Here is a 60,948-nt window from a genome sequence, read left to right as displayed (position 1 = left end):
TAGGATAAGCGTGTCCGTCGAACATTAGAACCAGTGCACTACTTGACGTTCCATTAAAAAGAACAAGTCGTGGGGCTATGTCATTATGTGTAAGAAAGGTTAATCCTCATCCCCAACAACACCAAAATAAGACTCTTCTCCTAGGGCGTGAATGTGAACTCTCCTTCCGATTGTACCCTTGTGTGTTGGAGATACAAAGTGAGTGCATATAAAAATGAGAGCTCTCTCTCTCTCTCTCAAAAAAAAAGAGAAGAATGAGAGCTAAGTTGATCTATTCTATGACAAAGGATTTTGGAAAGGGGTGGTAGAATGATACTCTGCATTTAATGCATTCGACGTATGAATACTATGCCTCAATGAGGTTATTCTCTTCTTCCTTTTATACAGAAAAAAACCCCTTAAAAACGCATAGAAAATGTAAATGCTTAATAACATGGTTAAACATTTATGTAAAACTTCTGCACCTATAAAACATACAAAGGAGCTGTAGACAGTCAAATGAAATTTAATTGGCGAACAAATTTGACTTGTGAATAGCAGCATCATTGTGGCAAGGGTTGTAGGGATGCCATAAACATTTGTTCTATAAAATCAATTTTTGATAGAATGAAAAAAGACATATCTAGTCCAATCATAACAATAAAATTTGACTATACTAAAAATGCATACGTTATGGGGATGGTACCAAGAGATATATTTTACATATCAAAGAAGTTATATTTGAAGATACTATGGTTTCTAGCACAAAAGTTTCTATATCAATGAAAAATGCTTCACTTTTGAGTATCGTTTGAACCATTGATTTACGTAATTGAAGTAGATATATATAAAGGATCCTCTAGATAATTTAAATTGAAGCAATTTGATATTCAACTTAGCCTTATATGACATGACTGGTTGATAAAAATGCTCTGGCATTTTTTCGAGTACAGGAGCTAGAGGAGAAAGTTTCCAGTCTGAGACAACCAATGAGAAATGCCACGAATCTCCTGTCCTTCCTGAATGTCCTCCGCATGTTAATGGTAACAAATATCAACCAATGGAAATGTATAGGAGAGTGTACCACTCTTGGTGCACAAAGAATCAACCTCTCATTCCAACTTCCATGCATACAAAATCAAGCAAAATCCTTGCATTGAGCTGCTAGAAAGCGAGCTACCATCACCTCCCGTCATCGAATTTTCCGGCATCCCTGGCTTGAAGACAAACAAAGCATGGCCTGTGCCCTGGCTGAATATCCAATCGTGCACATCCCAAAAGACTTGCACCGGCATGTTATCAACAACAACCACATCATTCCCTCTGAACTTCCAGTATAGAGTCTTCACATTGACCAACATAATCCCATCTATGCTAATCCACATCTCGGGATCCTGCGCTACCGAGATCGAGCTCTCAATGACGATGTCGTGCTCCTTTCCTCTATCGTCGAACTTCGCTTTAGTAGCAAAACACTTCTTTCCAAAGACATTCTCCTTCTTTGACAGAAGTATAGCGTCCAAGAGTGAAGGCCTTGATCTAGTCTTTCTGTAAGCTTCCTTCTTCAATTCTCCTAGCAGTAGAACCACCTCGCTATCACACACAACTGCAACATAGTATTCGCCATGAGGCTCCGGCCCCCCGGAGAATTTTGCAGTCCGGAGGTCCCAGAACACGTCGACTTGGTTCCCGCCCACATCGAATTGCTTGAATCCTTTCTTATTCCAGAAATGCCAAGGTTTGAGATCGATCTTGCAGGTGTACTGTCGTTCGTTGCCACGGCCATCAACTAAGATCCAGAGACAATGTGCCATGAGGTTCTTGCACCATATCACTGTAACATGGCAGCAGACGCCGGCAATCACCGCCTGGTAGACCGACATAACGGCACTCTGGCCAGATTTTAGTCCCGATGGATCATCTGCCGACTTGTTGCCCAAAAAACATGCCGGGATCGGGACTGCTTCCTGCATTGTACGGTCTCAACGACCTCGATTCAAAACCAATCTAGCTTGAACGATCAAACGGAAGTCGACATCTCATGTACACTAGAGAATGGAATTCTGGAGGGCAATCATCATAATTCTCAAATTAATGCTGTGGACAGAGAAAATGAACTCAACCAACGGAAATAATTGATTGTGTGTCGATTGGTATCTTCAAAAAAGAACAGAAACATAAATGATTTTTCTCAACAGTTTTCCTTTCAGGGAAAACAGATCTCTTTTTTTTTTAAAGAACTGAAGGTAGGAAAACCAGATCTTTTACCGGCAAACTTTGATCTGGCAAATACCCATTCCACAACTTCTAATCTTCCACGTGAAAACAGAGAAATTGCTGAACAATGGGAATTTCACAGATCAAAATACAACCAATGTCAAAACCAAATTGGTTTCGCCTCTCTTGCAGGGCGGAGGACATGAGAGAGAGAGAGAGAGAGAGAGAGAGAGAGAGAGAGAGAGAGAGAGAGAGAGAGGTGGTTAACGAATGAGGAGGGTGGCCTATTTGCTGTCCGTATAACCGAACGAGCGAGAACGTCGCGGGCACCTCGTGGTATTATACTGTAATTAGAGGAAGGGGTGGATTCGTTTTTGCCTCTTTTGACAGGTTGGCTCAAGGACAAACTGGGGCTGCATGGTTCACAATATCGAGGATGGACAGAGTCGCCCCTTATAGGCAGATTACATATGTTGCCCATTTTGGTTTCCCAACCATTTTATACTGAAAAGGGGGGCCCAGAGTAAAAGAGAAACCAAACCATTTTATACTGAAAAGGGGGGCCCAGAGTAAAAGAGAGCATATAATGCTTGCTTAGTCTCTTTCCATTCATATACTATTGACAGCTAGAACAAGGCCTGAAAACTGAGCCACTATCAAGAATATGGATTCTGACCCTGAATCTAAGTCGTCTAGGGTAAATATCAAACCCCTCCAATGGCCTGACAACCAAGCTCTAACTATTTCTGCAGTCAAACCCAAGCCGTTCTACAATCTGCACTATGTTTCCTCCACGTCTGTGTTGAATCTAAAGAAAGCTTTGAGCCAGTGTGCAAGTGGCTCGATAGTTTCTTTTTTTTTTAATGGCAAGCTGGGGTTAGGCAGACGCCTACCAGATATACAATGGTACCTTTGGGATTTGAACTTGCAACATCCCCACACAAGGTAACGTGCATAGTTAGCAATACATGAAATGGCAAAAATAATTAAATACTGAATATGTTGTTTGAAAGGTCTCACATTCAAAAGCATAAAAGAAGGTGTCACAAAAAAATTTGTTGAATAATATGTACGGGTCTAATTCTGTTTTAATTTTATAAATCAGGATAAAAACACGGGCATATATATGAGATTTTTCTATGAGAAACAAGTTAATATAAGTTTTCGTATTCTAAATATTTCTCTCAAAAGAATACCTTATTTTGCCAATTTTTTTTGTAAAAGATAGATTCAGTTTTTATTTTTATTTTTTAAGTTTTATTGAAAGGAACATGTTTTAGATGGAGTTTTGCTAACCATGCTATCAAGGAAGACGGTCTAACACTAGTGTAATCGAGGACCAAGTGAGCAAAGCCTGCCCAAGCCTAGCCAGTGACAAGGCTGACCTTGACTTTACATTTAATATAATTGACATGGATACTGCGACTACACAATCCAACTACCACTTTTGATCCCTGTAATACTCGTGGTTTAAAAAAAACATATTTTGGATTTGGGTTGCATCCACCCCCTTGGGCTACTTAACCCCCCCCCCCCCCAAGGGGGGTTTCTTTTTTCGAAACGAGCAACCCCCCTCCCCTCTCTCTCAACTCTGCTTGAACCCCGACCTTCTCGCCTCTAACCCCACTCGTTTTCTTCTCCATCTCTCTGGCGCACAGAGGCTCTGCTCCCCCCTTTAGGTACGCTGCCCCTCTTTCTCTCGTCTCTCTAGTGTTGGCAGCCCTCTGACTCCTCTTTCTCTCCCTCTCCCTCTCTCTTCCTTCTCCTTGATAGTGGCAGCACCGCCCGGTGCCACCACCTTGCCAAAAGCAGCGACACCACTTGGGTGTTGCTACTCTCCTTTTTGAGGTGGCAGCACCACTTGGGTGTTGCCTCTTCCTCCTTCACCATCCTTGTTGGCCTGAAGGAAGGGTGTTGTGCACCCTCACTACAAGAAAACCGTGGATTAGCGACGGCCTCTATCCATCGCTAATCCGTCACTAAGCCGTCGCTAAACTGTTTAGCGACGGCTTAGCGATGGATTAGCGATGGATAGAGGCCATCGCGAATTTTTGCTCGCTAATTAGCGAAAAAAATTATCTGTCGTTAATTCCGTCGCTAATTTGCGACAGATTAGCGACGGACATTATCCGTCGCTAATCTGTCGCTAAATTTAAAATAAAAAATAAAAAAAAATTGATCCTTGTCGGGCGGTATTCCGGCAGCACTAAGCCGGACTTATACCGCACCCGACAGGCATTGCATGCACATAACGATCGCTCTGCCTCATCGCGAACCGGCGTCGCCGTCCTCCATGAACCGGTGCTCTCCGGCGTCGCCGTCCTCCATGAACTGGCACCGTCATCTTCCGTGAACCGGCGTCGCCGTCATCCTCCGTGGACCGGCGTCATCGTCCTCCATGAACCGGCGCCAACGTCCTCCAGCGATCGCCGACCGTCCTCCGCCGTCACCGTCCTCCGTGAATCGACGTTGTTGTCCTCCGTGAACCGGCGCTGACATCATCCAGCGATTGCCAACCGTCCTCCGGCGTCGCTGTCCTCCGGCGTCGCCGTCCTCCGTGAATCGACATTGTCCTCCTCCGTGAACCGGCGCCGACGTCCTCCAGCGATCGCCGATTGTCCTCCGGCGTCACCGTCCTCCACTCTCATGTACATGCTCTCCAATAAGCTCTCCGACGTCGCTCGGTTTAAATCGAGCGCGGTCGATTTAAATTTCAAACAGGGAGAGAGGGAAAATTTCGCGCTTGGTTTAAATCGAAAATTAGCGACGGATTAGCGACGGAAAAATTCCCTCGCTAAATCCCTCGCTAAAATGTTTTTCTTGTATTGAGAATTAGCGACGAAATACTTGTTGTCGTTAATTCGTCGCTAATTAGCGACGGATTAGCGATGAAACAACTTTCATCGCTAATCCGTCGCTACTTAGCGACAGATTCATTAAGAAAGTTTTCTCTAGCTAATCTGTCGCTAATTTGCGACGGAAAAAATCCGTCGCAAATTTCCGTCGCTAATTAACATTTTTCTTGTAGTGCCTCCCCTTTTCTTCTACCCATGCGGTAGGCAGGCTAGAGCCACCTACGAGGGTGGCTCTGGTTTGTCTAAAGGGAGGGTGTCGAGCACCCTTAGCTTTTCTTTTCTCTCAGCGTTAAAGGCTGACCAGAGCCACCTGCAATGGTGGCTCTAGTTCGCCTAAAGGGAGGGTGCCAAGCACCCTCTCCCTTTTTTTTTTTTTGCTGATTGATGAGAGATACCTGCGGCAGTGGCTCTGGCTCGCTAGGACAGAGGGTGCCTAGTACCCTCTTCTCTTTTTTTTAGCAGCAGTCGTAGGTTGCTACTTTACAAGGATAACCGAAAGGGGTTGTCGACTCCTCTATCAACTCCCTTGTAGCCCCTTGTCAACTCCCTTCCTCCTTTGTTGAAGGACTGAGAAAGGCTTGGTCCTGTCGCAAGGTTGGGACCAAGCTGGGCTCGGCCAGACCACCGAGCCCACCCCCTCCCATTGGTCGCATAGCCAGCCAAGCTAAGATCGAGTAGAACCAAGCTCAACTCAGTCTCCACTTTTAGATCGAGCCGGCTTAGTTAGCAAACTGAGCCTGACTCAGTCGAGCTTTACCCCCTGCCTCTTGTACCGAGCCCGGCTCGGTCCGGTCGGCTCGAACTGGGTTTGGGTTTGACCCTTGCAATGCAATCAACGTCACGATAAGGTTTTAACACCATCCTTATTAAACGCGAGATAATCTTTTTAGCGCTCCACATCAACACAACAGACGCAACACACTTACCAAGGCATAAACCTTTAAAAATCTATGCTCGAAATTGTCAGCGAGTCTGACCATCTCCGAGGTAGAGGAAAGTTGCATACGAGAAAAAATAACAGAATACTTCTAGCTTATACGTATTATATATATGCTTTTTAACTCAAGGATGCAGTTTTGCGTAATCTTGTCCATTTAAATTATGTCATTTACTTTACCATCACGTTGTAATGTGCATAGGCTACTGCTTACACAATTTATTTAGCCGATGTACGATTTCGTACATTACGCATCGCTTATATAATTTATTTAGCCGATATACGGTTTCGTACATCGCACATCCCTTATGCAGTTTATTTAGCCGATGTACGGTTTCATACATTGACATTGTTTACGCAATTTATTTAGCTTGATGTGGGGTTTCACACATCAGGCCTTGCTTTATGTCATTTACTTTGATGTGTAATGTTCACAAGCTTATGCTTTAATATATATGTATTATATATATATATATATATATAACTTTATAAAATATACAGTTTTGCATACTTCTGCCTACTTTATATTATGCCTTTATGTATTTAAAGATGTAGATTTGTGCATCCTCGCCAAGTCTTTGTTTTAAACAAAAGGATTTCACATGAGAGATTTCAAGATCATATTATTCGTTGTCTCGAAAAGCAAAATAAGTATTTGGTGTTTGCATTTTTGCAACTAAGTTTTCTCTTAAACCTATGTAATGGAAAGGCTTCGACTACGTCGCCCTAGGTGGTACATATGTTCAATCCTTTTCTTTGGTATTTGAAATGACTTGGATATTCTCCGATTTAAAACACAAAACATTGAAATTTCTATATAAATATTGGGATTTTTTTATGAGAAACTGATATCCCTCTCATCGTAGTGGTACTATCAGACATGCATGACATGTTAGTACTACGATGATTAGATAAGATGTTTATAATAACCTCGTAGCGCAAAAATGCATGATGATTAAAAGAAAATAATATAAATGGTGATATCACCTTCACAATCAAGATGCTCGATTTGGTTTGAAAGACCATAGTGTGTAGAATGGGTCATCAGTTAGAACTTGACATACCCATTCTTCTCTTTGATTCCGTCAAGAGACATGATGGGATGATATATAAACTTTGATGGACAAGTTGTTAACAACTACGCTCCTCGAGTAACAATGACCCGGTGTCCCCGGTCATGAGACAACAAAAAATTATCTTAGGTGGTAAATCCCATGGACTTCTACAGAAGTTTGAATGCATCCCTTGTCATGTATGCCTTTGAAAAATTCTCTCTCGGTTACTAGTTGTCCCCTTAAGAGCATACTCAGTTAGTTATCCGGAGTATCAAAATACATAGAATAACAAACCCTCGGGCAGTCTCAGTTGTTTCTATGTTTCTCCTGTGTGTACCCTCATGATAGTTAATATCAAAACAAGATAATCATGTTCATTTTACTTATTCTGAATTGCATATCATGAAAGGAATACCACATATATTAGTTTTGTTCTGAATTTTGATATTTATGCACCTAACGATTTTTTATAAGTCTGACCCATTTTATGGGGTACAAGTGATGATTAAGTCAGTACGACAAGCGATGACGTGATGATATCAAGATCTCACTCTTTCTCTGAAGTTTCACTTCTAAAGACATTTTGTAATTTGGTACAAGGGTTTCTTTGAAATTCTACTTTTTGTGTAAACTTTAATTATTTAAAAGTCTTGTTTTGAATCTATATGGTTTCAATGATTGTATAGAGATACAAATCTATCGTGTAAAGGAAAGTTTGCCAGTAATGTGCCCAAGATCCATTGACTTGTTATTTCAAACATCATTTTCTACTAAACTGCCATTTTAAAATCTAAAAAAGGATTGATTACACATTTTCCAAATTTTTCCTAAAAAGTTACAAGTTTGGGATTTGGGGGTGTTATAATCCCAGCCAACATGTTAGTTTGTTTACAACTGAAAGCACACTAGTGCATTAAAGAATTGTATTTAGGGGAGCCATCGTTGGGAGTGGCACCCATTCACAGAATCCCAATCATCTCCGTCGATTGAAATCATGTTTTTGGAAGGACCCATAGCACTTTTCAGTCAATATCATATGATAGCTTAACAATTGGGATATTAAGACAAAAGAAATGACTAATAAGATTTTGAATATCAAGATTTTCCCAATAAGAGGGTCCAACCAATAATATTTTCTGTATATTAGAATAATTTTAGTATGGAAGATGTAAGAGTTGATGAAAGGAACTTTAGTCCTGCAGATCCTCCCACAAAGTAAGAAAATACATAGTATGCGAGTGCCACTACCTGGGAAGAATCAAGATGCTAACTTTACCTAGAACTGAGATGTTAAAAGCAAGAACACATATCAGTAGACACCATGGATGAAAAGAGTGTTGGCATAGGTGCATGACGTTTTCCTTAGTCTATCGATGCCCACGATAAGCCCAGGTCGTCAAGTCGATGGTGAGCAAGACCTTTAACCCAAATAAGAGAAAGAGGACACCTTGGTTGCCCTCGTCAATCAACTATGTCTCATTTTATAGTGGGGAGTTACATACATGGCATTCATGTAAGTGAACCTTTCACATGTCATATTGAATGTGAACTCTTCACATTCACATAACCCCCTCCCCACTAACTCTTCACTAATGCCTTCATTAGTGTCTTGTGTCAAACTGGGTCACTCAAGGTTGGACCCAATCTGAAATGTTCATCATTCTCTCACTTGACCCATTGACACAAAATTGATGTTTTTTACCGTTATCTTGATCCAATTTTTATGTGGGTTCACATGTTATCCGGTATCACAAAAATAAACCATATGAGTCATAGAGATGAACACATTTGTATGAAATATAATATTTTTATGCACTACAATATAATTCATTTTCAGTGTTTTAGCATGTTAAGATTACCTTTATGAATAAGTTGGTCTCTAACTCATTCTATTGGTCCTTTAATATTGTTATTCTGCTATTCTTTCTACCCAAATAAGAGATCCTTTATGCAGAATCAACAATATACAAAGCCATAGAAAATTAATTTAGCTCTACAAATGTAATCACATATATGTATTGGCATACATCAGAAGGAATAAAACATACTCATCCCCTTTATATGTTGGGAATATAATTTCGGTGACAGCCCTTTAGTAAGGGGATCCACATTCATTTTTTTCGTGCCAATTGTATCAATACACACTAGATGATTCTTAGTCATTTATTTAACAATGCAATACTTTAACTCCATGTATCAACACAAGGTTGAACTATTGTTGTTATTTAAGAATGACACAACTTCATTATCACAAAAGATCTTTAATGGTCTTTCAAGAGTCCACAGTCCCAAGACCCATAATAAAGTTTTTTATCCAAATGGCCTGAGATGAAGTCTCATATAGAGCAATGAATTTTGTCGCCATGTTATGAGCAACAGTTGTAGATTGTTTTCTGCTTCTTCATGAGATGATGCTACCTGCCAGTAGGAAGATGTATCCAGTAGTAGACTTTTTATTGTCGAGACATTCTTCCAAGTCTACATCAGAGTATCCAATGACCTCTAGGTGGTCAACCTTTTTGTAGGTCAACATATAGTTATTCATTCTTTGCAAATAGCGTATGACCTTCTTTGTTGTCTTCCAGTGTGCAATGCCTGAATTAGATTGATATCTACCAAGTATTCCCACAACAAATATGATATCTAGTCGTGTGCAGGTTTACGCGTACTGCAAACTCTCAACCACTGAAGCATATACGACAGTTGTCATCTGAGTCTTTTCACTATCATCCTTAAGATAGTTCTTTTTGGTCAATGTATCCCCTTTCACTATGGGTGCCAATCTAGGAGAACAATTCTCTATCTCATATCTTTTAAGAACCTTTGGGTATGCTCGATGACTTGTCTAGAGCTGGACGAAATGAACAAAAAGAACTGAACAAAACATTGGTTTTGTTCATTCCGTAACAACTATTCCAAGTCCAACATTTGTTTGGACCGTACTCAAATGCTATGTTCCAAATGTTCATTGTTTGATGATGACGTGCAAACAACTAACTTGGATAGTCATGGATAATGGGTTGAATTACTTCGTTTTGGATCGTATGACCCGATCCATCCACCATTTTACATGTTTTAACAAGTTTATCATGGTTTTTTGCCCAGATATGGATCCAATTATAAAATTATATCTAAAATCATGAATTTTCCCCATGAATATGGATTTGAAATTTGATTTTTGCCCCAAATATGGATCTCGAATTGAATTTTTGCCCCAAATATGGATTTTTGCCTCGAATATGGATCTCGAATTCGATATTTGCCATGAATATATATTTTTGCATCAAATCTGAATCTTGAATTGGATTTTTTCCCCGAATATATGTTATGCTCTCTCTCTCTTCTTTAGAGAATGGGCTGCTATAATGTACTATGATTCGATCTAGAACAAGTTTAATTTTAGATCTTATGATGACGTTTTAAGAGTTTAAAACAAAAGTTTATCAAAGGAAGTTAAAGATGACATAGTTTGCTTTGCTTTTCTATATTTCAACAAATAAATATTACTTAAGTCTCTTCATGGCGGGACCCGATCCATCCACCATTTTACATGTTTTAACAAGTTAAAGATGAAACTTATTTCGCAGAGATGAATCAATATGCACATAACATGTACAACCAAAAACACGCAGCTCACCATAAGAGGGATGTTGTCCAAATAAAACGTAATAAAGAGATTTTCGATCCAGAAGAACCATAGGAAGACGATTTGTGACATGAACAGATGTGTGAAAAACTTCTGTCTAAAGACTAATGGGCATAATACTGCCATGTAACATGCTCATCACTCGACAATATGCCTGTGTTTCCTCTCCGCAACCCCATTTTGTTGAGGGCTATGGGGACAAGAAACATGCTGACTTATTCTCTTATCCCGAAGAAAGGCAATAAACTCGTTCGATGAATACTCACCTCCACCATCACATTGTAAGTGCACAATATCACAAGAAAATTTTGTTTTGACCATTGAATGAAATTCCCGAAATATTTGGAAAACTTCATGCTTGTGTTTCAAGAAATATATCCAAGTACAGCGGGAATAAGAATCAATAAAAATAACATAATAACGACTGCCAGAGAGAGAAGGAATAGGTGTGGGCCCCAAACAAAGGAACAAACAATTTCAAATGGCTTTGAAGCTCTTTTATTAATAATATGAAAAGGGAGAACATGACTTTTGCAGAGTTCACAAGATGAACATTTTTTTATTCTCTAAAAAGGAACATAAACTAGACTCTGGAAGAAGACCATCAGAGACAAGACTTTCAACGAAACCCCAACTACAATGTCTCAAGCAACTATGCCAGATATTTGGCTTATTACAATGAGATGAATTAAAAACTTCCAATGGAATAAAAGACAAAGGCTCTGAAGATGAAGACATTGAAGAATGCTTGGACGACTTCAACTGGAGAACTGGAACTGAGGGAATCTCCTTGAAGACATACATGTTTCCCCGTCGCTCCCCCTTAGTGAACGTCTCCTTCGTTCGTAGATCCTTAATATAAACAGAAGAGGGAGTAAATTCGACTGAAGAATTCATATCGTCAACAAGTTTAGCTACAGAGACAGTGTTCTTTTTAATATTAGGAGCAAGAAGAACATTGGACAAGTGAAGTGTGGACTTTGACATAAGAATATGTGCACTGCCGGTATGGCTAATGGAGTGACAAGTTCCATCTCCTGTAACTATACTACCTTTTTCTAGATAAGGCAATAAGTGAGATAACTTACCCGCATTACCCGTGACATGTGTGGTAGCACCGGAATCAACGTACCATTCTCCTTGTTCATTTTGCTTGATCGTCATCTGTGATAATGCTGATAGCAAAAGTTGTTGCACATCTGTAGATGGCGCTTTCGTGTCTACAGTAGTAGCTGACTTATTCTCAATTTTGTTTATTTCCCCTTGTTCTACAGATTAAACCAACAATCAGCTTTCACATGTCCTCTTTTGTTACATAAGAAGCAAGTGGGCACTCTCCTCTGATTCTTTGCATTAAAAACACCTGAAAAATTAAGTGTAGGTAAGATACCATGTCCTCCTTGCCCAAAACGTCTGCGGCCTCGGCCTCCTTGATGCCCTCCATTTCCTCGTCCAAAACCTACAGAAGTGTCTATGGCCAAGACTGAATGAGAACGAGCTGATTCATTTCCTTTTGCCCTTACCATCTCATGCTGGAGAAGTTTCGCTTGAAGGTCGTCAAAGGTGGGAAAGTTGGAAAGGCAGGACAAAGCTGTGGTAAACATGTCAAAATCAGGGCCCAATCCATTGAGAAGTTGTTGAACTTTATCTTTATCTAAAATAACACTTTCAATAACCGTCAATTGGTCAATAATACTCTTCAAGCGGCCTATGTATTCCATAACAGTCATGAAGCCTTTCTTCAAACTTTGAAACTCATTTTTTAAGTACATAACTCAGGCTTCTGATATTTGAGAGTATGTCTGAGACAACTTACTCCATAGATCTGCCACAGTGCAATCTTCTGAAATAGTAGCCAACACTTCTTAGGCGAGTGTTGATGTAATATAAGCAACCAAAGACTGATCTCGTTTCCTCCAAACTGTATACTCTGGATTCTTAATAGATTTAGTAATTGTGTCACCCTGCTCATCCTTGGTTTTCTATAAAAGAAGACATGGTGGTACATGAACAAAACCATCCAGATGTTCATCGAGATCTTAACTCCGTATAAACGGAAGTATTTGTCTCTTCCAGGTCAAGAAATTAGAATGAGTAAGTTTTTCCGTAATGAGCTGATTCAAGAAATTTGCAGAGGGACCGGATGACGAAGATGACGAGGAGTAATCCATATCAATGGGACAACGAGTAAGCAAACAAGACGAATGAAGAGAAATAAACTGATTTAAGATCACTTAATCAATCAACAGAGCTTCAATAAAACATGTACCTGTGCTATCAATACCTTAAAAGGATTTTTTTTTGAATTAACGTGCAGATTGTAAACTATTATAATCTGCCTATAGACGTTGCACATAAAGCACTAATTTGAAAGAATTGAGATTGACATGCAGATTGTAAACTCCCTCTTTAAATTGAGATTGACGTGCAGAAGGAAAGCAAAAGAAAAACTGATATGCATGTCTGACAACAATAAGAAAGAATGAAAAGAAAAACTGATATGCACATCCAGTAATATGGAAACAAAAGTTTCATAATCACAGAAAGAAACTGATATGCACGTCTGACAGCAATAAGAAAGAATGAAAATAGAAACTGATATGCACGTCCAGCAATATGAAAAAAAAAATCACAACCACAGAAAGAAAATGAATCAGAGAGTTGGAAGCTGCAATCGTTGATGTTAAGGAAAGTTGTAGATGGTGAAGAGTACTATGAAGAAGAAGGAGATGAAGACATTAATGCTGCAGTCGTTAATGATGAGGAGTACTATGAAGAAGAAGAGTGAACGAGCACTAGAGTTAGAAGGAAAGAGGAAGAGATAGAACGACTGGAAAGAGGAAGAGTAAAAACCTGTTTCTTCAGATCTTGCTGGAGTCAAAAACTCCTTTTTCAGATCTCGCTGAACACGCTTCTGGTAGGGTTCCGTAACCTGGCTCTAGCTTTGATACCATGTAAAACTTCATGAGGGATCTGTTCAGCCTGCACAAGAAACAGAAAGCAGAGAAAAGGGAGAGAGAGGGAGATACACAATGGTTGGGGCGACTAATATTTTTCACACCACCGAACCCTAATCTCTTATCATTAAATAACCTTTACAAAGATGGAGACTAAAATATTACACCATAACACTTATATTACATGTGTCATTAATGAGAAAAATGTCAACTGCATAATTAAAAGAATAGACATATGTATGGATCTGGATCCAGATTCAAATCCATGTGCATGCTCTATTTTAACAATATCAACTTACCCTAATATTCTTATATAGGAAAATAACATACTTAGACAGAAAAATAAAGCATAGCAGCATATTGATTTAGGTTACTATCCTATTGATGAATTCTGCCATGACAATGTTTTGATGTTTATGCTCCTTACATACATTCTCACCAGCAGTAGACAAGAGAATAGAGATGAAGATGAAAGAAAGGTTGGGTTAATAAAATAAAGAGAAAGAATGATAAATTCTAAAATGGAAATTAGATCATTGACTGCACATCACCAATCACAAGCCAATACCTCATGAGAAATTAGATCAAAAGAAATTGTTTTAATTGCAATGCCACTCATGCTAAATAACACAATGTTGTAGATGGAGGGAATTTGCAGTGTAGAAAATATATCTTCAAACATAAAATTTTCTACAAGATGAATCCAATAAAACTCCATAAATTTTTAAAAGATATTTACCAGTTTCAATGAAACCAATGAGCCAACCAGAATGAAAAATGGTTATCTCCAAAAACCATAAAATAAATTAACATGTTTATTATCCCCAAAACAAGCAAAGATTAAAGAAATCAACCAAAATGAAAAATGGGCATCTTTTTATAAACTAATAACCATTGAAATAGATCAAACATCAAGATGGTTATCTCCCAAATCTAAGAGAAACCAAGTAAATAGATGAAACTAGAAGAGGACTATATCTAAGAACTTATTGAAATAAGCAGTATGATATCTATAAACAGAACATAGCTATCTCTAAAACTAACAGGAAACAAAGAAATTTAACAAAATGAAAGATGGGCGTCTCTAGAAACTACCGAAAGCAAGGAAATCTACCGAAACAGAAGATGGGTATCTCTAAAACTAGCATACATACAACAAAAAATGACAAAACAATAAGATGGACAACTGAGAACTAGAATAAACAAAACAAATGGATCAAACAGAACATGAGCATCTCTAAAAAACAACCAGAAAACAATGAAATCTATTGAAACAGAAGATTGGTATCTCCAAAAACACCAACACTAGATACCTGTTGCACGTCTACACATTGATTAATCAAAGAGCAAAAACCAGCAAAACAGAAAGCCAGAGATAGAACGAAGCTGCGTCAGAGATCGGATCCACGCTTACCACTGGCCAGACCATTCTCTGCGAATTCCTTCTCTAGGGCTCGATCGATGATATCCATAAAGTTGTCCTCCTTCGTTGTGGCGTTGCTCCGGGTGTTCGACTAATCCTCAAAGATGAAAGAGCGACAGACAAAGGCAGACGTGGAAGAGAAGGAAAGTAGGAGGAGGAGGAAGACGAGGAGAAAGGAGAGGGAAACAAAGGCAGATCACTAGGGGGGGTTGTGAGGGGGTTGCGGAGGGCAATGGGGCTCAAGGAGGCATGCCCATCAAGATGAAATGAATGTTCCCCTCGTTCCTGTTACTTTTGAAACAGGGGGAAGGTGGAATGAAAATATTAAGTGTATAAGGACACGGCGGATGCGCGAAACGTCATTCGCCATGTCCAACGTTTGTTGAAAATCACCGTTCCCCAGTGAGATTTTTGTTTGAATCACACTAGGAACAATGCATCAAACATACCCTTAAGGATATAAGATTTCTAAGAGAGGCTAATGACACCCTTAGTTCTATCACAACAGATCTTAATTCCAAGGACATATGCGGCCTCACTCATGTTCTTCATGTCAAAATGAGAAAAAAAACTTTTGTCCCATATAATATGCTTAAATCATTAGTTGCAAGAAGAATATTATCTACATATAAAACTAGAATTATGAACTTACTCCCACTAGCCTTAAGGTATATGCACTGATCAATAATATTTTCAGTGAATCCAAAGTTTAAAATTACCTGATTGAACTTTTTATACTACTGGTGGGAGGCTTGTTTAAGTCCATAAATTAATTTCTTTAATTTGCAAACAAAATGATTCAAGCCATCTACACTGAAACTAGAAAGTTGTTGCATATATGCCTCTTCTTCCAGATCCTCATTTAAGAAAGCAATTTTTACATTCATTTGATGTAACTCTAAATCAAAATGAGCTACGAGGGTCATGATTATCCTCAACGATTCTTTAGTTGAGACAAGAGAAAAAGTATCATTATAATCAATGCCCTCCATTTGTGTGAAACCCTTTACAACGAGTTTAGCCTTGTACCTCTCCACTTGCCCTTTGGAGTCTATCTTGATCTTAAAAACCTACTTACAACTAACATGTCTTACTACATTGGGTCGAGGTATAAGATCCCACACTTGGTTCTTTGTCATATAGTCAAGCTCTTCGTTTATGGCATTGATTCAATGTGTTAATTTTTCACTTTCAATGGCTTCTGCAAAAGTAAAAGGATCATTATCAATGTATATGAAATCATTGAAATCTTACAAATACACCATATAGTTTGGATGAATAGCAAATTTCTTGGTCCTCATGGACCTTCGTATAAGTACATGTGGTTCAAAATGAACCTCTGCATCCAGTTGTTGTATATCCTCATCAATAACTTATTTTATTTGAGACTGGCGTTCACTGACTGAATTTTCTCTAGCATTATCCAAAGGGACAATGATAGGAAAAACTGGGTCTTTTTCCTTCGTAGGTATGAAACCTAAATCTTGCATTTTCTTAAATTCAAAACTTTGAGATGAATCTATCCCAATAAATCTATTTTCATGAAATCTTGCTTTATTTGTTTCCACTATCTGTGTTGTATGAGATTAATAATAAAACCTAAAGCCCTTTGATCTTTTTAAATAACCAATACAAAATCCACTAATCATCCTAGGATTAAAGGTTTTTATATGTGGGTTATACAATTTAGATTCAGCTGGACATCCCCATATGCACATATATGACAAAGAAGGTTTTCTACTAGTCCATAACTCGTAAAGAATCTTTTGGACAGCCTTCGTAAGAACCTTATTCAAAATATGCACTACTGTCCTAAGAGCTTCACCCTACAAGGTCAAGGGAATGTTTGAGTGATTCAACATCGCTCGAACAATTTATTTAAATGTATGATTTTTTCTTTTAGCTACACCATTCTGATAAACACTACTAGACATGATATATTGAGGTGCAATACCTTCTTATTTTAGAAACCATGTTAATGGTCCATTTTTCCATCTCAGTTAAATAACCATAATATTCGCCACCTCTATCAAACCTAACCACTTTAATAACTTCACTGATTTGTTTATCTACTTCTTTTTTGAAGTTCTTAAAAACCCAAAAAACTTTAGATTTTTCAAGTAATAAGTAGAGATACATATACCGTGAGTAATCATCTATAAAAGTGACAAAATATTTTTTACCCGTGTAACACGAGAAAAAGGCTCGCAAGCATCTGTATGCATGATCTCTAATTTTTTATTGTTATATTTGACATATTTTGTATATGTATTAGATTGCTTAGCCTTTATGAAGTCAACACATAGTTCTGTATCTGTAAAATCAAGAGATCCGAGAATTTCTTATTTCACACGTCTTTGGACTATCTCTTTCGAGATGTGTCCCAACCTTCGATGTCAAAGCAAATATAATTGATCCTCCTTAAGGTCATATTTATTGTTAATCATTGTGTTTTCAACAAAGTGAGATTCTCGAATTTAGAATTTAGTTTTCAAGCGATACAAACCATCACACACGTATGCAAAACCTATAAAAATAATTTTTTTAACAATAATAAGCTACACGTTTTCAAATCTAAAAATAAAAAAAACTTATTAAGTTTTGAAATCGAAATAAGGTTCTGACTATAGGATGAAACATAAAATTATCAACTAAATCCAAAATAAATTTTGATTCCAACACAACTCTGCAAGTCTCAACGTTCTTGACATGCGAACGTATCTTATTTTTTAAGAAGATGCTTTTTTCATACTCTGTTGGTTCCATTTTGTTCAAAAATGACTGCAAAGAGTTGGCAATGTGCACTGTGGCACCAAAATCAATCCACCAACTATGCAATGAAAAATGAATGACTTATTACCTTTATTCTTGAGCCATTTTTTATACATCAGGCAATCCACCTTATGTTTCATCTTCTTACAGAAGAAACATTTTATAGAAGAACCTCCTACCTGAGATTTGGATTTCGCTTGAGAGTTTGAACTCTCCTCAGAGATTTTCTTCTTGTTCTTCTTCTTGAAGAAACTTTTCTTTGCCCCGACCTATGTTTTTCCTGATGAGAGGTCATATGTGCACTCGACACCCTCTCACCCTTCAGTCTTTCCTCCTCTTCAACACACTTGGTAAAGAGGTCATTAAAAGACCACTCATTGTTATGTGTATTGTATGGGATCTTAAAGGGTCCATATTCAATAGGCAACGAGGTCAAACCTAGATGGACCAAAAAGGCGTTTGAAATAACGGACTTCATGTCATTCAGCTGAGATGCAATGTTTCTCATATCTAAGATGTACTGTCAGACTATCACCAGAAATTTTATAGATGCTAACTTGGACATTAGTGTATTGACCCTAGTCTTATTAGATCTGACGAACTGAGCCTAAATAGCTCCCAACAATTCCTTCATTGTCCTACATTGGGGGATGACACCTCGAATGTTCTTATCCACTCAAGATTACAAAAGCAACAAGCTAAGTTTATTTGAGCATTCACACTTCTGAGAGGTAGCTTTCTGTTTGGCTGTACTCTGCTCTGTAAGAGCGAAAGGTTTGTCAATCCTAAGAGCTAAATCTAGGTTCATGTAAACCAAAGTGAATAATACTAATTTTTTTAATCCAAGAAATTGGATCTATCTAACATGTGAATGTTACTTGAATAGTCAATAATAAAAGAACCTTGTACAAGAAATGAAAGAAAAAGACCTTATAATTGCAGAAACGAGACTCATGTTAAACAAGTAAAAACTAATATCCTTTATTATTTATCTTTTCTAAGACGGGCATAATTGGGTCATTATCATTACACTTTGGTGAAAAATAGAATACCCATAATTGATTCGTCTCCTCAATTCAAAAGGAATTGACTTCAATTGGTGAAACTAACTGATCATCTAACCAGAGATAATTTAGCACTGTACTTTCGGGTACAAACATGCTTCATGGGCTGGTATACACATATACTATTACACCTTATGTGAATTTGAAATACAATGACCTACCTTTGGGTAGAATCATTGTTTCATAAAGTCACACACAATCATAATACTAAATCTTAACACAGTCCAAAGAATCCTCAATCAACACAACTCAGATCACTTTGGTGATTGCATAAGTAAGTTAATCGAGATATTTTACTGTAAACATATTCGTATTATAGAGCATGCCCATGCACACATGATAATGCATGTATATGTTAAAATACATGTACTCACACACACACACACACACACACACACACACACATATATATATATATATATATATATATATATATATATATATATATATATATATATATATATATATATATATATAGTGTGTGTGTGTGTGTGTGTGATACCCGATAGGGGTATTTATATCATTTTACATAGTTACACAGTTGTTTTTAGAAAATAACTATTTATTTTTTTTGTTTATTTAATTTTTTGTATTTTGTATTTTTTTGTTGTTTATTTCACGCATATGGGGGCCCCACATAGTTGGGGCCTCCAATGGTCACAAATGTGACCGTTGGGGGCTCTCAACATCTCTATGGAGAGCCCCCTTTTGGCCTCTCCCTTTCTCTCCTTTTTCAACCTCTCTTGGTGTATAAATAGGGGTTGCTCCCCTTGTATTAGGTATGCCTTTCAAGGTTCTCTTCAATAAAGATTCTATTATTTTTGTGTAGCCTTTTTAGGCTTTTATATTGTTCCTTTGTGGACCCCTTGTTTGTATGCCACAGTGCTTGTCCATTATTAGACTTTGTGAATGCTTGTGCATTATTGGGTTACACTTCCGCCTATTTCCTTACATGGTATCAGAGCTTGGTCTCTAGAAGAATAGCTCGTGTGTTGCTTCATCACGATGGTCGCCTCAAAAAGCATGCCACTTAAAGTTTGAATTCAAAGAAAGAATTTACCCAATATGTATTGCATACTTTTTAACAGGTATCTCTTGTATTATTTATCCCATGCATTATGCATGAGAAAACACTTATTTTCTTGATTATTATATATATATATATATAATTATATATGGATACTTTTGTTATTTCCTTTGGATTCTCTAATTTAAATATTTATGGTATGCATTTGAAAATGTATTTAAAATATAGTAGCCTCTTGCTAAATATGTTAAAAATGAGCAGTTCTTTAAATAAATTATTAAATCTTGTGTGTAAGCATATCTCTATAAAATAATTTTTTTTTAATTATGCATATTGTCATAGAAATTATATTTTACAAGAATATATAGTCTTGCTTTAAATCTTAAAGATTATGATTTTCATATTGATAATTCTCTTGTTACATGCATTTGGTTTTATCATAATAATTATTGGCAATCATTATGAATTTTATGATTTCCTTAAAAATTTTAAGAAATTTATAAGAAGTACACCTTGTGTCATCATGTTTTCTTTAATATCGTGGATATCTTTGCATACTTATGATTTCAACGATTCTCTCATTTTTCATTCAATAATATTCTTCTTTTGCTTTTTAGCATTTAACCCTTAGTAGGTTTTTGTGTATTTTGCACTTTATGTGCTTGAGAGATTTGGTTCTTTATGAAATCCTCTTGTGTTATCCCTTGTAATTTGTATTTCCACATATCTCATTACAATGGTTAACTTTAAGATATTTTTCTCATTATGCAAAACTAGATCTTTGAAAAACATTCTCGATTGATTATGCTTGAGAATGATCTTAAATATTTGTGACGTGACTTTTATATAGAAAGTATATCTTGTATTAGATGCTTTAAATGCATTTTTGTTAACTTCTTTTTCTCTAAAAAAAAAATGTGTCATAGTCACACAAAATTAGATTACATTATGAATTATGTTTGGTATAATTTCATAGCTTCTATATAATCTATGTGGCAATGAGTTATTAGATCATCTTATTGCTTCAAGTATTCATGATTGGTAGTAATTATGTCCACTTTTGAGAGTAATAAAAGGTTCTTCTAAAAACTTTATATATATATATATATATTATTTCCTTAATATATTACATGTTTTGTTTGTCTCATAGTAGATTTTTTATTTAAAAGAATTCTTTTTAAGATAATATGTTCTTGTCTTCTCTTTAAAATTATTAGATCTTTTGTATATAACGTTCTCTAGTGCATCTATTCCTTGATCGAAATTGACTATATTAAGCATGATTCATGTTTATTCAAAAGATTGTCATGAGACATATTGTTATGCATATGATTGCACTTTTCTAAGATTGGTCATCTACCGTTATTGATTTATTTAATTTGAAATTATCTTTTCATATCGGTTCCTTTTATGAATTCACCTATTTGGAAAATGATTTCCGTGAGTGTTTATTGCCTTTTATGGCATTTGTGTTGTCCATCACAGACTTTTATATGAAGCATCTATCTTCTTAGCCTTATTATTGTTGAATCAGAGATGTTTGTTGGGGTGAGTTATGTGCACCTCGTTTTATGTTATTTTAGATTGTCAACTTGTATTTTGACTCTAACTGACAGTTATGGGATCTCTGATTGTGAGTGTATTGTATCACTCCTTTGTTTTTTGGCCATCAACTTTATTATGGATGCTTTTAATTATGTGTATCTGTATGACTATCTATTCCTTGAAACCATGGTGTTTTGAAATGTAGTCTAAATTGATATTTTTTTAAATTGCATTAGTGTTTTTATTACAAGCCTTCTTACCTCGGGTGTCTTCTCTTTTTTATGCCTCTTATCTAAGTGTCGTTATATGTAGACAAGAGATGTTTCACACTTTCACGTGTGATTTTTAGCCCATTGGTGGCTTTGTACTCTTGCTCTAGTAGTTGATACACCTGTTTTAAGTGTTATTATATGTAGACAAGAGATGTTGATTCACACCTTCGTGTGTGGTTTTTAGCCCATGGTTGGCTTTGTACTCTTGCTCTAGTAGTTAATACACTTGATTTTGAGTGTCACTATATATAGACAAGAGACATTTGTTCACACTTTCGTGGGTGATTGTTAGCCCTTTGTTGGCTTTGTGCACTTGTTCTAATCGTTGATACACTCATTTTAAGTGTCATTATATGTAGAGAAGAGATGTTTTTACACACCTTCGTGTGTGTCTTTTACCCTTTAGTGGTATGTTGTTTATGCTCTTGGTATAATCGCTGATACACTTGATATTTGAGGTACTGATGCTCTAATATACTCATTCAAATGTTTGAGAATTTTTTCAAAATTGTCTAACTCATCTTCTCTTCTATGAGAAATGATTGATTGAAATAATTTCATACATCTTGCATTGCATTATTAAAGTTTGCAAAATATCACTCCTTGATATTTTGATATTTATGAGAATGTAATTTTTCACAAATTGGTGTTGATTTACAAATTTCATTTCTCATTCCTTATATGAGTTTTTAAAATCTCTCTTTGCAAAATACCACTTCTTGATACTTGTGGGATTTTTTAAATTTGTCATCTTCCGCAAATTGGTTTTGACTTGCTTATATCATTCCCTTTGTTCTTTAATTAATCTCTTCAAATTTTTACTACTTGTTCCTTTCGTGTATGGAAAAATATTTATCAATAAAAATTCATGCATTTCATTGATATATATATATATATATACATATATATATATAGTCCTCTATACTTAAAATCACTCTAGGATGGGTGAGTGAATTATGCTTTTAATTGACTATTGTGTCCACATTGTGGTATGCATAAATTTAATTAACTCATCTTTGATAAAAGTTGTTATCTTTTCATTTGATGTTTCATGTGCATGATTCACATAATTATATGCATAATGTTCTTCTTGTGCCTTTTTGCACACTTCACACATTAAGAACTTAGTGTTCTTGTGCATATAGTCTCTTTGAAGACTTCTTTATATTTGTACTCCTTTGTGAGTATTTCATTGTGCCTTTGTGCACTTAGTCTCATTGAGATTCTTGTGGGTTAAATGAGTCATCTTTGGACTTGTTTTTGTTGAAGATATTTTCACATCAAAGTCTTTTTTCGAACTTGATGTTCTTTTAGTCTTGAAGGCATTTTCACATGGTGCATACTCAATCCTTCTTAAACATTTTTTGTTATGAATAAATTGTTATTTATTTCGAGTTTTCTTCCATTTACACCCTTTCAAGGGTCATGCTTGTAGTGTCTCTAATAAACACATATTTGTGAGTTGTTTGCGCATTCGTGGAAAATCACCATTTCATTACACTTTTTTTAGAGATTTATATGTTTTTTTTTAAAGACCATTATTTCATTTAAGATCATTTTTATGCATAATTGTGCATCCTTTCTTAATAAATTATATGTCCTTTAAATAATCAATTTTTTTTATAATCAATGTTATGATTTCTTGATAAATAAGTTGATTATGGTTTAATTTCATCATTGAGGGATGTTCCTCTTGTCTTTCTTAATATTTAATGATTTAAAAAGTAATTACTATTTTGTTTAAACCATGTTATTCTTGCTTTACAATATATTGTTGATTAAATTTTTACAACTCTTGGGCTAGAGTATTTTTCTTATGAACGTGGAGTCTTCTTTTGGTTTGTTTTTTTCTATGCAGGATCTTTAAGATGTGATACCTTTGATACATCATGGAGATAATCAATGAAGGTACTTGGGGATGATTACCAATGAAGCCTTTTTTTTTTAAGACTTATATTTGCAAGAATTTTTTGAGATGTTATAAAGGTAGAGATTTTCCTTGAAGACTTGGACTTCTTCCCAAGATTTTTTTTATTTCCAAACTTTCGGGATAATTTTTCCCGTAAAGTTTGAGGGGGGGGGAGGTGTTAAAATACATGTACTTGTATACACACACACACACACACACACACACACACACACACACACACACACACACACACACACACACACACACACACACACACACATATATATATATATATATGTGTGTGTGTGTGTGCAATGCCCGATATGGGTATTTATGTCATTTTACATAGTTATATAGTTGTTTTTAGAAAACAACTATTTATTTTTTTATTTTTTTTTATTTTTTTTGTTGTTCTTTATTTCACGCATGTGGGGGTCCCACATATAGCCGTTGGGGCCTCCAACGGTCACAAATGTGACCGTTGGGGGCTCCCAACATCAATATGGGGAGCTCCCTTTTGGCCTCTCTTTTTTCAACCTCTCTTGGTGTATAAATAGGGGTTGCTCCCCTTGTATTAGGTATGCCTTTCAAGGCTCTCTTCAATAAAGATTTCATTATTTTTGTGTTGCCTTTTTAGGGTTTTATATTGTCGCTTTGTGGACCTCTTGTTTGTACGCCATAGTGCTTGTCCATTATTGAACTTTGTGAATACTTGTGCATTCTTGGGTTACTATTTCGCCTATTTCCTTACGGTATATTCATGATAAAATATGTATTATGTCATAAAATAATACAAACTCATGCTTTAACTTATATGCATAAATAAATTTTGATAAAAACACATCATATATGTCATTAATTTAGTTATAATTCATGGTTACATATCATGTATAACTTAAATAACACAATCTCAGAATAGTCGAACCGGTTCAGAACATGTAAAAAGCTTATAAACCCTTAAACTTGAATAAGAAAAATCTTTGTTCCTTCACAAAATTCATGTAACATGGTCTCTACATTCAGGAACTGGTGAAAAACCGACAAGAACCAGTAAAAAGGGCTCTGAACTGGTCTCAGAACACTCTATATCGGTTACAAAACTGATTCAGTCCTTTATAAGTTTAAATAATACATGAACCTTATTTCAAACCTAATCTGATTATATTCGGATCTAGATCCAGTTCTAATGGATCTCGGGTCAGATCTCCTGATCCATATCCAGTCTGAATCCAGACACATTAATTACTAGTTCACAGGTTGGATCCCACGATCCAGACCCAGACTCAATCCATAAAGAATCTGGGTCAAATCCAGATCTTAGGTTCATTCTGGATCGGTTAGACCCAAACCTAGAAACCCAAATAGGTCCAGACCGGATTCGCCTGGTCCCTTAATGGATCTGGGTCAAGATACCTAGATCATCTCAGACTAGGTTCAGATTGGGCCAACCACCAGGTTAGGGTACCTGATCCACTCGGACGAAGGCACCTGAAACACTCGATGGTTTTCAGTTTCTGAGATACCGAAGGCTTTCAAATTTTCAAAAATTGAAAGCCACTATGAGCATCATTAAAATCTCGCCCCCCTCCCTCCCTGTTTCAATTGACGACTACCATCATCGGTGGTTCCGTCGGCGACGACAACCCACCCTCCCTCGACGGCAGACACCCTCTGCAAGCAATGCCGACGAAGGTAAGGGGAAACTCTCCTTTTTTTTTACATTCACCATTGATTGCTGTCACCACCTCCGACAGGTCATAACCCAATGTTGACATTCTTAAACCCAAAACTGAGATGTTAAAAGCAAGAACACATACCGATAGATGCCATTGATTGTTGTCAGCCTATCGACACCCACGATGAGCCCAGGTCGTTAAGTCAATGGTGAGTAAGACCTTAAACCCAAATAAGAGAAAGATGATACCTTGGTTGCCCTCGTTAAGCAACCATGCCTCATTTTATAGTGGGAGGAGAGTGAGGGATTACATACATGACATTCATGTATGTGAACCCTTCACATGTCATATTGAATATGAACTTTTCACATTCACGTAACGCTCTCCCCACTAACTCCCTACTAATGATTTCATTAATGCCTTGTGTCAAATCAAGTCACTCGGGTTGGACTGGATCAGAAATGTCCAACAAAAGACTCGTTAATAAGAAGAAAGTAAAGCGATTAGGGCCTTAAGTCTAACATATTCACTATAATAGCGGCAAAATGTATAACATAATTCTATTGTTTGGAGAAATTATCAGCCAAAAGGACAAAAAGGTGTGAGCTAAGGAGTTATATATCCTAGTCAAGGAAACTGATATATTGTCCATATAAAAACGGTAAACCTTATCTCTCTCTCAACCAACACTGCCTAGCGCAGGTTACAAAGATGAAAAACATTTTGTTTTACATCCTGCCAGATTTAATAAGATAAAATCCCATGAAATCATTTTGTTAATGGTATGTTGGTTGTACATGGTGATGATTGTTTACATCTCACAGCACATGATGCTGGTACAATAATCATCGTGCATGATGATGGCAGCACAAGTATGAAGAATGCGATAATGAAGAGATATATAACAATAATGGTGGCTAAACGGACGATTATACAAAGGTTGTTATACATGAAAGCTGAAGCAGGAAACGAAAAAAAAAAAAAACAATATAAAAATTGAATGAGAATAAAAATGGAACCCAAATAAAAACTAAAATAAAAAGGATTATTCTTAAATTTTTATCATTTTTTAGAGTAAAAATTAAAATTTTAACAAAATCTAAAAGTGATGATTGCCAATTTAGAGCAAGCATACGAAAGTGAGTGAAAAGTGTGAAAGAAAACACATAAAAAACATGAAAAATAAAGTGAGAAAACATATAAGAAGAATAGATGAAGCGTGTGAAAAGGATAGGAGAAGCATGGGAGATCAATATTCTTATCAAATTTTAGAAGAGCAGAGTATCACACTTTTGAAGCGAGTTTCCAAGAAGCCAACTTCCCACCTATCTAAGAAGCTTTCAATAAAAAAAGTCATAGATAGGATGTAACCGTGAAAGATCATTGAAGCGTAGATGGTACCCACCTTGCTGCCTACTAATCCCAATGTGAACGGCAGTCTAGGAAACATATAAGAAGCAAATTCAGAGAAAGTTCATCAGCTTAACAGACATGACCAAAGAACTAGACAAAATTTCAACTGACTGAAAATCGTTTCTTCTGTACACTCAGCATGTCAGGTTATTAGAATCTGATTAAAAAATTGATAGACAGGGAACAAGGAAGAATAAATTGCATTAGAAAAAAATCCCATCTACCTCTAGTGATGACGTGGGAAGCTGATTCTTGGGACCTTTGAGTGCAAAAAACGACCCAATAATCAATACACATCCAAGGGTGAAACATAGTGCAAATTTTTGAGAAATTAGCACAAACACTGGAAGGTACATTGTGAAAGCAATGAAAATGAAGAAAACTCCAGTGTGAGAAAATCCCAAAGAACATGAGAGATTTTCCAGATGTCACAGTGGTAGCAGCAGATTGTAGGTTGCCAGGTAAATCACGTACTCCTTTCGAAACCCTAGAATAGCAGCAGAAAACAATCATGTTAGCCAACGTCTCGGCTACCAATATTATCAACAGAAGAATTTACCGTCTACCCACAGAGGACTTGGATAAAATAGTCTGACCCATGGAAGCCCAACAAAAGGGGGAAAAGTAATCAACTTAGCCACATATACCAACTTAGCTTAGGCATTGAAGACCTGACTTGAATCTATTCATCCACAAAACAGTGCAATGTGCACAAGCCAGTAGACTGACATAAGGCCTGAAAACTTCACTAGTTCTTTTACGGGCCTAACTAATTATGCTAGTGGCTCTAAGGTGATCAAGAGCATGAAAGAAGACACATAAATGACTCGTGATCATTTTAGATATGTATATTCTTGTAAATAGTAGTCTTAGGAGCACATAAAAGTTATAGCTTAAAAATGAAGTTCATTCTATTTTCCACCGACACTCTTAGTCTTAAATTTATAAACACATTTGCATCCCACTACATTTTTTTCAAGGTGATAGTTTTCCAAGCTCCCAAGTTTGCATTGGTTACAAAGCACTCAATTATTCAGCCATTGTCCTTTGTCATTCTTCTTTGAAAACTACCTCTGCATAAGAACTCGGCTCGACATAAGAATGGATTAGGACTAGAAATGCAGGATGCTTTGAAGAGAAAGTCTCATAAGAAGCAAAAGTGAGAGGAACCGAAACACGAAAACTACAACTTACCTCAATAGTAGGAGAGGCGACTTGAATTGCATCAACATAATCAACTGGGAGAGAATCAGAATTGGTTTGTATTCAATTTCTTTCTACTCTGCTCTTTCCAAAAAGGTTATAGTCACAATTTGCATCCGCTTTTCTCCAATTTAAGAAACTGGTGCACTGTGAGATATTGGAAGAAAAATAGAAACAGAAGCTAAGCTGATTTCAGAAATTAGGAGAAGATCTTAACAAAAACAATGGAGTGCAGCCATGTGTGTATGGTCAAGGGGCATGTTTGAAGTGACTTCTGAAAAAGTAGACTAAAGTTTTACTGGGGTGAACATAAAATTCCAGCGACTTGACTTTATAGTCAGGCCATCAGTCACGTTTAATATACAGCATGAGAAGTAATCTAGTTAACATCAATAATATCAGATAAAGAAGGTGGCAGCTAAAGCTCACAAAACTCCGTTCATGTACAAAGTGATTCAAAATCATCTGGGCAATATGGGTAGCTTAAGCTGACCAGCATACCCATGTCAAGGCTGGTGCTGGTTTCTTTTGGGTGTTGCTACACAGACATATTGTAGGTTGCCAGGTAAATCATGTACTCCTTTTGAAACCCTAGAATAGCAGCAGAAAACAATCATGTTAGCCAACGTCTCGGCTACCAATATTATCAACAGAAGAATTTACCGTCTACCCACAGAGGACTTAGATAAAATAGTCTGACCCATGGAAGCCCAACAAAAGGGGAAAAGTAATCAACTTAGCCACATATACCAACTTAGCTTAGGCATTGAAGACCTGACTTGAATCTATTCATCCACAAAACAGTGCAATGTGCACAAGTCAGTAGACTGGCATAAGGCCTGAAAACTTCACTAGTTCTTTTACGGGACTAACTAATTATGCTAGTGGCTCTAAGGCGATCAAGAGCATGAAAGAAGACACATAAATGGCCCGTGATCATTTTAGATATGTATATTCTTGTAAATAGTAGTCTTAGGAGCCTAATCCAACATATGAATCACACCTAAAAGTTATAGCTTAAAAATGAAGTTCATTCTATTTTCCACCGACACTCTTAGTCTTAAATTTATAAACACATTTGCATCCCACTACATTTTTTCAAGGTGATAGTTTTCCAAGCTCCCAAGTTTGCATTGGTTACAAAGCACTCAATTATTCAGCCATTGTCCTTTGTCATTCTTCTTTGAAAACTACCTCTGCATAAGAACTCGGCTCGACATAAGAATGGATTAGGACTAGAAATGCAGGATGCTTTGAAGAGAAAGTCTCATAAGAAGCAAAAGTGAGAGGAACCGAAACACGAAAACTACAACTTACCTCAATAGTAGGAGAGGCGACTTGAATTGCATCAACATAATCAACTGGGAGAGAATCAGAATTGGTTTGTATTCAATTTCTTTCTACTCTGCTCTTTCCAAAAAGGTTATAGTCACAATTCGCATCCGCTTTTCTTCAATTTAAGAAACTGGTGCACTGTGAGATATTGGAAGAAAAATAGAAACAGAAGCTAAGCTGATTTCAGAAATTAGGAGAAGATCTGAACAAAAACAATGGAGTGCAGCCATGTGTGTATGGTCAAGGGGCATGTTTGAAGTGACTTCTGAAAAAGTAGACTAAAGTTTTACTGGGGTGAACATAAAATTCCAGCGACTTGACTTTATAGTCAGGCCATCAGTCACGTTTAATATACAGCATGAGAAGTAATCTAGTTAACATCAATAATATCAGATAAAGAAGGTGGCAGCTAAAGCTCACAAAACTCGGTTCATGTACAAAGTGATTCAAAATCATCTGGGCAATATGGGCACCTGCTGCGATGGGAGATGAAAGTTTGTAGAGGGAAATTGCTCGATGAAAGGGCGGATGAAGACTAGAAATTTTAGACGGGACTCTATTATAGTGTTAGTATGGAATACGCAGCACTGGTTAACTTCATAGTATCACGTAATTTTATTCCAGAATTAGGTAATTCGCTATCAGATTCAACGCATCCTAGCCAAACATTCTACTTTTATGGCCACACATACAGAGCTTCAGAAGCCAAGTAAACGAAGATCGCAAACTATGCGCCACTTCTGTGTTTTTGCATCTGAATCTTGAGCTTTTGGGCGAGAAGATGAAAGAATTGGAGTATTTTCTGATAGGAACTGCCATTGTGCGTATGGTGAAGGCCCTAAGACAATCATTAATCCCATTTTTAAGAGAGAAGCTTGAAATTCAGATATACTGATTGAAGAACACTTCATATTCCAACAAAATCCTCACAAAGTTCGAACGAAAATGAACACGTACCAATAAATAGGAAGAAAAGAGAATAATTATAAATAAATAGGCAAAAATAGAAGAGAAAAATCAAACAGTACAAATAAATGAGAAAAAAAACCCAGAAAACAGAGGAAAGAATTTATTCTGATCAAATTCACATCAATGAAAGAAAAATTATTTAAAAAAAAAAAAGATCAAACATTAAATAGAAAGAGAATCAAAGCCACGAACACTAAATCCACTCAACGCAACATCTCAAACCCCAAAAGAAAATAAAAACCCCGAATTCACACACCAAAATTCCCCCAAAGCAAAACAAGAGGAAAGGAAGAATCTCGATCCGTTCTTACACATTGAACGTGCCGGCGACCTTATCGTTGGCGGTCCGGACGGCGGACTCGAGATCGAACCCAAGGACCGACGACCGAGACGCGGGGTAGGAGTTCCAGTCGGAGAGGAGAGAAGCGGGCTTCTGCTGCTGCTCGGCGGGGCTGCTTTCCCCGCCGCCCCCCATGAACCACGACCGGGCAGCCTCTTGCATGCCGGAGAAAAGTTTTCCGCTTTCCAGGGAAACAGAAGAAGGGATTGATTTTTAGAACTAAACGACGGAAAACTTATTAGGGTTTTGGAGGACCGACGATTAGAGCTAGGGTTTTAGGGGAGGCAGAGCCTCGGGGAAGACGAAATCCTCGCCGTTTGTGCCGGAATTTCGACGATCGTGATGGGAGGAGTTTCCGGGAGCCGTGACTGTGGCATCCGGTTGCTTCGGGGGTGCTGCTTTCAGAGTTTGAAGATGGAAAATAATGTGTTTGACATCTGAAGTGAGTTTAAAGAGTAAGCACCAATGCTGCGCCTCAAAGATTACAAAGTTTTCGCATCCCAAAAATCAACTTAACGTGCAAGTTTTACGGCTTGCAGATCCACACGGTTTCCTTGACTTGTGGGTGTTTTATGGTTAAAGTATGGCTACCTTTTCAAGAAATGGGTTTAAGAATTCATAATTTTAGGCCGGAGATCTCGCATCGAACCACGACAACAGGGTGCACGTAAGGCTGCACAAGTAGGGCTGGTAACGAGACAAACAGTCCTCTTCAGAGAAACATTCCTGAGCATCTGCAAAAGTCTCTTCTGTATCCATGTCATTAAAATTCATTGTGTATCAAATGAAAATATAGAAGCTGCATCCGCTTGTCCTGATTGTTTCAACCTGCACAGGACCACATGATCTTGATATTCAAATTATTGTCATTAAATTATCATCAGAAAGCTGCAGAAATTTCTATTGATGTTCAAACTTTCTACTTGGTCGGGGATCAATTCATTGGAAGGGGTTAACACAAGGAATATGGATGTGCACTATATACAATCATGCATGCATATACCACTCAGCCGAGAACCACAAATCCATGCTTTTCATCTCTATATCAACCTCAAAACCAGCATAAATTGGCAGTTAGGATGATCCTAAACAAGCAAGTCATGGCTACCAGCAGTGAGGGACTCCTGAATGTACTAATCTAACTTGTTTAGCAAGAACAGAGCATGGAGAAAAACATACTTGAACTTCAATTGGTAAACTTGATGGTTACATATGATAACAGAAAATGCAGATGTACCATATACTTACAATTGCTTAGGATGCGTCAGAGTGAAATTTACAGACTAATATAAAATGCACAGCTATTTTTAAGAAAGAATTGTTGAACATTTTTTGTTTGGATTCAATCCTAAGTATGACCAGGTTTGACACTAATGAAGGCTTTAGTAGAGCATTAGCGAGGAATTAGTTTCACATTCAATATGGCATGTGAAGGGTTCACGTACATGAATGCCATGTATGTAACCTTCCCCCCAACACTTTACTCCCACTATAAAAAATTGAGGCATCACGGCTTGATGAGGGCAACTAAGGTGTCCTCATTTCTCATTGGGTTCAAGGTCTTGCTCACCATCGACTTGATGGCTTGGGCTCATCATGGGCATCGATAGGCTGAGGAGAACTTTGTGCACCTGCACCAATGCTTGTTCCTTTCATGGCGAATACCAATGTGTCATTGCTTTGATACATTCTAGTTTTGTTTTTTGATGAACACCAACATTGGGTGATGGGCCCAAATGTGACCGTTGGGGGCTCCCAACGTCTCTATGGAGAGCTCCCTTTTGGCCTCTTTTTTTTTTTTACCTCTCTTGGTGTATAAATAAGGGTTGCTCTCCTTGTATTAGGTATGCCTTTCAAGGCTCTCTTCAATAAAGATTTCATTATTTTTGTGTAGCTTTTTTAGGCTTTTATATTGTCGCTTTGTGGACCTCTTGTTTGTACGCCATAGTGCTTGTCCATTATTGGACTTTGTGAATACTTGTGCATTCTTGGGTTACACTTCCGCTTATTTCCTTACAGTCATGATAAAATATGTATTATGTCATAAAAAAATACAAACTCATGCTTTAACTTATATGCATAAATAAATTTTGATAAAAACACATCATATATGTCATTAATTTAGTTATAATTCATGGTTACATATCATGTATAACTTAAATAACATGGTCTTAGAATAGTCGAACCGGTTCAAAACATGTAAAAAGCTCATAAACCCTTAAACTTGAATAAGAAAAATCCTTGTTCCTTCACAAAATTCATGCAACATGGTCTCTATATTTAGGAACCGATGAAAAACCAATAGGAACCGGTCAAAAAGTGCTCTTAACTGGTCTCAGAATACTCTGTATCAGTTACAACCAATTCAGTCATTTACATGTTTAAATAATACATGAACCATAATTCAAACCTAATATGATTATATTCATATCCAGATCTAGTTCCAATGGATCCTAGGTCAGATCTCTCAATCCAGATCCAGTTTAAATCCAGACACATTAATTACAAGTTCACGGGTTGGATCCCACGATCCAGACTTGATCTTGATCATCAACCCGATCCAGACCCGAACCCAATCCATAAAGAATTTAGGTTGAATCCAGATCTTGGGTTCATTCTGGATAGATCAGACCCAAACCTGGAACCCCAAATGGGACTGGGTCCTCGAGTTCGGGTCCAAACCCGACTCGCTTGGTCCCTTAACGGATCTGAGTCAGGATACCCAAATCATCCCAGCCACCGGGTTAGGGTACTCAGAACGCTCGATGGTTTTTGGTTTCTAAGAAACCGAAGGCCTTTAGATTCTCAAAAATTGAAAGCCACTTCGAGCATCATTAAAATCTTGGACCCCCCCCTCCCTGTTTCAACTGACGACTACCATCATCGGTGGTTTCATCGGCGATGGCAACCCAACCCCCCTCGATGGCAGACACCCTCTGCCAGCAACGCTGGCGAAGGTAAGGGGAAACTCTCTTTTCTTTTCTTTTCTACATTCGCCATCGATTGTTGTCATCATCGATGATCGACCATAACCCAATGTTGACATTCTTAAACCCAAAATCGGGATGTTAAAAGCAAGAACACATACCAGTAGACGCCATAGATGAAAGGAGCGTTGGTGCAGGTACATGATGTTCTCCTCAGCCCATTGACACCCACGATGAACCCAGGTCGTCAAGTCGATGGTAAGCAAGACCCTGAACCCAAATGAGAGAAAGATGACACCTTGGTTTCCCTCGTTAAGCAACCATGCCTCATTTTATAGTGGGAGGAGAGTGAGGGATTACATACATGACATTCATGGATGTGAACCCTTCACATGTCATATTGAATGTAAACTTTTCACATTCACTAACTCCCTACTAATGATTTCATTAATGCCTTGTGTCAATCTAGGTCACTAAGGGTTGGACTCGATCCAAAATGTCCAACAAAATACTCATCAATAAGAAGAAAGTAAAGAGATTAGGGCCTTATGTAATAACCTCATTTTTCTTTATCATAAAATCATACTTATTTTTTTATGGGCCTAGGATCTGTGTTTAGGATCCAGGATCCATAATGGAACTATATATATGTATATAAAAGAAAATAATAAAATAAAAAAATTTACTATCAAATGAAGGCAAATGCACGATTATCCACAGTTGGATCCACTTGGATCCGACCTGCGGATCCATTTTGCAAGGATGTCGTAGATCCAGAATCTAGACCGAGTCTGGATCTTGGATCTCGGTCTCGATTCTGGACCCCGACCCGAACCCAAGCCACTCCCCACGTAACCTCAGTAAAAAAAAAATGTAACACAACACTAACGCTGTGTTGGCCCGATAAAGAGGGCATTAGGGTTCAAAATGAACCCTAACGCAAGCCGGTGGTGGTGGTGGTGGTGGGTGGGTGGGTGGGTGGGGGGGGGTAACTGCCTCCTCTTGTGACTCCCTTTCCACGACCTCGCTTCTCAGTGGCCATCGATCACCGACGACCTTGGAGCACCGACAACATCCACTTCTCGCAACAGTCGCTGCCCCTAAGCACCGGTTTGAGATACGAGCCCCCTCTTGTAAAAATGGATGAGAAATCGAACCCCAGTTCGATTTTGTGCTATTTTTTGGATGGAATCTCTGAAAAAAGATGGGGAAACAGTGTGGATCGATTTCACGGCAGACTCAGCCGATTGGGTCGGCTGGGTCATGCCATAAAAAAACACTCAGGAAAGGGTCCCTTTTTCTATAGGCTGGCTGTCAGACCAGCTGAACCCAGTTCAACTGGCCTGATAGGTTGAGCCATGCAGTTAGTTGAGCCCAAACGAGTAGTCGGCCGATCATATATATATAAAAAAAAAACAAGGGCAGGGGTTGTGTCCAAGCTGCCCAGCCCTGACAGCACCTGCACAGACCCATGCTAGTCTTGTGTCAGGGTTGTCAGTCCCAGCCAGAGGGCTAGGCTGGCCTGGCTCAGCTAACCCGGGGCTGGCAGGGCCTTGGCAAGCCTAGTCCGACCTTGAGCAGGACTGAGACAGGTCGAGCAGTCCCCTGCTAGGCCCGGCTTGGGGTAGGATAACCATAATCCCAACTGACTAGGGTCGGCTGGTCCTATTGGAACCCCAGCCAATTGGGTCGGCTGGGTGTAAACCCTCATTTTAAAAAAAAAAATTTGTATTTTTAAGGGGTATGAATTGGAGTTGTTATAGGTTTGGTATCAGAGCCACCACAAAGACTTACACTTTTATCATCTTTTTAGTGTTAAATTTTTAATTTTGGTAAGTGAGCCTTGTCCTGAAGTGTCAGCAAGTCGCGTCTCGTACTCCAGAGCAGTCTCTTCATTGGTAAGTTATTGAATACTTTTAATTAAGCATTTAGTCTTTTATGCTTGTTTTTATTCATGAGTAATTCCCTTATGGTTTGCAATAAAATTTTTGATGTAATTATATGGCAGATTTTTTATCGAGATCAACCCCAAGGGGGTAGGATCGGTGATGGTCTAATTTTATGAAAAATATGTGCATTGTAGATGTCATATTCACGCAGAGGTGCTTCATCTTCCACTGCTACTCCCGCGAACTGGCAGGAGGAGAGGGACTTTATGATGGAATCCATTCCCACCCTGACCGAGACCATGATGGCTCAGGCGACACAGACATCACAGGCGGCTCAGACCATACAGGTGGCACAGGCAGCACAGGCTGTGCAGGTAGCAGCGCATGATCCTTCTATTGAGGTCGTTCCAAATGCAGGTGCAGTTTCCTGAAGTTGGATCCGCCATTTTTTTCAGGAAAGGCCGATTCAGAGGCAGTAGAGAGCTGGGTTGAGGAGATGGAGCGGGCATTCGACGTCTTACCTATCTCTGAAGATAGGAAGACACCATTTGGCATGTACCGTCTGAAGGGTGATGCCAAGAAGTGGTGGGACCCCCTGCAAAGGGTGAAGTTTGCCGACTGGGATGAGATTTCTTGAGAGATGTTCAGAGAGAAATTTTTGGATGTATACTTTCCTTCTTACGTCGAGGAGCAGATGCATCAAAAGTTTCTCGATTTGACTCAAGAGACCATGAGTCTAGTGGACTACACTACTAGATTCGGGAGCCTCAAAAGGTATTGCCTGAATCTCTTCAAGAATGAGAAGGTGATGGCAACAAAGTATGTTTGTGGGCTGAAGGATGGTTTATGGACTCGTGTGCTGATGAGTCAACCTACTACTCTGGCCGATGTGATTGAGTCAGCTATAGTTCTGATAGAGGACTGGGAGAGGTTCAGGACTACATTTCAGAAGGGCGGTGGCAACAGAGGTGGTTCTTCGGGCGGGACAAGGAAAAACCCACAGACAGAAGGAAAGCTGCAAGGCAGTAAGAAACAACGGACCCATGAGGGGCGACAACAGAGGCGACCCCAACAGCAGACGCAACAGAGAAAGGCCTCGCCAGTGTGTCACAAGTGTGACAAGAGCCATCAACTGGGCTTTTGCCCTATGTTTAAGGGGGTCTGTTTTCAGTGCCAGCAACTAGGGTACATCGCTTCATTCTGTCCGAACAAGCCAACGACTCTGGGAGGACAACAGCAACAACAACAACCACCATGATAGCAGCAACAAAGGCCTCAGCAGCAACAAGGTCAGCACATGAGCAATGGGCAAGTTTATGCGGCTACAATAGCTACCCAGGGCGATCAACTTGACCTAATCGAAGGTATATTCTTAGTCGTTGATCACTTTGCACGTGTGATATTTGATTCGGGGGTCACCCATAGCTTTATTTTTGCTTCATTCACGAAATTGCTCGATTTGGTTCCTTCTAGCCTTGAAAAGGCTCTTGATGTGATGTCACCTATGGGTGCATCCTCTTCGTGCAAGAAGTATTTTCTGGCAGTTTCATTGTTATTGAGGGGCATGCACTGTCTGTTGATTTGGTCATACTAGATATGACATTTTATGATGTCATTCTGGGTATGAACTGGTTCTCCAGACATAATGCTACCCTTCAGTGTCAGGGCAAGAAGGTTATCTTGAAGCATCCTGATTTATCTGTATTGTCCTTCTATTCGACCAGAACGACAAGCAAGGTGAAAGTCGTTTCTGCATTAAAGATCTTCAAGTACCACAAGCAGGGTTACATGGTGTTCTTGGCCAGTTGTGAACACCCCAAATTTTCTAAAAATTCTCTTTTTGCCCCTGACCCACATCTTGTGAATAATCGGGTCAACTTATGATAAAAAATCCATTTATTTCTCAAATTCACTGGAATCTAGATTCAAAATTTAAATCTGATTCAAGTTCAGATCCAAATCGGCTATCCGGATCCAATTCTAATTCCGGATATTATATTCCTTAAAAAATAAAAAAATCAATTTATGGTATTTTCTGAGATATTTTATCTGAATTCATCCCAATTCGAGACCCAAACTCCAATACTTCTCAAAAATGTCAGATCTAGACCCAATTCTGAAACCCATTTCCAAAATTAACCCTACTTTTCTCAAAAACCTCATTTCAAAAAATCTTGAATATTTCAAAATAATAATTTTACAAAAACCTTTTAAAACCTCATTTGGGTCCCGCTTGTTAAAAGTCCTCATGTTTCCCTTATGCTTTCAGAGTTTTCTTTCAAAAATTCAGAAAAAAATAGCTTATTCTCTTTTTCTTAACTAGAAACCTTTTTTTTTGAAAAACTTCTTTCCCAAAAGCCACTTTTAGAAAAAAATTCTTTTTTTAAACCTTCCCCTTGAAAATTTTGAAAAATACAAAGGACCCCCTTTGAAAAGAATGTAACAACCGACTATTATAAAAAACCCATCGCAGGTCCTCCTTCCTTCATCGCCTTCACCCCTCCACCCTTCTAGCATCTGATTTTTTTTACCTCTCTATATCTTCTCCTCTCCACTCTTCTCCTTGCCTTCTTTTTCTTCTCAGTCTCCCCTTTCCTTGGTTTTCCTCTTCTCCCATCGGTGAGTAAAATCTATCCAGCAGCTACACGTAGAGGAGTCACCTCTTCTACCTCCATCTCAATCGAATCAAGGTAAGGATTATTCCCCTCTGACTTCCTTCTTTATAAAATTTCTTTTAAATCTTGTATAAAGCCTTAATCAACACCTCCTTATTTTGGAAGCAACATTATGCAGCATCAGTATGCCTATTGCAATACCGATCTGTATATTGCAAAATCATGTAGATGATTATCCTTTTAATTTTCTTCTCTTCTTCGATTATTTACATTTTCTTGATAATTTACTGATGAATTTTTACTGCTTATGCACGTTGGACATATGCTTCAGGCTACTGCATATTATACAATATCGATATGTTCATCCAAGTGTGTCCGCTCAGGACAGTCAAGCGACACCCTTGGAGCAAATAGATATTGTTTGTGAGTTTCTGGATGTCTTTCCCGATGATTTGTCGAGTTTACCACTGCATCAAGAGATTGAGTTCTCGATTAAGCTAGTGCCTGATACGACACCCATCTCTCGAGTTCCGTATCGCATGGCACCTACTGAGTTGGTAGAACTGAAGAAGCAAAGGTTTTATCAGGCCGAGTGTGTCTCCTTGGGGTGCACTGGTCCTCTTTGTCAAGAAGAAGGATGGTTCAATATGACTTTTTATCGACTACTGTACGCTTAACCAAGTAACGATGAATAACAAGTACCCATTATTGATGATCGATGATTTATTCGATCAGCTGAAGAAGGCAAATGTGTTCTCGAAGATCAACCTTCGTTTTAGGTACCATCAATTGAGAATCGAGACAAAGGATATTCCGAAGACAACATTCAGGTCTAGATATGGGCATTATGAGTTTCTGGTGATGTTCTTTGGACTCACCAATGCCCCTGCAACGTTTATGGATATGATGAATTGGGTTTTCAGTTTATGGCTGGATTTGTTTGTCATCGTGTTCATCGATGATATTCTTATTTACTCGGAGAGTGTACAAGAACACCAAGAGCATCCATGAATCGTATTACAAACATTAAGAGAACATCAATTCTATGCTAAGTTCTCAAAGTGCGAGTTTTGGATTGATATGGTGATGTTTCTCAATCACGTGATATCCGAGAGGGGCGTGGAAGTTGATCCAGCCAAGGTAGAGGTTGTCTTGTCATGGGAGCAACTGAAGACAGTGACTGATATCAGAAGTTTCTTAGGATTGGCGGGCTACTACCATCGATATATTCAAGACTTCTCACGTATAGCTGCCCCTATGACTCGACTGTTGTAGAAAGGAATAAAGTTTGTGTGGTCACCTCGATATGAGGACAATTTTCAGGAGCTAAAGAAAAGGTTAACCACGATACCCATCTTGACATTGCCTTTTGGGACGGGTGGTTTTGTCGGGGACCGGACTGGGCTGCATTCTTATGCAGCACAGAAAGGTTATAGCATATGCTTCTCGACAACTGAAGGTGCACGAGAAGAATTACCCTACGCATGATCTGAAATTGGTAACAGTGGTTTTCGCATTGAAGATTTGGCGCCACTACCTTTATGGGGAGCAATTTGAGGTTATGTCCGATCATAAGAGCCTCAAGTATATATTCACTCTGCGAGATTTGAATTTGAGGCAACACAGATAGTTAGAGTTCTTAAAGGAGTACAATTTCTCTATCGCTTACCATCCTGGTAAGGCGAATGTAGTGGCAGATGTGTTTAGTAGAAAGGCGTCAGTCACAACAGCTAGCATGATTGGACGCAGTTGGGATCTGATCGAGGAGTTTGTCAGATGACAACCTTTTGCGGATGACTCTAGACGCATCCTTTGTGCGAGAATGCAGGCAAGACCAGAGATCATAGATCAAATCGAGGAGCTTCTGTCAGTTGATCTGGATTTTAAGAAGCTATGTGAGAGTGCCCGAAAGCCAGAGGCACAATTTCGTCGAGAGGAGGATGGAACCATCATGTTCGGAGACAGATGGTGGGTTCCGAAAGCATTGCAGGAGGAGCTTATGAGTGAAGCTCACATGTCTAGATATTCCATTTACCCTGCTTCTACCAAGATATTTAAAGATCTTCAGAGGACTTATTGGTGGAATGGGATGAAGCGAGACATCACGAAGTTCTTGTTTCGGTGTCTCACCTGTCAGCAGGTGAAGATTGAACACTAGAGACCTGGTGGACTTCTATAGCCACTCGAGATTCTAGAGTGAAAGTGGGATGACATCTCGATGGATTTCATAGTAGGGTTACTTAAGACCCGACGACGGCAAGATGCCATTTGGGTAATAGTGAATCGTTTGAAGAGTGCCCATTTCCTCTCGATTAGAATCAGTCAGAGTTTGGAGAGTTTGGTCGATCTTTATGTGGATGAGATAGTTAGACTTCACAAGGTGCCGCATTCGATCCATATTTCACGTCTTGATTCTGGTGCTAGATTCAGAGGGCTTTAGGTACTATATTGAAGTTTAGCACTGCTTTCCACCCACAGACGGATGAACAATCAGAGTGAACGATCCAGACACTCGAGGATATGTTGAAAGTGTGTGCTTTAGATTGGGTAGGCAATTGGGATAAACATGGCTAGCTTGGAGAGTTTTCATACAATAACAACTTTCATGCCAGTATTGGTATGACCTCGTATGAAGATTTGTATGGCCGACCATGTAGAACCCTTGTGTGCTGGGATGAGGTTGGAGTGAGAGCAGTGGAGTCTCCAGAAATTATCCAACATTATGGAGACCAAGTGTGTTTAATTCGACAGTGATTGATTGCAGCGTAGAGCAGGCAGAAAAGCTATGTCAATGAGTGGCACAGGGAGCTCAATTTTGAGGTAGGTGATCATATGTTTGTTCGAATTTTGCCTACGAAGAGTGTCTTCAGGTTTAGAAAGAAGGAGAAACTAAGTCCTCGGTATGTTGGACCCTTCAAAGTTCTTGGACGCATTGGGGAGACCGCATATCGAGTAGCACTCCCTCCTTAGTTTTCGCAGATCCATGATGTATTCTATGTCTCGATGTTGAGAAAATATGTACCTGACCCTTTACATGTGATTCACTATGAGGTGATTGAAGTACAAACGGACTTGACTACGGAGGAGAAGCCAGTAAAGATTTTGGATCATCAAGAAAAGACGCTACATAATAGGACAATTTTGTTCGTAAAAGTGCGTTGGTAGCATCATGAGTTGGATGAATGCACATGGGAACCTAAGGCGGATATGTGTCAACACTACCCTCATTTATTTGGTACGTTCTAATTTCGAGGACACAATTCTTTTAAGGGGGTAAGGATGTAATAACCTCATTTTTTTTATTTTATTGTAAAATCATACTTTTTTTTTATGGGCCTCGGATCCATGTTTAGGATCCAGGATCCACAATGGAACTATATATATACATATAAGGTTATATATGTATATAAAATAAAATAAAAACTTTTACTATCAAATGAAGGCAAATGCACGAGGATCCGCAGTTGGATCTGACCTGCAGATCCATTTTGCAAGGATGCTGTAGATCTAGAATCCAGATTATGTTTGGATCTCGGATCTCAGTCTCGATTCTGAACCTGGACCCAAGCCACGCCCCACGTAACCTCAGTAAAAAAAAAGTAACACAACACTAACGCTGTGTTGGCTCGATAAAGAGGGCGTTAGGGTTCGAAATGAACCCTAACACAAGCCAATGGTGAGGGAGGGGGGAGTGTGCATGAGAAGGAGTGGGGGTGTGGGGGGGGGGGTAACTTCCTTATCCTGTGGCTCCCTTTCCACGACCTCGCTTCTCGATGGCCATCGATCACCGATGACCTTGGAGCACCGATGACATCCCCTTCTCGCAACAGTCTCAGCCCCCAAGCACAGGTTTAAGGTACGAGTCCCCTCATGTGAAAATGGATGAGAAATCGAACCCCGATTTGATTTTGTGCTATTTTTTTGGATGGAATCTCTGAAAAAAGATGGGGAAACATGGTGGATCGATTTCACGGCAGACTCAACGGACTGGGTGGGCTGGGTCATGCCATTAAAAAAATACTCAGGGAAGGGTCCATTTTTTTGTAGGCTGGCTGTCAGACCAGCCGAACTGGGTTCGGCTGGCCTGACAGACTGAGCCATGCAGTTAGCTGAGCCCAGTCGAGTAGTCGGTCGTGCACACACACACACACACACACACACACACACACATATATATATATATATATATATATATATATATATATATATATATATATATATATATATATATATATATATATATATATACAGCGAGGGCTGGGGTTGTGTCCGGGCTGCCCATCCCTAACAGCACCTGCACAGGCCCATGCTGGTCTTGTGACAGGGCTGTCAGACCTAGCCAGAGGGCTCGGCTGGCCTGTCCCGGCTAACCTGGGGCTGGCAGGGCCTTGCCAGGCCTAGTCTGGCCTTGAGCAGGACTGGGACAGGCCTGGCAGTCCCTTGTCATGCCCAACCTGGGGTAGGATAACCACAAACCCAGTCGACTAGGGTCGGCTAAGCCTATTGGAACCCCAGTCGACTGGGTCGGTTGGGTGTAAACCCTTATTTAAAAAAAAAACTGTATTTTCAAGGGGTATGAGTTGGGGTCGTTACACCTTTAGTCTAACATATTCACTATAATAGCGGCAAAATGTATAACATAATTCTATTGTTTGGAGAAATTATCAGCCAAAAGGTCAGAAAGGTGTGAGCTAAGGAGTTATATATCCTAGTCAAGAAAACTTCTATATTGTCCATATAAAAATGGTAAACCCTATCTCTCTCTCTCTCTCAACCAACACGGCCTAGCTGCAGGTTACAAAGATGAAAAGCATTTTGTTTTACATCCTGCCAGATTAGGGCCTTTATTGAACCTATTGTTTCCTTTTCCTTTAAATTATTGTTGTTTCTTTTAAAGGGTACTTGATTGTTGGACAAGACATCTTTGGCCATCAGGAGTTTTGACTTTTTGTCCTTGACCATGTGTTCTTGTTCTATCGCCAGTTGGAGAGGTAGCTCATTAAGGTTTTAGACTTTTAGTATTTATCCTAAGTGCTATGGTTACCATTCTCCATGATACAAACAGACTATTCAAAATTGTTGAGATTTGCATCTTGTCAGGTATCACGTTTCCAGCTGTTGCTAAGTCTTTTGCCATGACCAACATACAATTTACATGAGCTACTACGCTGTCTCACTCTTTCATCTTATATGAGTTGTATTGTTCTAATAGAAGTTGAACATGTACTTCGAATGTAGCATCATATTTAGACCCAATTGCATCCAACATTTCGTTAGTTGTTTTATAGTCTTCAAAGACTTCAATTAGGTCATCATCCATATATGTTAGCATAATTGTTTTAGCCATAAGATCATCTCTTAAATACTTTTCATATTTTTCTTTCTCTTCCTTTAACTCTATTTCTCTGAGATTTTCTATTTGTTTGTTTAGTACATATTCCAATCTCTTAAGTATAAGAGCTAAAGGTATTCTCCTTTTCCAGATTAAAAAGTTTGTTCCATTTAACTTATCAATTTTGGCAAGTTTAGAGGCACACACACAGCTAGTCATCCTTTTTAGTTTTGTATATTTTATTTTAATTTATAACAATTTATTTATTTATTTATTTATTTATTTATTTATTTATTTATTTATTATTATTTATTATTTTTTTAGAAAAGAAATAGTAAATCAGGAATCAGTTTCAGCCTATAAAATGTTATGCTGAGAAAATAAGATTTATTAAATAAACATAAGAGGTCTTTAGCTAGAATTCTGAAGAAATATTAAAACTAAAACAAAAAACCCTATTTCTGAAAAAATTTAAACCTTCTCAAGCTTCACAATGGAATTTCAGGCAAAAACATAAATTTTCAAGAAATTTCACAGCACACAAACCTCTTTTAGCAATTTAAAAAAAAAGTACATGGGTTAATTTTTTAAAGATTATAAGTGTGTTTTTGAATAACTCGCAAAACAGAAGGGCAATAAGGTCTCTTTGCACCACCAGGGTATAAATACCCTAAAGTCAACTGAAAAATTTTATTTTTCAATTTCGTTTCTCTCTCTTCTCTTAAACGTTCACCAGAGAAGACGAACTGCTCTGTCGAATTTCCGACCAGAGGTTCCAACAAGAAGTCTCACCGAGTGTTTGGGTCGGTACTCTCGGCTTAGATCTATCTCTGGGAAAAACCCAAGCCAAAATAGTAGCCGGACGATCGACTTTCGGTGTTTTCCTTTTTTCAGGGTTTTTCAAACGAGATTTTCTGGTATCCTGTTTGGTTTGTTTACATTTTCAAGGATGTCGATGGATATATTCCCTACCGGTCACGGTTCCAGGCAAGGAGAGAGAGGGAGAACAACAAAAAGCTGGTCAAAGACTAGGTCCGCTGATAAAGCAGCAGCGATCATCGAAAAAAATATTCTGGCGATAGACCAACAAGGGATCATTTTCATTTTGTTTCGATTTCTGTTTATATTTAGGGTTTCAAGCAGGAGTAGTTATGGCTAGATATACAAGGGGAGAAGAAAGCTAAGTTCCTTATCTTCTAATGTTTCCTCTTTATGTGTATTTTTTTATTTAGATTCATATTCTTACTGTAGGTTGCTACAGATGCAAAAAAAAAAGAGGCTACTCACCACATGTATGATTACTACTGCATGCTTTCAGATATATAGGTGCAACACAGAAGGGTTTCTACTCTTAGAGTCCTTCAAGCGAAAATGCATTCAAGCAGGTACAAAATAAAACAAAATCTTGTGTCTGTGCAGATTGTAGTCATAAAAAATAGAGGGCTTTCTGAAGCCCGACTAATCTATCACGCTTTTTCTTGCATGTTTCGATAGGCAGAAGAAGGAGGAGGATGCAATACCACTATTGGATGATGCAGCAGGAGCTCTGATAGCGTATCCTCCAGAATCAATGTTGCATAAAAGAGAACTGATCAAGAAGGAGAAGAATATAGGTTAGAGTTTTTGAAGGTTTGTTTCGAGAGTCTTACTTTGTGTTTTCACACATATATTCTACTGCTGAACATGTCTCAATTTATAGATTGCATCTCTCGGTTTTTCTTTGGCTTAACTCTTGCAAATAAGCTCAACGAGAGATTTAAGGGACGAGCAAAACCAAAACAGTTAGAGATAAAGGTTTCATTTGAAAATCAGTTTTGAAAACTGCCCAAGCATATCCACGAACAAGCCCTGTTCGTAGATATGCCGATATGTGCGGATAATGGCCACACACACCCAACAAATTCCTCCTACTTGCAGCTTCCATCTGCTGCCAATTATGGAACAGGGAAGATGACCTGAGTTCTGGGATGATCCATATTTCGGCTATGATACTATTGTGATCTTAGTCATTGCGAATGGAGAACAGGGGACCATACTGCACTGGGCTAGTGTTTACCTTGTCACATTGATCACCGATGTAGCTTATATGCCTCTCATCAATAGAACTCAAACAACCTCCATTCACACTTTCTCAGAACTACACTTGAGAGAACGGTGGACCGACCACAACAACTAGTGTGCAAAATTTTTCTGCTTGAGATCGCGTTTACAGACAGATACTGTGTCTAGATTGGCATCATACCAGCTGCTGATTTCAGGGTCTGACGTCCTATGGATATCTATGGATATGATCTATCATGATTTCTTTAGTCAAAATCATGTTTTAAATTGTCCGATCGATGGAGTTGTGTAACCTTAACTTTTTAAGGCTACAATATTCAACAGTCCCCAAAGCACCAAAGTTTCATACCTGACAAGATTTTGATTGTCTTCTTTCAAAAAAAAAAGACAATTATGAATTTATATGTAGCATCACTTGACCCAAAGTGCATTCCCTAATAAAGGGACCATGCTGAACACATCCACTGACATCTAGCTAGAGAATACAGTACTCCAGGAGTGTTGCCAATATTTTTTTTTTCTAATTTTCCTTATTTCTTCAAAAAAAAAATGAAAAATAGGGGTGAAATGGGTTAGGTCCAGGTAATCAGTCGGATCACATCTGGATTCTATTTGATCAGGGATCAGTTTTGGAATTTATTTTGAGTTGCATCAGTTATAAGCAGACCAATTTAGTTTAGAATTGCCATGCCATATGTATATCCTGATTCAGCTTGGTGCAATTCAACTAAAAGCTCATGGTGCCTGATCACGTCAATCCAAGTGTCATGTTATAGGAAGTTTAAGACACAACCACTTGAACAAGATTCAAGATCGGATGCAATCACATGGCCCAAAATTTGTGCATGAGCACCAGATCGCCCTCTATCAGGCTTTGGGCCCTACAACTGACAGGCATGTCGCAAGATGGAGGGTGATCAGGTGCTTAATGCACAAATAGTTGTACAATTATGATGCACCTGATCTTTTCACCTTGAATAGCAAGATTCATGTACAATGTGATTGCAATGACACTTGTCTGATTCAGATTGTGGACTTGGGTTGAATCAGACAGGCATCACTAGATGAGATGTGAAGGCACATGCTTTTTAGTGCAATCACATTTTTTCTGATCCTTGGGTCCGGTACAACAGTATTGTTAGTGAAAAAATTAGGTAAAATATGATTGCACAAATATTTGTGCGATCACTCTTCGTCTGTTTTCGGGACAAGGCCTGTCAAGTGTGGGACCCAAGACCTGATGGAGGGCGATCGAGTGCTTAATGCACAAGATTTTGTGTAATCATATTGCACCCGATCAAGACTCATATTGTTAGGGCTGGGCACCTATCTCTGCAAACCGTGGAAAGCTCATTTATAAGTCTACAACCTGAATGGTTAGTGAGCAGCATGTATACAAGCAATTCATTAGAGATGCACTAGCCAGTCGATCTGAACCCACCCAAAGTGGTCATTTTACATGAGTTAGACTATATTCACACTACATTCTGGATGACATTAAGAGCACGTTTGCAACACAGTGATTTTGTATTTTTCACAGGTTTTTTGTGATTCTGAATCATATCTTCATATTTTAGAACTTTCACAGGGACATTGCGAACATGCAAAAATGCATATATGAATATTTGTTGAAGCCTTAAAACTTGTATAAGTTTTTTACACAACTCTGACGGTGTATAAAACTTTCACGGACATTCATCCTTTTCTGTGAATATGCTAAAGTAATGACATGAAGATGGAGATTTCCCTTGAAGACCCTTGAAGACTCTTAAAGACTTGGACTTCTTTCCAAGATTTTTTGTATTTCCAAACGTTTGGGATAATTTTCCCCATAAAGTTTGAGGGGGGGTGTTAAAATACATGTACTCGTACACATATATATAAATATATATGTGTGTGCAATACCCGATAGGGGTATTTATATCATTTTACATAATTACATAGTTGTTTTTAGAAAACAATTATTTATTTTTTTAGTTTATTTTATTTTTTGTATTTTTTTGTTGTTTTTTTCACGTCCCACATAGAGCCGTTGGGGCCTCCAACGGTCACAAATGTGACCATTGGGGGCTCCCAACGTCTCTATGGTTAGCCTCCTTTTGGCCTCTCCTTTTCCGACCTCTCTTGGTGTATAAATAAGGTTTGCTCTCCTTATATTAGGTGTGCCTTTCAAGTCTCTTCAATAAAGATTTCATTATTTTTGTGTAGCCTTTTTAGGTTTTTATATTGTCGCTTTATGGACCTCTTGTTTGTACACCATAGTGTTCATCCATTATTGGACTTTGTGAATGCTTGTGCATTCTTGGGTTACACTTTCACCTATTTTTTTACAGTATATTCATGACAAAATATGTATTATGTCATAAAAAAATACAAACTCATGCATTAACTTATATGCATAAATAAATTTTGATAAAAACACATCATATATGTCATTAATTTAGTCATAATTCATGTTTACATATCATGTATAAGTTAAATAACATGGTCTCAGAATAGTTGAACCGGTTCAAAACATGTAAAAAACCCATAAACCCTTAAACTTGAATGAGAAAAATCCTTGATCCTTCACAAATTCATGCAAGATGGTCTCTACATTCAGAAACTGGTGAAAAACTGATAGGAACCAGTCAAAAAGTGCTCTGAGCTGGTCTCAGAATACTCTCTATCAATTACAAAACCTATTAAGTCCTTTATAGGTTTAAATAATACATGAACCTTATTTCAAACCTGATCTGATTATATTCGGATCCAGATCCAGTTCCAATAGATCCAAGGTCAAATCTCTTGATCCAGATCCTGAATATTTATGTCTATACCTAAACCATAATCTCCAATGTATAGGTTGTATGGAGACTGTGTGAAGATGGGGAGGACGAGGACCAAGAGGTTGTTGCTCAGGCTGCGAGACTGTTTCGATGCGATATTTGGTTATTTAGCAATTATAAAGCCGAGTTGCAGCATGGTAGTCGAGTTCTCCTACAAGCTGGCTTGGGACAGTCTACCCAAAAGCAGCCTGTGGAAGTGAGAAGGAAGATGAATAGTGGTGGGGCCAAGAATGTTAATTGACATGAACGCTTGAGGAAATAATTGGATAGTTGGAACAAAGGAGGTGTTTGTGTCATAGCATATGATTATAAAGAACGACAATATGACCCTAACTATTTCAAAAAATATTGGGAACCCATGCATCGAAATCTGGAGATTAAGAATAAACAACATGAAAATGTTGGAAACCCATGTGTCCCTCTTGTCTCCCATCATGTTGTCTTATAGCATAGAAAATACGTCCATATCTCTCCGACTATAACAACGATTCTCTCAGTTGCAGTACACGATGAAGAACGAACATAGCTCATAAAAACGAATGTAGTTTTCACCACAAGGTTGGAGATGTTGAAGAGGGAGAATAAGGAGTTACGAAAGTGAGGAATTTAGGGAGACAAATGCAGTCACAATATGATACACTGGTAGAAATGATGACCAGTGTTTATAATAAGATCGAGAGAACCAATAGGCTATCAAGGAAAGAGAGTCCACCAAGAAAAAGAAAGAGACAATTTATATGTCGTAGTCCATCTGAGTCATCAAGTGCCACAAAATAAACATTATATGATTTTTTTATTCCGATAATTATATATTGTAATTCTATAATTCTTTATTGTAATTCTATAAAAAAAAATTATAACGTGACATTCTATAAATATATAATTTTTTTTAATAAGTGCCACTGAACAAATCATTGTAATGTTTGGCCTTCATAAAAAAAATCGAAGAAGCGTTTAGCGTTGTGTACTGTGTAAATTATGATTTGCTTTTACGTGTTGTCTTTATATCACGATTTAAACAAACATTGATAAAAGCCTGAAACAATTTATACATATAAAGACTACGTACTATCGCGATTTGCTTGATTCTGATTGCCTTGCAACCAGTTCTATAAGAGATCATGCTTTGTTTTTTATAGAAGATGTTCTATCACAATCTGTACAACCATCTCATTTAAACTCATCAAATAATCAAACCAAATCCGTTTGAATATCATATTATGATTTGCCTTTACGAGCTTTGTCTAAGCGAACGATACGTTCCATCACGATTTACACAATGACTAATTCATAAATGGCAGAAAATAAAAACAATAAACAAATCGACATAATGTTTAGACTTAGTAAAGTACAAATCAAGTTAACTTCAATGATACATACGTCATTATGTAAATCACTCTGGGATAATATTTGGTATAACGATTTAGATACAGTATATGTACAACGATTTGTCTTATCATGATTGACACAATGACTGATAAAAGGCAAAAAGTAGAAAGAAAAAATAAATCGATGTTTATTGGTGAAGTACAAATCTAGGTAACTTGATAAATACAAATAAACTTAGAACCACAATTCTTTAAGTTTCATAATATAATAATATTTTTTCTATCATAATTTGCTTTTGTGAGCTATGCCTATGTAAACGATATGTTCTATCACGATTTACACAATGACTGATTTATAAAAGGGAGAAAAGAAAAACAATAAACAAATCGACATGATGTTTAGACTTAGTAAACTACAAATCGAGACTTAGTTGCAAATCGATTTCACTGTAACGATACATGTTATCATAATTTGCTTGATACCGATTGTCTTATCGCGAATTACTTTTATGAGCTTTGTCTATGTGAACAATATGTTCTATCGTGATTTACACAATGGCTGATTCATAAAAGATAAACAGGAAAAATAATAAACAAATCAACATGATGTTTAGACTTAGTAAAATACAAATTGAGGTAAGTTCAACGATACATCCTGACCAGTGGTTTGGCTTAGATACAATACATGACCATCATCATCAAAGAAAATAAACATCATCATCAGCATCACCCCCACGTCCAAATAGTGTTGTGCTTTGAATGCAATCCAGGTGTGCATGAAATCCATCTTGCTAGTGCAGAAAGCTTCGAGGCAGAGCTGGCAAAGTTGCATATGGTATGGATTCCAACAAACAAAGAAGATGGAGCCTGCACGACTGCGACATATTTGTCATGAAGTATATCGAAGATTGGGCAGATATTTTTCCAACTGCGAAGGATAGTTTGTGAACGATGGAGGGTTAGACAGTAGGAATAGATCAAATAGATGGTCATCAGCATCACCCCCTGTCTATCATGCAGAATATTTGTATTTGCTTCGGTATGGCGGCAACGATTGAGGATGATTATGGTTGTTATATTCTGTGTAAGCTTCGATATACTTCATGACAAATACACCACAGTCGTATGTGTCATGAATATATCGATGTATACACAGAAGATAACCATCATAATCATCATAAAAAATTATACAAATCTTTTCTCATGGCGTAAAACAACTACATTATCAGCATCAAACCTCATCTATCAATCACAGGTAGAAGAAACAGAGAAGAATAAAGAAGAAAGAAAAATACAAGGAAGAAGAAGAATGAGAAGAAGAAGAAGAAGGCGGAGGAGAAAAATAAAAAGAAGAAGAAGTTGCATTATCGCAGAAAAGAGGAAGAGAGGTTAAATAGATTAGGGTTTTAGACCTGGACAATGGGTCAGGTCAGGTCGGGTAGGATTTTGCATAGAATAGAGCTTTACACAGATCTATATTAAAGTTTTACAAATATATCGATATCGTTCACAAAGACAAACAAAGTCATATCGTTATCATGGTAACTTTATAAATACAAATCGATGTTCTAATAATTATTTGTTGGGATTCTATAATTCTTTGATGTAATTCTATAATTCTTTTCTGTAATGTGACATTCTACAAGTGTATAAATCTATTTTAATAAGTGTAGCACACAAATGCCACTTAACAAATCGTTGTAATGATCGATTTTCATAAATAAAAATTGAGCAAGTATTTAGCATTGTGTATAGTAAAAATTATGATTTTCTTTTACGAGTTGTCTTCCTATCGCGATTACACAATAATTGATAAAAGGCTGAAACGATTTGCACAAACATTGATAAAAGTCTGAAACGATTTGTATGTATAAAGGCTATGTGCTATCGCGATTTGCTTGATATAGTTTGGCTTGCAACCAGTTCTATAAGAGATCTTGATTTGTTTTTTATAGAAGGTGTTCTATTACGATTTGTACACCTATTTTTTATAGAATTTAGGGTTTAGGGTTGTAGAATTTAGGGTTTAGGGTTTAGGGTTTAGGATGTAGGTTTTGGTGTTTAGGGTTTTAGGGGTTTAGGGTTTAGGGTTTAGGGTTTTAGGGGTTTAGGGTTTAGGGTTTAGGGTTTAGGTTTAAGGTTTTTAGGTTTTACGGGTTTAGGGTTTAAAGATTTAGAATTTAGGATGTAGGTTTTGGTTTTTAGGGTTTAGGGATTTAGGGGTTTATGTTGTAGGGTTTAGGGTTTTAGGGGTTTAGGATTTAGGGTTTAGGCATTAGGGTTTAGGGTTTTAGGGTTTAGGTTTTGGGGTTTGGGGTTTAGTTTTTAAGTTTTGGATCTATTTAAATTCCAAATGGATACTCTTAAATAAATAGAATTTGGGTACATTTGATAACTAAATAAATTTAATTAAAAAAGCATATGTAGATATGTATCTCTATATATATAATAGTTTAGATTGGGTTTGGATTTCATGAGAGCTAAATGGGTTTCACAACCAACCCAATCCAATCACTCTCCCACCTAAACCCATCACACAATCAAATACATCCCATCCCACCAAATCTGTTTGAATATCCTATTGCGATTTGCCTTTATGAGCTTTGTCTAAGTAAACGATATGTCCTATTGCGATTTACACAATGACTGATTCATAAAAGGAGGAAAGGAAAAACAATAAACAAATTGAGACGATGTTTAGACTAGATAAAGTAAAAACTGAGGTAACTGATTAAATACAAATCGATGTACAACTTTATAGCGATTTAAGTAATAGTTGCAAATCGATTTCACTGTAATGATTTGTACAACCACGAACATAAAGCAAAAAACATTTTTCTTATCGCGATTTATGTTGATGAGCTTTGTCTATGTGAACAATATGTCCTATCATGATTTACACAATGATTGATAAAAGATATAGAAAAAATAAATCGACAGGATGTTTATTGGTAAACTATAAATCTAGGTATCTTGATAAATACAAATCAACTTACTACCAAAATTCTTTAAGTTTCATAGAATAACAATTTTTGTCCTAACGCAATTTGCTTTTACAAGCTTTGTCTATGTAAATGATATGTCATATCGCGATTTACACAATGACTGATAAAAGATGAAAAAGATATAGAAAAACAAATCAACACGATGTTTATTGTTAAACTATAAATCTAGGTATCTTGATAAATACAAATCGACTTACAACAAAAATTCTTTAAGTTTCATAGAATAGCAGTTTTTGTCCTATCACGATTTGCTTTTACGTGCTTTGTCTATGTGAGCAAATCATTGTAATGTTCACCCTTCATAAATGAAAATCGAGACTTAGTTGTAGAGTTTTGTAAAAGATTGATGAAATGACATCTTTTAATTTAATTAATGTGCAATATAATTTATTTGCACGCAATTTTTGAAAATGAGTGGTATGTGAAACGATGTTTCCTTTATAAATGAATGACACGTCGAACAAGTTCAGGAGGGTGTCGCTTCACTTTGCTTCGTGAGTAAGAAACAGACGAACTGACGTTTCCTTTATAAATGGCGTGTTCGTGGGTCAAACATATAACCTACTTTGTCTAAACCTCCTGAACTTGTGCAAGGAAGGAGACGACGACAGCCACACGGCCAGTAATGGCGAATCAGGCGTATATTGTCTAAACCTTGTGATGAGTTTCTTTAAAATTTGTCTCTTTTATGGTGTATATTCGATTTGTGTTGTGTACTGTAGAAAGGAAGTTCAATATCTTTTAGTGAATATTCTGCTAATGTCAATGGAACATCCACAAAAAAGGTATCCAAAAACTCAACAAAGAGCTCCAAGATAACATCAATCGACTGCAAGATGAATTTACAGAAGGAAACATTATCAGTAATTTTGTACGTATGAAACCACTATCAGTTATATATTTACGTATGTCATAGGTATGTATGTTAACATGTGCATATTTGTTGCAAATAGACTATATCCTATTTCGTTATGTATATTCAAAGCAACACAACAACCAATACTAAACCCGTTGTCATCCCCTATTTCATTGTATATCGGTTCTCTTATATGTTTATTTTATTTTTTGATTTACTCTTGTTGCTTCATGTTTTAACCTTACTATTATCATTGTTTCGTTCAACAGAGTTTCCTCCGTCAAATGTCATACTCCATTGGATTTCATGATGGACTACCATGTTGGGGTAACGATGATCACTGCAGAGACTTTTGGTCAAGTGAAAAGGTAAGTGAAGAAACCTATTATCCAAGGTTTAGGCATAATAGTCCTAACATGATTTGTAAGATATTGTATCGATTTGCAGATATTAATTCCTACACTCTGGCAAACTTCTGAGCATTGAGTCTTATACATGATGGATTTATGGAAAAAACAACTATGGTGCTACAACTCATTGAAATTTTACACTGGTGTACAATGTGACATTATGCATTTTGTAAGTTTCTATCTATAAGTGTATTGTATCTTATACGGTGGCTCGAAATTTACTTGCTTCTGCATTAACAACAAGAGGGATTCGTCAAAGACGTTTTGGGTGCCGACATTGGTGAGTGGGGGTTTCGCTCAGCATACAATGCTCTTTTACAAAATAATGGCATCGATTGTGGCATATTTGTAATGAAGTATATTAAAGTAATATACAATGGATGAGAACCTGATTTCGATGCTGTATGCTCTACACTTAAACATGGATTATTATCCTCTATTATTGGGAACTCAATTTATATATTGGTGTTACATTATATTTTTGTTGCAAGATGATATACCTGGATTTCGTACTGAACTATGAAAAAAATTAATGTAGTTTCTAATTACGGAAGAAAAAAAAAACTCAACCGGCAAGAATACCTAGAAGACAATGAACGACGTGACCTCCCAAGAGTAATATGATGTACAAAGATTTTTAACAGATTTTATAGACTGTATATACAAATTTTGTAAGACTGTGTATACAAATTATGTAAATCTCTCTGGGTTGAAATAAACTTTTAATTTTACTAAATACGCCAATAAGTTGGATTGTTATTTATAGCAAAGGCAAATCATTGTCTCCGACATAGACATCATTTTATAAATCACTATAGGACACTGTCTTGTATAATGATTCAAATACAGTATATGTACAAGAATTTGTCTTATCGCAATTTACACAATGACTGATAAAAGATGAAAAAGATAAAGAAAAACTAATCGACATGATGTTTATTGGTGGACTACAAATCTAAGTAACTTGATAAATATAAATTGACTTACAACCAATATTCTTTAAGTTTCATAGAATAACAGTATTTGTCCTATCGCGATTTGCTTTTACGAGCTTTGTCTATGTGAACAAATCGTTGTTATGTTTGCCCTTCGTAAATGAAAATCGTAAAAGCGATTAGCATTGTATATAATGGAAATTATGATTTGCTTTTATGGTCTTTCTGTCATGATTTGCACAAAAATTGATAAAATGCTGAAACGATTTGTACGTATGCAGGTTACGTGCTATAGCAACTTGTACGATATGTTCTATAACAATTTACACAATGACTGATTCAACGGTATAAATCAACATCCCGTTTAGAATTAGTAAAGTACAAGTCGAGATAACTTCAATGATACAAATCGAGTTAACTTCTTAAATACAAATTGATTTCATTTATAAAGACAAACACAGACATATCGTTGTCACAGTAACTTCATAACTACAAATCCACACGATTTACAACCACATTCATTTACAAAAAATATTAGTATTTAGTTATAATACATCATAACCAATGGTTTGACTTAGATACAATACATGACCATCATCATCAAAGAAGACAGATATAATCACCAGTATGAAACCCACATCCAAATAGTGATGTGCTTCTAATGCAATCCAAGTATGGAAGGATATTTACGGGAGGACATTTTCGTCAAACGCATATCTATCTTTTAGAGACTCCTATTTTTACAAAAGAGATCACCAAAACATCTATATCGTTCATCGTCGAGTTCATTTCTTGCTGCAAAGTGATTCTATGTGCAGTTGAGAATACATTCTCTCCAAACAAATGAGCTCATTAGTAATGGCAGCCCACTGCACCATTTGGCAGATATTTTTCCAACTGCAAACTATGGTTTGCGAATGATAGAGTATATCAAAAATTGTTGTGCACTACTTTAGAGAGAAGTATGAAGCCCTCACCACTGTAACATACTTGTCTTGAAGTATATCGAAGATTAGGCAGTAGGAATAAATCAAATAGATGGTCATCAACATCACCCCCTATCTATCATGCAGAATATTTGTGCTTGCTTTGTTATGGTGACAACGATTGAGGATAATTATGGTCGTTATATTCTGCGTAAGCTTCGAACCCCATCTATCAAGCACATGTAGAAGGAACACAGAAGAAATAAAAATACAAGGAAGAAGAAGAAGGAGAAGAAGAAGAAGAAGAAGAAGAAGAAGAAGAAGAAGAAGAAGAAGAAGAAGAAGAAGAAGAAGAAGAAGTTGCACTGCCGCAGAGATGAAATAGATTAGGGTTTTAGACCTGGACAATGAGTCAGGTCAGGTCGAGTAGGTTTTTATGTAGAATAAGGTTTTACATAGATCTATATTAGGGTTTTACAAATATATCGATATCATTATCGTGGTAACTTCATAAATACAAACTGATATCCTGATAATTATTTATTGGGATTCCATAATTCTTTGTTGTAATTCTATAATTCTTTTCTATAACATGACATTCTATAAGTGTATAAATCTATTTTAATAAGTTTTGCACATAAATGCCACTAAACAAATTGTTGTAATGATCGACCTTCGTAAATCGAACAAGCGTTTAGCGTTGTGTAATGTGAAAATTATGATTTGCTTTTATGAGTTGCCTTCTTATCGCGATTTACACAATGATTGATAAACCGCTGAAACGATTTGCATAAACATTAATAAAAGATTGAATGATTTGTACGTATAAGGACTACGTGCTATCGCGATTTACTTGATATCGATTGGCTTGCAACTAGTACTATAAGAGATCGCGATTTGTTTTTTATAGAAAGTGTTCTATCACGATCTATACAACCATCCCACCTAAACCCATCCAATAATCGAATTAAATCTGTTTGAATATCCTATTGTAGTTTAGCTTTATAAGCTTTGTCTAAGTGAACGATATGTATCATCGTGATTTACACAATGACTGATTCATAAAAGGCAGAAAAGAGAAACAATAAACAAATTGAGACAATGTTTAAACTTAGTAAAGTACAAATCAATGGCAAGCAAAGAGACTTCGACAACTACACGGCCAACAATGATGAATCAGGCATATATTTTCTAAACACTAGTGTCAATAAACAAATCGTTGTAATGTTTGACCTTCGTTAATGAAAATCGTAAAAGTAATTAGTGTTGTGTACAATGAAAATTATGATTTGCTTTTACGGTATTCCTATAGCGATTTACACAATGATTTACAATAGAAATTACAATTTGTACGTATGAAGGCTACGTGATATCGCAATTTGCTTGACACCGATAGACTTGCAACCAATTATAATTCATTATGTAACGTAACATTCTATGATTATATAATTCTTTCTATAACAGATCGTGAATTATTTTTCATAGAAGAAGTGTTTGATCATGACATGTACAACCACTAACATAAAGCAAAAAATATTTGTTCTATCGCAATTTACTTTTATGGGCTTTGTCTATGTCAACGATATGTTCTATAGCAATTTATAAATCGGTTTAAGTAACAGTTGCAAATCGATATGAGTAAATCGTGATATTACATATCGATATCATTCACAAAGACAAACAAAAATATATCATTGTCGCAGTTACTTCATAAATACAATTAGACATCACGATAATTACCTACTGGTGATGATATTTGTTTTCTTTTATGATGATGGTCATGCATTTTATCTAAGCTAAACCATTGTAGTCATGTAAAAAAAGACTAGGTTTTTTCATAAATGATTGTGGTTGTAAATCACATCGATTTTTTTTTTTCGGCCATTTATGAATCAGTCATTATGTAAATCGTTTCATGGCCAAACCATTGGTCATGATGTATTATAACTAGATACTCATATTTTTGATAAATGAATGTAGTTGTAAATAACGTCGATTTGTATTTAAGAAGCTACCGCAACAATGATATATCGTTGTTTATCTTTGTGAACGATATCGATATATAATATCATGATTTACTCATATCGATTTGCAACTTTTACTAAAATATTATTTATGTATAAAACGAAAATCAGTATCATGCTGTAAATCGATATGTATCATTGAATTGAGACTTATATATAATTTAATTACATTTATTTGGTACTTTTAATAGTGTTTATTTACATAACAACTTTTTGCGTAACGATTCAACTATAGTATATGTATAAGGATGTGTATATGTGAAGGCTAGATGAAACAATGATTTGTCTGTGCACTTTTATTGCGATTTATACTCATGCATAGTGCAATTTTTATCCAATTGTGACTGACATAGACGTCGTTGTGTAAATCACGATAGGATACTACATGGTATAATGATTTATATACCAAATAAATCACCACAGAGGTGATTTACTAATGGTGTAAAAATTAAGCTACAATGATTTAACAACGATCATGCACAGGTAGTAAATGTAACAACTTTTTACTTTTAAGACAGTTTATTTACAGAACAACTTTTTGCACAACGATTCAACTCTAATATCTGTATAACGATTTGTATATATGAAAGCTAGATGAGACAACAATTTTTACTAATGGTATAAGCACTAAACAATGGTGATTTACCTACAATATCAAAATTGTAGCTCTGTAGGCTAAATGAGACAACGATTTATATATGTGAATGATACATCATTAAACAGAATTCACACGTGATTCCTGTATTCCATAGCTCACTTTTGAATTGAACTGAGTCTGTTATGAAACAAAACAATATAAGACACTACATTAAGTTTTACAAGAAATGCAAACATCTTCTCAACATTGATTATATACCAAAAGACTTGTAAAACTGAAGCTATCATTCTAGAACAACTGGTCGGAAGGATTGAAGGTTTCAACATTGTAGTGCATATCTATAGGGTATTGTTGCATGTTAGGTTTTACAAGAAATGCAAACATCCTCTCAACATTGATTATATACCAAAAGACTTGTAAAACTGAAGCTATCATTCTAGAACAACTGGTCGGAAGAATTGAAGGTTTCAACATTGTAGTGCATATCTATAAGGTATTGTTGCATGTTAGAAATTACACAAGTTAGATATTGATAAGCTGCACGTAATGCAATTTACATGAGAAGCAATATAATGTATTACCTACCTGTTCATGTGAAGGGCTTGGTTGCTTTTGCTTAGAGGTTGGTTGTTTCTTAGACCTTTTCTTGTCAACCAATTATAGTGCACCCTTTGTCCTCCTCCGACTCCAATCAGAAGCAGGTTTCCTATTGATACCCTTCACTAGGTGAATTTTTTTATCATAATCTACAACATTGACTCATGACTTATTAAAGATGATATTTACGCTTTGGCGTAACTTCTCATGTGGGTCAAGGGAAGCATGATTTTTACCTCCGTTGTTCAATCATATTTTCTTGGATTGGTCTTCATGAGCTGCAACAAACTGATGGTGAATTAACTGCATGTATTTAAGTAACTCCCTTGACACTTTTCTCATGCATACATAGACTTCTTCATTTTTCAATGCCAAATCTGCAACAAGCATAAGTGACCTACATAGTTGTTGGTAACAAAAGACAATATGACACTTCTTATCAACACCAGATTGACTGACATTATCTGTATCCAGCAGTTCAATCTTTTCTTGTCTCGTTCATCTTCACATTAAATATGACTCAGGTATTTCTTGTATCTTCTCTTGATTAAGTATCTTTAATGCATGACGACATAAAATACTTTTGAATTCATACATTTTGCACATACATTCAATTGTTTTGTTGTCAACATTGCATGTAACATATGATTCTTGCCTTTTTGAATGTTCTTCGCCCTCTCATACAATACGGTATTTGTGCATATTCTCAATTTGCATGTGTCCTTCTATGTTGCAATTCATGACTTGTATAACTTTCTTTTTAATCCATTCAAATACAGTTAGTGTACAGAGATGTGCAGGTTGCATTAATATTTTCATGTCTAAAGTTACAGGGCGTGTATTGAAGCATTTCACATCTTGTTCAAGTTCATTCTATCTAAGGCCGTCTACAAATAATTCATATTGTTCTATGAAGCGAAATATTGTTAAACATGAATACATGTTTTTTTCAGTGTGGCATGCATAGATTCAGCTCTTTGTGTGCTTATCATACCTGTATAAAAGTATTGTCTTCCATATGCCAATGCCCACTTCTCTTTTTCTACATATAAATTTTGTAATCACACGTAGTCTTCAAGGTCGTACATCTGAATCATTTTCTCCCAATCAGACATAAAGGTGACCTCGTCTACGCTCTCAAGTACACACCTTATAAAATTTTTGTCAAACCCTATCTTCTGATTAAATATGTGTTATATATTCTTTGCTGCATTTTGAAAGATATGCCACAAACATAGGCGATGATGTGCATCTAGCCATATATGAGACACTGCAACCGCAATTGCGTGATCACCATCTGTAAGTACAATTCAGGTTGCTTCCCATTCATTTCCTGTGTAAATACTCTGAATAACCACTCAAAGTTTTTTTGGTCTGGTCATACAAAAAAGTGTCGCCTAATATACAACTTTGTGAGTGATGGTTCACTTTGACAAACTGCGCAAATGACCACTATTCAATATTAATCTTCACTATCATATAAAAAACAAGCACATCATTGAAGCATTCATAATATACTCTTGACTTTGAATCTGCTCAAAACATATTCACAACATATCCATCTTCATTCAGTTGCATTACACTAAAAAAACCAGGGTCAATGCTTGATTTCTTCTGTAAGTAATCAACCAAAGAACATATTTCTCCATTCTTCATGTTATATGTTCTCTTCCTTTTCAAGTGGTTTCTTAGTTCCATAGGTGTGAATGACACATTCTCGCGACCACCATCTATATGCACGCATAAATTGTATGTCTTCCTTGCTGCAATGCCGACGCTATTATCTATTTCAACAAATACAACATGCGCTTCAGTTACTGTACGATGTGACCTTAATATTGGAGTCATAAATGAAGTTGCTAATTCATGGTTATGATCACTGATTAAAGTATGAATTACATATTTCTCATTCAGAAGTCTTCTTAACACCATTCTCGCTGAAAATCCACATCTTAAATCAGGCTTTCTCCTTGTTGGATTTCCACTTGACTTCTTCCAACCTTCCTTAGAACAAACATATGTC

General features: G+C 37.1%; 2 protein-coding genes and 1 pseudogene across 2 annotated transcripts; 1 reads left to right on the top strand and 2 right to left on the bottom strand.

Annotated features, from left to right (window-relative positions):
- Positions 1 to 798: 798 nt before the first annotated feature.
- Positions 799 to 1,952, bottom strand: LOC149837571 (uncharacterized). Its single transcript, XM_090008064.1, has one exon. The coding sequence runs from the start codon at positions 1,950 to 1,952 to the stop codon at positions 1,092 to 1,094; it is 861 nt and encodes a 286-aa protein (XP_089864190.1). The 3' UTR covers positions 799 to 1,091.
- A 6,234-nt stretch (positions 1,953 to 8,186) lies between these two features.
- LOC149837570 (uncharacterized) lies at positions 8,187 to 30,992 on the bottom strand (annotated as a pseudogene).
- An 8,855-nt stretch (positions 30,993 to 39,847) lies between these two features.
- Positions 39,848 to 40,183, top strand: LOC149837569 (uncharacterized). The gene has a single exon (XM_090008063.1). The coding sequence runs from the start codon at positions 39,848 to 39,850 to the stop codon at positions 40,181 to 40,183; it is 336 nt and encodes a 111-aa protein (XP_089864189.1).
- Positions 40,184 to 60,948: the final 20,765 nt, after the last annotated feature.

This window comes from Nuphar pumila, chromosome 5 (assembly GCF_984573655.1).
Source record: "Nuphar pumila chromosome 5, dmNupPumi1.hap1.1, whole genome shotgun sequence".
Taxonomy (NCBI): domain Eukaryota; kingdom Viridiplantae; phylum Streptophyta; class Magnoliopsida; order Nymphaeales; family Nymphaeaceae; genus Nuphar; species Nuphar pumila.
This window is presented reverse-complemented; position numbering and strand designations above follow the sequence as displayed.

What these genes read in the sequence shown, in the direction of transcription:
- LOC149837571 (XM_090008064.1), bottom strand. Translation starts at nt 1,952, where the DNA reads ATGCAGGAAGCAGTCCCGATCCCGGCATGTTTTTTGGGCAACAAGTCG.
- LOC149837569 (XM_090008063.1), top strand. Translation starts at nt 39,848, where the DNA reads ATGCAGGCAAGACCAGAGATCATAGATCAAATCGAGGAGCTTCTGTCA.